The sequence below is a fragment of the Lynx canadensis genome, chromosome C1 (genome assembly GCF_007474595.2).
Source record: "Lynx canadensis isolate LIC74 chromosome C1, mLynCan4.pri.v2, whole genome shotgun sequence".
NCBI lineage: Eukaryota > Metazoa > Chordata > Mammalia > Carnivora > Felidae > Lynx > Lynx canadensis.
The window spans coordinates 167951450-168023538 of NC_044310.1; positions in this window are offsets into that span (position 1 = coordinate 167951450).

The following is a 72089-nucleotide window of genomic DNA, read 5'->3' on the forward strand; positions in this document are numbered from 1 at the left end:
TAAGAGCTCTAGTCTCACAAAACCTGGGTTACTAATTCATTTTCACTCACTATTCTCACATCTACATAGTAGCCCTTGTGTAAATAAACTGTTGTCATTATTTTTGTGAGTGTGCCAGCTGTTTCCTGTTGAGATACCCAATGATACACCAACCTTGCCTGGAATCAGCTCAACCCTAGACATCACACATACATGAGCACGAACATTTTATTTTTTGCTTAATCCATTTTGAGAAGTGTTTCTATCACTTGCAAGCAGAAAGAGTCTTAACTAATACAATCTCTCTTAGCCCCCTTCGGCCACCTTGTATATTCTCCTTGGAAAATAATTACTTTAGAAACATGGAAAGACACATTATGAGAGTTAAAACTCACTCAGGTTGGAATACAATTCTCAAACCAATCCATCATGTCACTCATGATCTACTAAATCTTGTCCTGTCGAATTAAAGTAACCATCCTGCCCATGTTAAAAAATATGACCTCTGCTGCCTGCAGAATTTCAACCAAATTCTTATTCACACATGTTTCTAACACATAAAATAGAAGTATGAATCAGACCAAAACATACTTCTTCCAATTAAAAGGTGTGAAAAGAGCAAAGAGAAATGGTCTTTTCTATTTACTCAGCTCAGCAGCTGAGCAGTTCATTAGCAAATCCTGATTGCACGTAGGTCATAAGCTCCAGGAAAGTGAAGACTGTTTTATAAAGCAATCTTAGAAAGGCAACCTTTAAGTCAAAAGTACTATTCCCTAGTGAGGGTTATTAATTGAATCATTTGTTTACAAAAGGTGAACGTGGCTCTAAGTGACAGTACTGTTTGCATAGTGGTATCAATATTAGGAAAGCTTATGTGTAATGCATTAGTAATGTAGAAAAAGATGCCGCCTGAGTCAGGAGTATTTGTTTAGCACTTTGAAATCTAGTAATTTTAGCAGCTCCCTGAGCATGAATTGAATTAACTTATTAAGGTTAAAAATAGTCTTTAAAAATACTGCTAATGAGTACCATGAAGTACCTACCACCTTCTCCATTCTTGGCAGAGACTTAAATCCTTGGTTGGATGTTAGAAAAGGGGGAAAGAAAGAGGTTGGTGTTTAGGTCCCAGTGTTTACTTCTTTACTATTCTTCTTTAGCCAATGTTAATTTTTACCAGAAGTGATTTCTGGAATGAAGACTGAAATCAATAATCTTTGTCAGTAATTTTTTTCTCTTATTTAAACCATAATTCCTTATGGAGAATATGCAGGAGGAATAAATATACTTAACTAAAGTTACACCTTTAAAAAAAACAATTCAGTTTTACCTTATAATATTTCACTGATGAGCCATAATTTTAATCTGGAGTAATGCAGTTCTAAAATTGAATGAGAAGTTTAAGTATTTTGATCTTTTGACTGTGATAATGTGAACTTCTTTTTTCTATGTGCAGACATGGCTAGTTGCCCATAAAAGATGTCCTCCCCCTCCCCCCCTTCTAGAGTACACAGGTGGAACTGGGGAGTTATGCCAAGCCAGGGAATGCATTTGACAGACCTTGCAGCTAAGTGTAAGCATGTCACTACCTCACAATGGACTGTGAATGGAAAAGATGTGTGCTCTTCTGCTCTGTCTTGTTAGAAGTACACATGCCTCCTTTATGCTCTATTTTCCTTTAGAGAGCTAGATACAGATGATCACAATGTCCAGAGCCTTAAAAGAGAAGAAATCTGGGTCACTCCCTGAATTGCCAAGTGGAAGAGAGGTTCCCAACAGTTACATCAACTTTGGATTGTTCACAAGTAAGAAATAGGATTTTTATTGCATCTGAACCATATGTGTTTGGCCTCTGTGTTTTAAAATCTACACTTAACCTATTTTAATATAATACACCTTTTCAACCCGGTAACCATGGGCCATCTAAATATAACCCTATTAGGTAGATAAAACTCCAACATATACAATAGAAAGTGTTTGGCTGACTGAACTAGAAGTTCAGTGGTGTGGAAAATACTCCTCTCCCTCATTCCTTTTGCATGTTCTGATATGTATGGGAGCATTTGTTTGTAAGGGAAAGGAGAAGAGTTCAACTGGAAACAGGTGCTAATAGAATGTAGAGGATATTAAGAGGTCTGTTCCCTGTCTATCTAGGCACAAGGTCTGAACTTGAACCCTCATAAATGGAGGAGAGAAGACCAGAAACTAACAAACAGAGACCACAGTCTAGGCTTGACAAAATGATGGATCTAAGTAGTCCTGTTTGGGACCAAGAAAAATAAGCCAAGAATTTAAAGAGAGAGTTAATCTTCCTACCTTTATCCTGAGCTCAGCACTAAAGAAGGACAGCTTTGGGACACCTGAGTACAGAATGCTTGACCCAGACACTGGCATTCTCAAGATGGGTATTCACAGTGGGGGCAGTAGTGAGGCTGAAAACAACTCCCCTCTCCAAGACATGATAATAATCACTAACATGTATTAATCATTCATCAGAAGTCAGACATTATTCTAAATGTTTTACAGATGTCTCATTTATTCCTCAAAACATGAGTCTGAGTGGTAATTACTAGGAGGTAGGAAGGTAGTATTATCTCTGTTTTACACCTCAGGAAACTGAGGTATATAGAGATGTAGTAATTTGCCGATGTCACGTGGCTAGTAAGTGGCAGTGTTAGAATTCCAATCCAGAGTCTGAACTCAGAGCCTGAGCTGGTGATTGCTATGCCATACTTTTTCCCAATCCACAGGGAATAGGTTACCCAAAAAAACAGTGAGCCTGTTACCTAATGACCATTCCAGTTAGTCATGTGAGAACAACTGGCCTTTCTAGAAATAGGCCTTTCTTTCAAGAACACTTGGAGAGAGGATACTATATAGAATTTCATATTGGTAGAAGCTTCACATCATTTTTTCTGTGCAAAAATGTAAATGTCACCTTTGGTAGCCATAGTCCAGTGAGTCCAAGGGACTTACGGATTTTATTAACTCATCAGTTCCTCTTTAGGTCATGGTCAATAGGATTGTGGCATAGATAGGCAGATGACATGGGTTTGAATTAGTAGATGTTTAACTCCAATGGAAGAAATTAGTACGGTTGCCACATAGTATCATAGTATATTTTTTTTATTGTAAAACCAACTCTAGGCCACTTACATTTAACAGATGGAATATTAGGGGAAAAGAAGACAATCATACATTAGGACAGTGAAAGAAAAAATAGATCTCAATGTTGTTACTCATTTAGCTGTTCCTTAAGGGTTAAGGGTGACTTCCTCCATCAGTGTTTTATTTATGTGAACATAAATGACTAAGAAGGGCCAATCTGGCCATACATTTCCCAGCCTGGGTAGATAATTGCATGTGCTATTTCTCCTGATCCTATTTTTCTCTCTTTCCACATGAAGGATCAAAAAATGCAGTATTTCTTGCTGGAGTGTTTTTCTTGTTCCTTTTCAGCATTAGGAGGAATAACCCAGGGTACACTGAACACTGGGCTTCTGTTTTGAACTTTCTGAATGACTGTGCTGGTGACTGAGAGGGCGCTGCCCCATGTTGTTCTGCTCCTATATTTACCTACGTGATTTGCCATTCTGGGCCTTCTATCTCAGCTCCCAAATATTACCAAGGAGCTCTTGATATTATCCCACCACTGTTATGAATAATTCTCCCTTATAAGGCTTTGTGCTCTCCTGGCTTCATACTTGCCCCTGTTGAGTCTGTTTTCCACACAACAGCCAGGATGATCTTTTTTTTTTTTTTTTTTTTTCATAAAATATGAGTCAGATCCAGTCACTCCCCTGCTGAAAGCTCTCCATAGCTTCCCAGAACACTGAGAATAGCTATCCAGCAGTTTTATAAAACCTACCCCTGGCTTTTTCTCTAACTTCATTTGCTTCCACTCACCCCTCACCCTTCCAGGGCCTCTGCTCCCACCACCCTGGCCTCCTTTCCTCCAATATGCCAAACTCATTCTCCATTTGGCATGCCCATAGTTATCATCTGGCATCAATATCCCAGATACCATCTTAGCTCAATCCCATACTTCATTCTGGGCTCTATTCAAATACCTCGTTCTCAAAAAGGGCTTCCCTCACCACCTCTTCTCAAATAGCACCCTTAACACTGTACAACCTCTTACTTTCTTCATTTCTGTTCATGGCTCTATTACTACCAGGTTGGTCAAGAGGGGCCTTGTTAGCCATGGAAGAGGCTTTGACATCTGTGGATGACATGAGAGACATCAGAGGGTTTTGAGCAGAGTTCTCCGCTAATTACCTGTTCACAACTTCATCTGAGCTATGGTTTTAAAGGACTATGTTGACTGTTTTGTTGAACTATTAGAAGGGATAGGGTGGGAGTTAGGAAGCTATTATATTATTCCAGTAAGAGATGATGGTGTCTTTGACTAGGGTGGTAGTGTACAGAAAGTGAAAAGGGGTCAGATTTTGGATAAAACTGGAAGCTACAACTGTCTTTCAGTGTGTACTTTGCTCATAGAAAATCATTAGGGAGAAGCATATTTGTGAACACCTGCAACTTGCCTGATCCATATGACCATGTGGGCCTGTGTGGGCCTCTTCAGTGCGAAGACTTATTCAATAGTGCCTCTGAGACTCTTTTATCCATCCATGATGATTCTGCTACCATTTTGAATGTTTTTCACTTGCAGAGTATTTCTGTGGAATTGAAACAAACTAAGAGCTTATTCTCTATTCACTGGGAGTTACAGGTTCCAATTAGAAAACTCACCAATAAATTCCTTTTTGATGCTTTTTAAAAGATTTGCAATTACTTTATATAAGTGAATTTCATTTGATCAGAAGGATACTTGTCCTGTAGTTTTACATCCTCAATTCTTACCCCCACCTCTGTTTCAGGAAAAAAGTGATAACCGATAGTCATATGGACTCTGTCAGAAGGTTTAGAAAGGAGAAGGAGGCTCAAATGATAGTTTCTATTAAAAAAGAAAAAAAACTTTCTTTGACTATTAAAATTATCATGCATTTACTATGCATTAGATTTAGGGATTTTTATTTTAATGACTTTATGGAGATACTTAATCTCACAGAGCCAGAATACTAATTACTGAACTGTGTTGCAATAGGAAAAACAGCAAATTACTCAAATTTTAATTATGATATTCAGTTTTAAACAAGTGTATAATAATTGACTTTGTGTGCAATAATTGATTTGTCATTTAAGCAGTCATTTTTTATGCAAATGGACTACTTTATATGTGTGAATCAGTTATTATAAAATTAATTACTGAATATAATATCTTGCAGAACTGACTATCAAGAGTTCTTCTAACTGGCTTATCCATTCATGCAAAATCTGGGTTTTTATGTACAGTGATGAGCTTCATAACCAAAGGAAACTAAACCACATTTTACATGCCTGCTAAATGTGCCTTTCATTGTAATTATCCTTTTCAAGTGCTTCACAAATACTCTTCCTCAAGGCTCTTTATTAATGAATTTTCACAGTAACCCTAAAAGCTAGTTAAGCATTTTAAATCTTCCACATTTTGGAGATGTGGAAATTAATTCTGTGGCTAAATATTAAATATTTGGGTGATATTCTGTCTGTGGTATCATGAACTATATTTGCTGGGCTGGATTCTCTAGTAAGAGAGAAAAATCTTTTTTGGATGCTTTGTCTCTGGCAGGCAGAGAAATCAGAGACAATTGAGAAATATGAATGAGGATTTTTTTTTTTGAGGTGTAGACTTGAAGAGGAATCCAGAAGACCCATGAAATTTGTGCACATCTATGTAGCATATAGCTTCTCATGGGCATCCTAGCACAGCCATGACAGCACTATAGGAACTTCTGGGAACTTCTAGATATTTTCCAGGAAACTCCTCAGATCTTTCAGTTAACTTAGACTGGATATTTGGTCTGAGCCATTTGTCGTCATTTTCTCCTAATTTCCATTTTTGGCCCTAAGCTTGCCAGTAGGAAAAAGTTGGCAATCACTTCTTTAAAACAGTTTTTTTGAAAACAAAGATGGCTCATAATTGAGGCTCTAGAGATGAAGTAACCATATAACACATTTTTTTTTTGCCTTCAGATCTATTTATCTTCTCTAACAGTACCAAAAATTTAATATTGTTTTTGTATGGTTTAGCTTTTCATAGTTTGCAGGGATGCTCCACAAGGCAGAGATCTTGGCTGTTTGCCAGTGCATCCCTGGTATTTAGAACAGTAATACAGTAGGCACTCAATAAATATTGGTGAACAAGTAAGTGGTTATAACATCATCTTAAAATTTTTATTAAGAACTAAAAACACTGTTAGTATTACAAGTAATGAGAAAGTTTGCACTGAGTAGATTTTCTTTTAATATTGATGCTAAAAATGGAGACTACACCCTGGGAAACATAGTTATAACTGACTTTATTCTTGAGAATACTTTTGAGATCATTCATAAAATCATCTTTTTTTTTAATGTTTTTTATTTATTTTTTGAGGCAGAGAGAGACAGAGCATGAGCAGGGGAGGGGCAGAGAGAGAGGGAGACACAGAATCCACAGCAGGCTCGAGGCTCTGAGCTGTCAGCACAGAGCCCGACGCGGGGCTCGAACTCACAGACTGTGAGATCATGACCTGAGCTGAAGTCGGACACTTAACCGACTGAGCCACCCAGGCACCCCTCATAAAATCATCTTTAAAAGTTATTCAGTTGTGGTTAGCATATTAATAAGGATTTCCTCTCAAAGTAAGTTACAGTGAAAATAGTATTAAAAGTTGTTGAGGGACACCTGGGGTGGCTCATTCGGTTAAGTGTCCAACTCTTGATTTTGGCTTAGGTCATGATCTCAGTTTGTGAATTCTAGCCCCACATCAGGCTGAGCTGATGTGTGCTGAGCATGGAGCCTGGTTGGGATTCTCTCTCCCTCTCTCTCTGCCCCTCCCTGGCTCATGCACACTTATGTGCTCGCTCGCTCTCTCTCTCTCTCTCCCTCAAATTAAATAAACATCTCTTTTTAAGTGGGATAAAAATGTTTTGGCTTCAAATCTTAGTTCTACCACTTAATGGCTTTCCCCAATTTCCTTGAGCCTCAGCTTTCCTTAGCTACCAACCCTCTTTTTTTTTTTTTTTTTTAATTTTTTTTAAATGTTTATTTATTTTTGAGAGAGAGAGAGTGAGACAGAGTGTGAGTGGGGGAGGGCCAGAGAGAGGGAGACACAGAATCGGAAGCAGGCTCCAGGCTCTGAGCTGTCAGCACAGAGCCCGACGTGGGGCTCGAACTCACGGACAGTGAGATCATGACCTGAGCTGAAGTCGGACACCCAACCGACTGAGCCACCCAGGTGCCCCAGCTACCAACCCTCTTACAGGTAAAGTTTCTCTACACCTGCCAACTGACCTTGGCTTAGACAATTGAAAGTTGAATCAAAAGAATTCATTTACATATGGGGAAACTGGGGAAGGACAGGGAAAGAAATACCTGTTTTGCAAGAGAGAAAGGGAGCGAGGAACAGAGAAGGAGGGAGAAGGCCCGAAAAAGAGAGACAGAAGAAAAGCAACTGAATTGTTTCTTTAAAAATACTTTGCTCTTCTTAAGTTTTAAGTGAAATTAAAAAAAAAATTTAAAGGGATAAGAATTCTTGAAGTTCTTTGTTTTGGCCAGAAAGGACCAACAGGAGATGCCTAAACAGTTACCATTTACCTATGGAAGGATTACTAGAATCTGTTCTAGAATCAGTTTGGAGAAAAAAAAATCTTCCTGAAAAGTTCATTTAGTTCCCTAAAGCCATAATATCCAGTTACAGAATTATAACAGTGAATTCATGAAACATCCCCCAAGTGGCAAACGACTGTTTTTATATCTTGTAGTAAACAGAAGAGAGCAATGAAATGTGATGTCCCCAGATACCCTGCTGGCTTTACACTTGTATAAAGTCCTCATTTGCCTTCTTTGGCAGTTGTATTTCTTGCCTGAAAGACATCACTCCTGTCAGCTTGGCTCAGTTTTTTCCATCCTTTCTTGAAGTGTTAGTGGTACAGACCAGCGAAAAACAGGGCAGACAAGAAAGTTCTCAAGTGTGAAATTGAACCCTTAGCCAAACACTGAAAATACTCTCTTTGTGGCTCAGCAAAAGTTCCATTAACTTTTATTTCTGGGTGCCACAGTAGTTCTTCTTGATTATATCTAGTCCCAGCTGTGGAAGTAATAGAAATGTCTTGTGAATCAATTAGTACATGGCAAACTGTTGTACTATAAAAAATTTACAAGCACCTGAGTTTGAGAATGTTTATCTCATCTGTACCTTAAATTATGGAAATTCAACCATTCTTATTGCAGATTAGCTTGATTTCTAAGAACTTTTAAAAGTTAGGCATCAGAATTAATGAACTAAGATTTTGTTACTATCTATTTTTCTGCCACAAAACAAAATTTCCCATGGAATGGCATAAGAATTCCTGTTGGAAGGAACTCTTTAATTTACAGAGATTTTTGGTGAATGTGTGTCATTTTAAAATCCATTTCTCCCAACATTATTTCTCTTTGCAATTACTCATTTTCACTATTCAAAAATATGATTATTATCTTGAATGTGCTGTTTCTAAGATGGAAAAAAAGTATCCTTGGTAGGCAAATCATCCAAGAAGGTGCAGAGATTTGGATGCAGTTTATTGGTTTATTTCTTTAAAATATTTAGAGATTTTTTTAAACAAAACTATTTTCTTTTTGATAAATGTTGTATCTAATACAGTTACTACCCCTCTTTAAAATATATCATTCAACACCAGCAACTCTCAAACCCAGTAGAAAGAATATTCCAGCTTTCCCCCTAAAGTCAGGAACACAACAGGGATGTCCACTCTCACCACTGTTGTTCAACATTATTCTGGAAGTCCTAGCCTCAGCAATCACAAAACAAAAGAAGGAAAAAGGCACCCAAATTAGCAAGGAATAAGTCAAACTTTTACTCTTTGCAGATGACATGATACTCTACATGGAAAACCCAAAAGAGTCCACAAAAAAACTGCTAGAATTGATACTGAATTCAGCAAAGTTGCAGGATATAAAATCATCATATAGAAATTGGTTGCATTTCTATACACAATAATGAAGCAGCAGAAAGAAATCAAGGAATCGATCCCATTTACAATTGCGCTGAAAACCATAAGAAACCTACCTAGAAATAAACCTAACCAAAGAGGTAAAAGATGTATACGCTGAAGACTATGCAAAGCTTATGAAAGAAATTGAATAAGACACAAAGAATTTGAAAAACATTCCATGCTCATGGATTGGGAGAACAGATATTGTTAAAATATCAAAGCAACCTACACATTCAGTGCAATTCCTATCAAAATAACACCAGCATTCTTCACAGAGCTAGAACAATCTTTTTTAAAAAATGTTTTATTATTTTTGAGACACACACACACACACACACACACACACACACACAGAATCCAAAGCAGGCTCCAGGCTCTGAGCTGTCAGCACAGAGCCCGACACAGGGCTTAAACCCACAAACAGTGAGATCAGACCTGAGCCACAGTCAGATGCTCAACTGACTGAGCCACCCAGGTGCCCCTAGAACAAATAATCTTAAAATTTGTATGGAACTAAAGAAGACCCTGAATAGCCAAAGTACTATTGAGAAAGAAAATCAAAGCTGGAGGCATCAAAATTCTGGACTTTAACCTGTATTACAAAGCTATAATCATCAAGACAGTATGGTACTGGCCCAAAAACAGACACATAGATCAATGGAACAGAATAGAGAACCCAGAAATGGGCCCACAAATGTATGGCCAACTAATATTTCACAAACCAGGAAAGAATATCCAATGGAAAAAAAAAAAAGACAGTTTCTTCAGCAAATGGTGCTGGGAAAACTGGACAGCAACGTGTAGAAGAATGAACCTGAACCAATTTCTTACACCATATACAAAAATAAATTCAAAATGGATGGAAGACCTAAATGTGAGACAGGAAAACATCAAAATCCTAGAGGAGAACACAGGAAACAATCTCTGCGACCTCAGCCACAGTAACTTCTTACTAGACATGTCTCCAGAGGCAAGGAAAAGAAAAGCAAAAATGAACTATTGGGACCTCATCAAGATAAAAAGCTTCTGCACAGTAAAGGAAATAATCAACAAAACTAAAAGGCAACCGATGGAATAGGAGAAGATATTTGCAAATGACATATTGGGTCAAAGGTTAGTATCCAAAATATATAAAGAACTTACCAAACCCAACACCCAAAAAACAAATCATCCAGTGAAGAAATGGGCAAAAGACCTGAATAGACACTTTTCCAAAGAAGACACCCAGATGGACAACAGACACATTAAAAGATGCTCAGCCTCACCCTTCATCATGGAAATACAAATCAAAACCACAATGAGATACCACCTTACACCTGTCAGAATGGCTAAAATGAACAATTCAAGAAATAACAGATGTTGGCAAGAATGCAGAGAAAAGGGAACGCTTTTGCATTGTTGGTGGGGATGCAAACTGGTGCAGCCACTCTGACAAACAGTCCATAGGTTCCTCAAAAAATTAAAAAATAGAACAACCCTATGCCCCAGAAATTTCACTTCCAGTTATTTATGCAAAGGATACAAAACTGCTGATTTGAAGGGACACATGCACTCCAATGTCTATAGCAGCACTATCAGCAATAGCCAAACTATGGAAAGAGCCCAAATGTCCATTGACTAATGAATGGATAAAGATGTGTTTTATATATACAATTGAGTACTATTTGGTGATCAAAATTAATGAAATCTTGCCATATGCAGCAACATGGACGGGACTAGAATGTATTGTACTGAGTGAAGTAAGTCCGGCAGAGAAAGACAAATGCCATATGATCTCACTCATATGTGGAATTTAAGAAATAAAACAGATGCACATAGGGGAAGGAAAGGAAAAATAAGATTAAAATCGAGAGGGAGGCAAACCACAAGAGACTCTTAATACAGAGAACAAACTGAGGGTTGCTAAGGGGTTTTGTGTGAGGGGATGGGCTAAATGGGTGATGGGTATTAAGGAGGGCACTTGTGGGGATGAGCACAGGGTGTTACATATAAGTGATGAATCACTGAATTTTACTCCTGAAACCAATACTACACTGTATGTTAACTAACTTGAATTTAAATAAATAATATTTTTTTTAAAAAAGAAAGAGTATTTCATATATATAAAAAAGAAATCTGTTTAAGGGCAGTTTACAACCGGACAAAGAGAGCTTAACTCTTTTTCAAGCAGTCATAATTTTCAATAAGTCTCGTATAGCCAGTGAACTATAATATAAAAGTTAATGTCATCAAGAAAGATGAAACCTCAGTTGGTGGAAATGAAGTATATAAACCAGTTATGGTTAATGTTGTTCTTTGGACCGCTCTAGGATATGGTCCATTCTCCCATATGCCACATGACCCTATAATTATAGGAATCCAGCTCTTATGTCTACACACAACTGTTTGTGCAGGGTACAAACCTGGCACACTGGTGGCCTTCATTAACTATTAAGTAATAATAATGCACATACTGCCTCACTCAAAGAGTAAAACCTTATTTTAAAAGGTGTTAATTTTTCATCTATGTAAGGTACTTTACCCTGAATTTATGGTGCTTTTTTAAAAAATGTTTACTTATTTTCTGAGGGAGAGAAAAAGCAAGCAAGGGAAAGGCAGAAGAGAAAGAGGGACAGAAGATCTGAAGCAGGCTCTGTGCTGACAGCAGAGAGCCTGATGTAGGGCTTGAACTCACGGACCGTGAGATCATGACCTGAGCCAAAGTGGTGGGCTTAACTGACGGAGCCACCCAGCCATCCCTCTAGTGCTGTTTTTCAATTATTTGCTTTATGGTCTGGTTTTATAAGTGAGCTAAATTGCCCAGGTTTTCAGGGTCACATCAGAGCCGTGGTGGAAAAGCAACCTTGCCTCTTCAGCAGGCAGCATAGCCAGGGGAATTACACACGCGCAAGCTGGACGGCAGCCTGCTATGCTGCTACAGGACATGATGACTTTGCTGCTGCCGCTATTTCTCCTGAGGCTGACGCCTGCTGTCGCAAGGGATGTAGACTGACCTGATCTTCTTCCTTTCCTCCCTCCATGGGATCTAGCGTGAAGAAATCATCACTAAAAAGATGATTACTATTGATAGAGATTATCATGCTGTATTCAAATGGCTCTACATCGGCCTGCAGTCTTCATAGGCCACTCAGGCACACATTTTATCACAGATGTTTCAAACTTTTTTTTCTCTTTTATGGTGTAGATACACTCATACAGGTGATACACCCCTGTATACAATTCTTGGTGTCTTAGCTTTAACCTCACTCTTCCTCTGCCTCTTGAGAAAGTAAAAATAAACTCAGTGCCACCACTACTCCCTTCTGATGCCGGGGACTTGTTTCCCAGAACCCCGTTTCCTGTCTGGTTTCAGGCTAGTCTGCCAAAGAGCAGCACCTGTGGAAGATCTGGAAGGCAGTGGAAAGAGAAAGTTGTTATTCCCGGGAGACCACCATTACGGCAATGTCAGACACTTCGCCACCAGCATCTGCTTTGCAGCCCCAGTGGCCAGACACGGAATTCTTAGATTGACCACCAGCCCAACTTTCCCAGCCACTCCAGGACTTGAAACTGAAATCACTAGTGATTGTTTCTTTGGCCCAGTGCTATAGCTGTCCAACACCTGCCACACTTGTGAAACCCCAATTTCTGTATTGAATTCTTTATTTCTAGAATAATTGCAGGGAATTTGTCTTCCTGACCAAACTGAGACTGACCAAACCCAGGGAGAGTGATATAGCTTGTAGCTGCTCTGATTTAGGAACAAAAATTATTCACAAGCTTCAGCACTTAATAGTTATAATACTTAATGTACATTTCATGAAAGACTATGGAGAACATACGAATTGTGACACCATGGTTAGGAAACTCTTACTCCATTATTGTTATTACCATCATTACTCCTCTGTCCTGTATTAGCTACTTAGGTTCCGTCTAGTAAAGCAATAGTATGAATGGATGGATGCCTCACTGTTTACGTAATAATTCCTCAAAAATATATGTATACAAACACACACACACACACACACACACACACACACACACGTACATGCTTTACCTTTATTACACAAACCCTTCCTTGGGGGACATACCACACACTCCTTAATTCTCTGCTTATTTTTGTAACCTGAAAGCTACCACAGTGACCCACTGTCTCTCTTGGCTAGCCAGTTACAAACAATCCTCTTCCCCTCCTGTCACCACTTTGTATTAATTCTTCTTGTTTTTTTGAAGGTCAGGATCCTTCTGAGTGAAAAGTGATTGTTGGCATTCTATCAAGCAGTGGAACAAATATGGACTTTGAGTAGAAAAATCTGTATTTGAATCCACTTTTTCCTGGACCCTAATGTGGTATGTGCTCTTTAAGCTCTTGGGCTCTCAAAAGTCTCATGTATAAAATAGGGGAGAATTCTACATGTGAAAGTATATGATAAAGATCAAGTCACATAAAAGTCCAGCAGTGTTCTACCGCATCAAAGGTGTTCAACAAATGTTAGTTTACTAAGCAAGACTCGATTCCTCTAAACTTTAGTTTCCTCAGCTATATAAGTAAGCATTAATTATATTAATCCATGAGGGTTTTGTGAAATGAAATGAAATTATGCTTAGCACAGGACATGGCAGAGTGAGAAGCCTGTCAGTGGCAGCTGCTTCTGTTGTTAATCCCTCACTAGAGATATGATTTATGAGATTCTCAAACACAACTGTCTTTCTTTTTCCAGTCAATCTCAGGGTAGATCTGTCTTTCTAAAAATTACATTGGATGTCCAGAAAAATCTCCTTTGGCCCCGGAGCCTCCCTTGCCACTGTGCAGAGGCTTTAACACACACTTTGCTGACTTGCTGTTCCAACTCTGCTCAGCCATCTCTTTTTATTCACTGAAATCTGTGGTAGTAAGTTTTATGTGTCAAGTTGGCTAGTTTTTTAATCAAACGCTAGTTGTGTGAAGGTATTTCTTCAGGGATGATTAACATCTACAACCAGGTGACCTTAAGTAAAGGAGATTATCCTCCATAATCTGGGTGAGCCTTATCCAATCTGTTGGAAAGCCTTGAGGGTAAAACTGATGTTTTCCTGAGGAAGAAGAAATTCCCTCTGTAAACTGCAAGGTCAGCTCCTGCTCAGAGGTTTCCAGGCCACTAGCCTTTGGATTTCCTACATAGCTAGCCAGCACCCCCTATCATGTAAGAGTTTTTTGCACTAAGTCTCTTAGTGAACCCTGCTTCTACCTTCTCTTGTGGACCTCTGTTTGATTCAATATCCTAATACCGTATTACTATATCTGCTTCTATCTCACTAATTGCAATTTAGAGGAATACATAGTTTGCCCATTATGACTTTTAAGATTAGCCTTAAATGATACCCATATTAAAACTCTAATGAAGGGGCGCCTGGGTGGCTCAGTCGGTTAAGCGTCCGATTTCGGCTCAGGTCATGATCTCACGGTTCGTGGGTTTGAGCCTCGCATTGGGCTCTGTGCTGACAGCTCAGAGCCTGGAGCCTGCTTCATATTCTGTGTCTCCTTCTCTCTCTGCCCCTCCCCTGCTCACACTCTGCCTCTCTCTCTCTCTCTCTCTCAAAAATAAACATTAAAAATTAAAAAACAAAACAAAACAAAACTCTAAAGAAATAATAAAGATTGAATAAATAACTGGGATCCATTTTTTGCCAATAAATACACTTTTTTTCACTGAACTTCGCATGGATTTGTCAAATGCGTTCTCTGCATTCATTGAGAAGATCATGTGGTTCTTTTCCTTACTTTTATTGATGTGATGAATTACATTGATTGTTTTGCAGGTATTGAACCAGCCCTGCATCCCAGGTATAAATCCCACTTCATTTTCCTACCCACTGTATTCCTACTACCTCTACTCTAGGCTAAGAAAAAAAAAAATTAGCTTAAATTGTGGAATTAGTAATTAGATGCTTAAGACAGTATGTATTTTATTTAGGATAAACAAACGTAAGCAATAAAATCAAGTATTATTAACAAAGATTATAGGTGGTCAAGTGAGAAAGAAAAAGATGAGGAAAGCTACTGACTTGTACATATTTGCATAGAACATTTCATGAAACTTATAGTCATTACTACAAAAAGAGTAGGTAACTTGTAAAACTATATATTCTTAAAAACTTACATAGGGATAGGAGCCAATAATATAATATTTTCCTTCTGCCTGCCTTTAAAATCCTTACTTCGTACCTATACTGCTATAGCACTAATAGGATTTGTTATTATTTAATGGATAAAATGTTTCTATAACTATATTACTGAGTGTGTACTAATAAGTAGTGGAAAGTACTAATACTCTAATCTTAGAATCTTAATTAAGTAACTCAGTGCTATGAATATAGAGATCAGGGATCCATGGCTTTTTGTAGTTTCTTCTGCTGGTCTTCACATGCCTTCCTCCCGCATCTTCCTTTCCTTCTTATGTCTCTGTTCTCTTTATATGCCATCCATGGTCACTTCTCCCTCTTTCCTGTCTTTCTCCTCTAATTCAAATTTCCTTCTTTCCTCCTCCCCCTCTTCTTTTGCATTAGTCTTTCCCTTCTCTTCAGGACAGTTTCACAAGCAACTCCTTCTTCTCTTCTCTAAAGCATGTTAGCAACCCAAGACGGATAAATCCAATCCTTTCACAAGCCAGTGTTTCCTCCAAGGCTCAGAGCCACACTGTGTCAGTTCGTGTGTCTGCATATGTTGGTTTGGCATGGTACTCTGTGTGCCAAACATTGTTTTCTTTTAGTTCTACCTAGCACTGGAACACATGTCCTGTTTCTGGAGAACTCCCTGCTCCTTTGTCATTGCAGTCGTGAACATATGAAGTCAGCCTACCAACAAGCCATAGCTTCAGGAGATTTAGACTTCTGGAGAGGTTCAGACACAAAGGGTCTAGTTCTTCCACCCTGGTGGGGAGCAGGCAGGGTGGGCAGGGACCATGGGCAGGGACCATATCTGCTATTTGAAAAGGTCTCCTTACTGCTGGATATCCTGATACAGAGACCTATACTACTTGACTGCTTAATAAATGGTAGCAACTTGATAATTGTTTGAGTTTTACGACCTTTGCCAGTAGTTTCTAGGAGAGGATGATGGGCAAACAATCCTAAGACCTTCTGCCATTGGTTCCCTGAAATATTATTTGCAAGTTACTCATTGTGTCTGTAAAGTGAGAATACGTTAGGCTTCAGCCTTGCTAAGAAACATGTCAAATTACAAATGAGTGAGTATAAATGAACTTGCAACTCCTTGAAAGAAATTATGTAGGAATGACAGGTTTTGTTATTAGTCATTCATCAAAAAATTGTAAGAATTTTTCTCCCCATTTATAAAATTAGTAAATACCTGGGTCAAAAAACTTAGAACATATAGAAAAGCATAAAGGAAGAATAATAATTTGTAATCTTGGACTCAGTACATAGTTAATATTTTGTATAGTCACTAAAGATTTTCTGAAGGCAGAAATATTTCTTTCTTTTTTTATGGTTTTAAGAATAGAATTTAGTGATTCATCACTTACATATAACACCCAGTGTTATCCCAACAAGTGTCCTCCTTAACGCCCATCATCCATTTAGCCCATCTCCCTACCCAATACCCCTTCAGCAACCCTCAGCTTGTTCTCTGTATTTAAGAGTCTCTTACGGTTTGTCTCTCTGTTCTTAACTTATTTTTCCTTCCCTTCCTCTATGTTCATCTGTTATGTTTCTTAAACTCCACATGAGTGAAATCATATGATATTTGTCTTTCTCTGACTGACTTATTTCACTTAGCATAATACCGTCTAGTTCCATCCACGTTGTTGCAAATAGCAAGATTTCATTCTTTTTGACTGCCGAGTAATATTCCAATGTATGTAAGTAGATAGATGATAGATAGATAGATAGATAGATAGATAGATAGATATAGGTATATATATATACCTCATCTTTTTTATCCATCCATATGGGCTTTTCCCATAGTTTGGCTATTGTTGATAGTGCAGCTATAAACATTGGGGTGCATGTGCCCCTTTGAATCAGAAGTTTTGTATCCTTTGGATAAATAACTAATAGTGCAATTTCTGGGTTGTAGGGTAGTTCAGTTTTTAATTTTTGACAAATGTCCATTCTATTCCCCAGAGTGGCTGCACCAGTTTGCATTCCCACCACTGTGCAGAAGTGTCCCCCTTTCTCTGCATTCTTGCCAACATCTGTTGTTTCCTGAGTTGTTCATTTTAGCCATTCTGACAGGTTTAAGGTGGTATCTCATTGTGGTTTTGATTTGTATTTTCCTGATGATGAGTAATGTTGAGCATCTTTTCATGTATCTGTTAACCATCTGGATATCTTCTTTGGAAAAGTGTCTATTCAAGTCTTTTGCCCATTTCTTCACTGGATGATTTGTTTTATGTGTGTTGGGTTTGGTAAGTTCTTTATACATTTTGGATACTAACCCTTGATCCAATATGTCATTTGCAAATATCTTCTCTATTCCATCGGTTGCCTTTTAGTTTTGTTGATTGTTTCCTTTACTGTTTTCCTTATCTTGATGAGGTCCCAATAGTTCATTTTTGCTTTTGTTTCTCTTGCCTCTGGAGACATGTCTAGTAAGAAGTTGTTGTGGCTGAGGTCACAGAGATTGTTGCCTGTGTTCTCCTCTAGGATTTTGATGATTTCCTGTTTACATTTAGGTCTTTCATCCATTTTGAATTTATTTTTGTGTATGTTGTAAGAAAGTGGTCCATTTTCATTCTTCTGCATTTCTCTGTCCAGTTATCCCCAAAACATTTGAAGACAGTCATACTTCTTTGCTGTTCTGATTATAGAATTTTATGAAAGATAGAGAATTGCTTAAGTTCATATATTTTATTTATGCAGAATATTTATTTCTTAATGTCATAGTATTTTTAATCTAGAGATCAAGTTACATACAACTGTAGGGGATGATTAGACATTAGTCAGCCTTCTTTGGTGATTGTTTGGTGCTTCAGGCAAAGACAAGGAGAGGAAGCCAAAGTCTGTGGATGTGAGAGAGTGAGTTTTGTCCAGGGATGTGGACAGAGTTCAGCATGGCTGGAGGTCAGTGTAGGGAGGAGCCATAAGCATCACCTCACAAATTGCTCAGACATTTGAATTTTATCCTGAAATTAGTGAAGATCCTTAGAAGGAATCTCAGCAGCATAGTGAGTTCATCAGATCTGCTTTTTTAGAAATCTGACTCATCAGCAATTCGGGAGAGGATGGGGGGTAGAGCAACCCAACAAGGAAATTACTTCATCATGATAGTCTAGCAACAATGCTAAAACTGATGAAAGCAGTGGCAATGCCATGGAGATGGAGCGAAGACTATGAGTCACTGGTTAAGGGCCAGTGGAGAAATCGCTGACTGGATGTAAGGGTGCGGAGTGAAGAAGGCCACCTTCCTAACACTGTGTGGTTGATTACCCCATGCTTAATTGCAGAAGCAAAAAGAAGCTGCTTAATATCCACTCTAAAATTCACTCTCTTACTCAAATTCCTGCATAATGAGACTGTGTAAACGACGGTGGTTTAACTCACATTCTCAACTAAACTGTTCTTGCTTGGTTCCATCCAGGAACTCTCAACTTTCCCCAGAGGAAAGTAATAAACAAGTTCATACTAATATGTTGCAGAGTGGTTTCAGACAATGTGGACCAAGGATTCCTGTATCAAAATCTCAAAGGGATGGGGCCTGGATATCTGCATTTTAACAAGCATCCAAGATTATTTTTATGCCCAGTAAATTTTGATAATCACTATGACAGAGACTTAACATCTCAACTCTCCCAGGACTATTTTAAGAGAGGAACACACAAAACAAAATAATCCAATTCAATATGTGTTTATTCAGTATGTTTAATGCCTTCCTAAATGCTGTTTGCTCTTACAGATTACACCCATACACAGGAGAAGAGAAAGGAGGGAAGGGAGAGAAAGAGGGAAAGGAGAGAAAGAGGGAAGGGGGAAAGGGGGGAGGGAAAGATCTGCCCACTAAACAAATAAGTAAATAAGCACTGCTACAATTTAGATATTCATCAACAGATCAGTACAAGAGATATTTTTGTAGTGTGAGTGAGATAATCCCTCTCAAAAAGCCTTACATCCCCATCCTTGGGCGAATGCCTATTCCGTTTCTATATACAAACCCTATATTTTCAAGAGAAGTCAAAACATAAATTTTCCTAACTTTTTAATCTTAGAGATTTTCTCAACTGTTATTAGTGCCACAAATAGGACCCAGCCCAGACCTGCCATATGTTTTTATTGCCTTTGTATTTGCAATTGTAATTGGTTTTGTAATGTTCTAGATATTTTAAACATAATTGATTTTAACAAGGAATTAGCAATAAAGCTTATTCCAGAGTCTTTTAGCTTTAAGTGGAAGTTCATAAAAAGAGGACTAAGAAATGCTGAAAAATTGATTGACTCTTATAAACTAATGTATGATCTAAAATAAACATTCCACATCACAAAACAATTATCTTCAGTGATTTAATGGGAAAAGTTAAAAATCTGATTATTTCATTCTTAGCTAAGCAGGAAGAAGTTGAACACACCACACTGAGAGTGTTTAAAACAGAAAATGTATTCAACATCTGTTTAACTACAGTTGGAAAGAGATCTCCTTGAAAGTATTTTTTATGCATTTTAGATTGCTTCACATTATTGAGGGGCTCTATTTCCACAATATATAACTAAGTATCTAAAGGGCTGAACAGCTTTATAGGAGGATTGGGCTATAGTTGAAAATATAAGAAATTCAATAGATATAAAAACCTGGCTTAGTTTTCATTGCTATTGTAATAGAGTAATGTTAGATCATTTTAGGTTAATAGAGCAAAGTATTTTTAGAAATTACTGGACCTTAAATAGATTCTAAGGCAGTAGAAATAAGATTTGAGAACTTTAAAAAAATGGAAAAAGATTCACATTTACAGCTTTGTTGTAATGTGAAAGCATTATAAGACATTTTGCCTTATTATGATTTTTAAACAGTGAGCCCTTTATTGAGTATAAGATGAGCTTGACAAAGAAAACTTATTTCAAGAGTAATAGTTGATTTTCTGTAACATTAATATGAGCATTCATGTCTAACTCCTGCCCTCCTAGTTGACTAGTGAAATGGAAAATAGAATATAAAAGTGGGAAAGCTACATCAAGTGAAAATTAGGAGAATGAGATATTCATGTCCAAAAACTTTGAGAAATTTCTGCAATGTAAGTACAGCTAAGAATATAGCTAAGGAAGGGAAGGACAGTTTATGGATCTCCACCTGTGAAGTCATTCCTTGCAGGGGAAACAAATACAAGGCTTCAACATCCTCCCACCCCTACCCTAACCCACCCCACTGCCATACAATTACCCCCAACTCATAGGGGCAGAGGCTGGAGGCACACACCCATGTGACTGCCCACATTAGTTGGAGAACCCTTGATAATACTCACTGCTCCCTTCTCATACAAGCACTTTTGATGTGAGCTACCAAGTCAGGCAAAGAGTTGGCGAATGGCTATGGTTGCCTTTCATCAAGAGGAAGTAAGGACAAGCACATAAGAGAAATGAAGGTTGAAACAGAATACCTCAGCAAATTTCTGACTGCCGTATCAAGGGGAAAGACACCCTCAACTGGAAATAAAGCTTTTTGTTGCAGCTGGCTTGGCCTCAGGTGCCGTCCAGACTGGTTCCCAGAGAAGTGAAATTTGTAAGTAACAAAGTAACACTACAGTAAGTCTAAATTTTATTTTTCTCTTTTAATCTAGTCTATCAGATCAAAATAAAATTCCAAGCACTCCTATAAAACCAACCTCTGCTCCTGTCTAGACAATAATAGACCTTCTTCTATAATGGTGATAATGATGATGGTTATGATGGGGATGAGAGGGATGATTATAATGGCAACATTCACTCATTAAGCAGTTATCATGTATAATGCACTATGCTAAGTTTTTTCTTGTATTATTTTAGTTAATCCCTAGAAGATCTCTAATAAGGTAGGTGCCATTATAGGAATTTTTTTAATAAGCAATCTGAGTTTTGAGAGAACTACTAACTTACCCAAGCTTATATATCTAGAAAGAAGCAGAGTTGGGATTTGAATTTAGGATGAGAAAACAGAAACATCACTGTGTTCAAGAGGTAGTACCTATTCTGAGGAATCAGAGAAAATGAGAGAATGAAGAAGGCTAAAGTTTGGAAAATCTCTGACCCATCTTCTTTAAAGGATACTATGCTTTAAAGAATACTATGCATAAAATTAGAGTAATCCAGGATCCGAAAGGCCTGGCTGCAGTTTTAAAGAAATAAAATTTTTCTAAATTAAAACGTCTGGTTGTCGTAGAGCATAATAGACTATTAAACATTAAATCAGTACTAATTAAAGTCAAAATCTTGGAAAAGAAGAAAAATAATGAGAGAAAAAAGAAGAGATGTGAAAAGCAGATCTGGGGGCTATAACAAACAAATAATAGGAATCCAAGGAGTAGATAAAGAAAACAAATAATGAGAAGGAAAATGTCTTAAAAAAGATTTGTGTGTTTCAGGCAAAAGATCTAGAGAGGAGAAATACAAAAAGATCTGCACAGATACAAGAGAAAAATTATAGATAGGAAACAAAGATTTCCTACCAAAAAAAAAAAAAAGTATAGTCTAGCAGAGAGAGAGAGAGAGCGAGAGAGAGAGAGAGAGAGAGAGAGAGAGCGAGCTAGAGGAAAAAATATTAATACAAATCTAGAGAGTAAAGGGAATAAAAGATTGTCACTCAAGAATTCTATTTTGTCAATGAGGCAGACCAAAAAAAAATTTTTTTTGGAGTGCATGGGTGGCTCAGTTGGTTAAGCGGCTGACTCTTGATTTTGGCTCAGATCATGATCTCATGTTTTGTAGGTTCAAGCCCCACACTGGGCTGTGCATTGACAGTGTGGAGCTTGCTGGGATTCTCTCTCTCCCTCCCTCTCTGCCCCTCTTACACATACACTTTCTCTCTTTCTCAAAATAAATAAATAAAAACTTAAAAAAATTGTATTCTGTCAAATTGTTGTTTATGAGCAAGGATAATTGAAAGCTATGCTCATGGGTGGAAGGATATATAAAATCCCACATTTATGCCCTTACTGATAAAAACATTATTTTTCTCATATAATTAGTTGTTTAGAGTAAGATTTAATCCAAGTAGAAAACAGGAATAGTGAAGCAATGGTATTAAGAAAATTATTAGTGAACAACAAATCAGCAGAATATAAATAGCTATGATAACTATGATGCATGAATTTCTATTATAGTAACAAGTCACCACAAACTTTGCAGCTTAAACAATACAAATTTATTATCTTAGAATTCTATATATCAGACGTCTGGCATGCATCACACTGGGCTAATATCAAGGACTCAATAGGTCTGAATTCTTTCTGGAAGCTCTAGGGGAGAATCTTTTTTTTCTTTTGCCTCTTTGAGCTTCTAGAGGGTGTCAACATTTTTTTTTTTATTCATGGTCCTTCTTCACTCATCTTCTTTTTTTTTTTTTTTATATATGAAATTTATTGACAAATTGGTTTCCATACAACACCCAGTGCTCATCCCAAAAGGTGCCCTCCTCAATACCCATCACCCACCCTCCCCTCCCTCCCACCCCCCATCAACCCTCAGTTTGTTCTCAGTTTTTAACAGTCTCTTATGCTTTGGCTCTCTCCCACTCTAACCTCTTTTTTTTTTTTTTTTTTCCTTCCCCTCCCCCATGGGTTCCTGTTAAGTTTCTCAGGATCCACATAAGAGTGAAACCATATGGTATCTGTCTTTCTCTGTATGGCTTATTTCACTTAGCATTACACTCTCCAGTTCCATCCACGTTGCTACAAAAGGCCATATTTCATTTTTTCTCATTGCCACATAGTATTCCATTGTGTATATATACCACAATTTCTTTATCCATTCATCAGTTGATGGACATTTAGGCTCTTTCCATCATTTGGCTATTGTTGAGAGTGCTGCTATGAACATTGGGGTACAAGTGCCCCTATGCATCAGTACTCCTGTATCCCTTGGATAAATTCCTAGCAGTGCTATTGCTGGGTCATAGGGTAGGTCTATTTTTAATTTTCTGAGGAACCTCCACACTGCTTTCCAGAGCGGCTGCACCAATTTGCATTCCCACCAACAGTGCAAGAGGGTTCCCGTTTCTCCACAGCCTCTCCAGCATCTATAGTCTCCTGATTTGTTCATTTTGGCCACTCTGACTGGCGTGAGGTGATACCTGAGTGTGGTTTTGATTTGTATTTCCCTGATAAGGAGCGACGCTGAACATCTTTTCATGTGCCTGTTGGCCATCTGGATGTCTTCTTTAGAGAAGTGTCTATTCATGTTTTCTGCCCATTTCTTCACTGGGTTATTTGTTTTTCGGGTGTGGAGTTTGGTGAGCTCTTTATAGATTTTAGATACTAGCCCTTTGTCCGATATGTCATTTGCAAATATCTTTTCCCATTCCGTTGGTTGCCTTTTAGTTTTGTTGGTTGTTCCCTTTGCTGTGCAGAAGCTTTTTATCTTCATAAGGTCCCAGTAATTCACTTTTGCTTTTAATTCCCTTGCCTTTGGGGATGTGTCGAGTAAGAGATTGCTACGGCTGAGGTCAGAGAGGTCTTTTCCTGCTTTCTCCTCTAAGGTTCTGATGGTTTCCTGTCTCACATTTAGGTCCTTTATCCATTTTGTTTTTTTTTTTTTTAATTTTTTTTTTTCCAACGTTTATTTATTTTTGGGACAGAGAGAGACAGAGCATGAATGGGGGAGGGGCAGAGAGAGAGGGAGACACAGAACCGGAAACAGGCTCCAGGCTCTGAGCCATCAGCCCAGAGCCCGACGCGGGGCTCGAACTCACGGACCGCGAGATCGTGACCTGGCTGAAGTCGGACGCTTAACCGACTGCGCCACCCAGGCGCCCCGGTCCTTTATCCATTTTGAGTTTATTTTTGTAAATGGTGTGAGAAAGTGGTCTAGTTTCAACCTTCTGCATGTTGCTGTCCAGTTCTCCCAGCACCATTTGTTAAAGAGGCTGTCTTTTTTCCATTGGATGTTCTTTCCTGCTTTGTCAAAGATGAGTTGGCCATACGTTTGTGGGTCTAGTTCTGGGGTTTCTATTCTATTCCATTGGTCTGTGTGTCTGTTTTTGTGCCAATACCATGCTGTCTTGATGATGACAGCTTTGTAGTAGAGGCTAAAGTCTGGGATTGTGATGTCTCCTGCTTTGGTCTTCTTCTTCAAAATTCCTTTGGCTATTCGGGGCCTTTTGTGGTTCCATATGAATTTAAGGATTGCTTGTTCTAATTTCGAGAAGAATGCTGGTGCAATTTTGATTGGGATTGCATTGAATGTGTAGATAGCTTTGGGTAGTATTGACATTTTGACAATATTTATTTTTCCAATCCATGAGCAGGGAATGTCTTTCCATTTCTTTAAATCTTCTTCAATTACCTTCATAAGCTTTCTATAGTTTTCAGCATACAGATCCTTTACATCTTTGGTTAGATTTATTCCTAGGTATTTTATGCTTCTTGGTGCAATTGTGAATGGGATCAGTTTCTTTATTTGTCTTTCTGTTGCTTCATTGTTAGTGTATAAGAATGCAACTGATTTCTGTACATTGATTTTGTATCCTGCAACTTTGCTGAATTCATGTATCAGTTCTAGCAGACTTGTGGTGGAGTCTATCGGATTTTCCATGTATAATATCATGTCATCTGCAAAAAGCGAAAGCTCGACTTCATCTTTGCCAATTTTGATGCCTTTGATTTCCTTTTGTTGTCTGATTGCTGATGCTAGAACTTCCAGCACTATGTTAAACAACAGCGGTGAGAGTGGGCATCCCTGTCGTGTTCCTGATCTCAGGGAAAAAGCTCTCAGTTTTTCCCCGTTGAGGATGATGTTAGCTGTGGGCTTTTCATAAATGGCTTTTATGATCTTTAAGTACGTTCCTCCTATCCCGACTTTCTCAAGGGTTTTTATTAAGAAAGGGTGCTGGATTTTGTCAAAGGCCTTTTCTGCATCGATTGACAGGATCATATGGTTCTTCTCTCTTTTTTTGTTAATGTGATGTATCACGTTGATTGATTTGCGAATGTTGAACCAGCCCTGCATCCCAGGAATGAATCCCACTTGATCATGGTGAATAATTCTTTTTATATGCTGTTGAATTCGATTTGCTAGTATCTTATTGAGAATTTTTGCATCCATGTTCATCAGGGATATTGGCCTGTAGTTCTCTTTTTTTACTGGGTCTCTGTCTGGTTTAGGAATCAAAGTAATACTGGCTTCATAGAATGAGTCTGGGAGTTTTCCTTCCCTTTCTATTTCTTGGAATAGCTTGAGAAGGATAGGTATTATCTCTGCTTTAAATGTCTGGTAGAACTCCCCTGGGAAGCCATCTGGTCCTGGACTCTTATTTGTTGAGAGATTTTTGATAACCGATTCAATTTCTTCGCTGGTTATGGGTCTGTTCAAGCTTTCTCTTTCCTCCTGATTGAGTTTTGGAAGAGTGTGGGTGTTCAGGAATTTGTCCATTTCTTCCAGGTTGTCCAATTTGTTGGCATATAATTTTTCATAGTATTCCCTGATAATTGTTTGTATCTCTGAGGGATTGGTTGTAATAATTCCATTTTCATTCATGATTGTATCTATTTGGGTCATCTCCCTTTTCTTTTTGAGAAGCCTGGCTAGAGGTTTGTCAATTTTGTTTATTTTTTCAAAAAACCAACTCTTGGTTTCGTTGATCTGCTCTACAGTTTTTTTAGATTCTATATTGTTTATTTCTGCTCTGATCTTTATTATTTCTCTTCTTCTGCTGGGTTTAGGCTGCCTTTGCTGTTCTGCTTCTATTTCCTTTAGGTGTGCTGTTAGATTTTGTATTTGGGATTTTTCTTGTTTCTTGAGATAGGCCTGGATTGCAATGTATTTTCCTCTCAGGACTGCCTTCGCTGCGTCCCAAAGCGTTTGGATTGTTGTATTTTCATTTTCGTTTGTTTCCATATATTTTTTGATTTCTTCTCTAATTGCCTGGTTGACCCACTCATTCGTTAGTAGGGTGTTCTTTAACCTCCATGCTTTTGGAGGTTTTCCAGACTTTTTTCTGTGGTTGATTTCAAGCTTCATAGCATTGTGGTCTGAAAGTATGCATGGTATAATTTCAATTCTTGTAAACTTATGAAGGGCTGTTTTGTGACCCAGTATATGATCTATCTTGGAGAATGTTCCATGTGCACTCGAGAAGAAAGTATATTCTGTTGCTTTGGGATGCAGAGTTCTAAATAGATCTGTCAAGTCCATCTGATCCAATGTCTCATTCAGGGCCCTTGTTTCTTTATTGACCGTGTGTCTAGATGATCTATCCATTTCTGTAAGTGGGGTGTTAAAGTCCCCAGCAATTACCACATTCTTATCAATAAGGTTGCTTATGTTTATGAGTAATTGTTTTATATATTTGGGGGCTCTGGTATTCGGCGCATAGACATTTATAATTGTTAGCTCTTCCTGATGGATAGACCCTGTAACTATTATATAATGTCCTTCTTCATCTCTTGTTACAGCCTTAAATTTAAAGTCTAGTTTGTCTGATATAAGTATGGCTACTCCAGCTTTCTTTTGGCTTCCAGTAGCATGATAAATAGTTCTCCATCCCCTCACTCTCAATCTAAAGGTGTCCTCAGGTCTAAAATGAGTCTCTTGTAGACAGCAAATAGATGGGTCTTGTTTTTTTATCCATTCTGATACCCTATGTCTCTTGGTTGGCGCATTTAATCCATTTACATTCAGTGTTATTATAGAAAGATACGGGTTTAGAGTCATCGTGATGTCTGTATGTTTTATGCTTGTAGTGATGTCTCTGGTACTTTGTCTCACAGGGTCCCCCTTAGGATCTCTTGTAGGGCTGGTTTAGTGGTGACAAATTCCTTCAGTTTTTGTTTGTTTGGGAAGACCTTTATCTCTCCTTCTATTCTAAATGACAGACTTGCTGGATAAAGGATTCTCGGTTGCATGTTTTTTCTGTCTAGCACACTGAAAATCTCGTGCCAATTCTTTCTGGCCTGCCAAGTTTCAAAAGAGAGATCAGTCACGAGTCTTATAGGTCTCCCTTTATATGTGAGGGCACGTTTACCCCTTGCTGCTTTCAGAATTTTCTCTTTATCCTTGTATTTTGCCAGTTTCACTATATGTCGTGCAGAAGATCGATTCAAGTTACGTCTGAAGGGAGTTCTCTGTGCCTCTTGGATTTCAATGCCTTTTTCCTTCCCCAGTTCAGGGAAGTTCTCAGCTATAATTTCTTCAAGTACCCCTTCAGCACCTTTCCCTCTCTCTTCCTCCTCTGGGATGCCAATTATGCGTATATTATTTCTTTTTAGTGTATCACTTAGTTCTCTAATTTTCCCCTCATACTCCTGGATTTTTTTATCTCTCTTTTTCTCAGCTTCCTCTTTTTCCATAACTTTATCTTCTAGTTCACCTATTCTCTCCTCTGCCTCTTCCATCCGAGCCGTGGTGGTTTGCATTTTGTTTTGCATTTCCTTTAAAGCGTTTTTCAGCTCCTCGTGACTGTTCCTTAGTCCCTTGATCTCTGTAGCAAGAGATTCTCTGCTGTCCTGTATACTGTTTTCCAGCCCAGCGATTAATTTTATGACTATTATTCTAAATTCACTTTCTGTTATATTATTTAAATCCTTTTTGATCAGCTCATTAGCTGTTGTTATTTCCTGGAGATTCTTCTGAGGGGAATTCTTCCGCTTGGTCATTTTGGATAGTCCCTGGTGTGGTGAGGACCTGCAGGGCACTTCCCCTGTGCTGTGGTGTATAACTGGAGTTGGTGGGCGGGGCCGCAGTCAGTCCTGATGTCTGCCCCCAGCCCACCGCTGGGGCCACAGTCAGACTGGTGTGTGCCTTCTCTTCCCCTCTCCTAGGGGCGGGATTCACTGTGGGGTGGTGTGGCCCGTCTGGGCTACTTGCACACTGCCAGGCTTGTGATGCTGGGGATCTGGCGTATTAGCTGGGGTGGGAAGGCAAGGTGCACGGCGGCAGGGGGGGCAGGCTTAGCTCGCTTCTCCTTAGGTGATCCACTTCAGGAGGGGCCCTGTGGCAGCCGGAGGGAGTCAGATCCGCTGCCGGAGGTTTGGCTCCGCAGAAGCACAGAGTTGGGTGTTTGTGCGGAGCGAGCAATTTCCCTGGCCGGAACCGGTTCCCTTTGGGATTTTGGCTGGGGGATGGGCGGGGGAGATGGCGCTGGCGAGCGCCTTTGTTCCCCGCCAAACTGAGCTCTGTCGTCCGGGGGCTCCGCAGCTCACCCTCCCTTTGTCCTCCAGCCTTCCCGCTTTCCGAGCAGAGCTGTTAACTTATGACCTCCCAGACGCTAAGTCGCGCTTGCTGTCGGAACACAGTCCGTCAGGCCCCTCCGCTTTTGCAAGCCGGACTCGGGGGCTCTGCTTGGCTGGCGAGCCGCCCCTCCGCCCCGGCTCCCTCCCGCCAGTCCGTGGAGCGCGCACCACCTCGCCGCCCTTCCTACCCTCTTCCGTGGGCCTCTCGTCTGCACTTGGGTCCGGTGACTCCGTTCTGCTAATCCTCTGGCGGTTTTCTGGGTTATTTAGGCAGGTGTAGGTGGAATCTAAGTGATCAGCAGGACGCGCGTTGAGCCCAGCTTCCTCCTACGCCGCCATCTTCCTCTTCACTCATCTTCAAACTCATCTTCAAACTCATCTTGCATTTCTTTTACTGATCTTCTATAGTACCATCTCCCTCTGACTCTTCTGCTTCCTCTTTTTAAAGCACCCTTGTAGTTAGATTGGACCCACCAGAATGGTCCTGGAAAATCTTGTCATCTTAAATTTCATAACTTAATTACATATAAAAATCCTTCTTGCCATGTGAGGAAACATATTCACAGGTTCCAGGAATTAGAACATAGGCATCTTTGGAGGGGAGGGGAGTTTTCTATGTATCACATATAGCAATAAAATGATGTAAGCATTCAAACTATTCTAAAATTTAATAATTATAAAAATTAGTATTTTAACTCTTATTCTAAGATTTCTTGGTTGTTTTCCTTGTATATTTCTTTTGAGTCTGTCCTTCAATGTTCCTGTTCTTGACTTAGGAAACTGACTCTTCTAAGTTCCTACCTTTGGCTTTGAAACCTGGCATTGATTTCAATATCTTCTTCTGAGTTGGGGTGAGAATAAGACAGTTCTATAGGAGGACACTATACAATATCACAGTCCTATGTAAAACCTAGAGATAGAGATGAAATGAAACTGCCTATCATTACATATATTCTTCTACCTTAGATTGGTTTTGTGAAAGAAGGGAGATAGAAGTTAGCATACTTACAGAAAAGTAAAGGAAATTCAAGGAAGCCAAATTTTGGAAGATGACAAGAGTAAATATAAACTCATATATAATATTAACCAGATATAAATGACAAGATTATTCTTAAATTTTTCAATTGGCATGGTTTGGTCTGCATTTAAAGCATTAAATCATGATTTCTAGTACCATCTGTAACTTAAATTGATAGAAAAAGTAGGTATGTATGTAAAACAGACATATACATACATATTTACACACGTATGTATATAAATTTATATGAAGTTATCAAGGAAGAAGTAAGACTTCATCTCAGAGAAGCTGTTACTTGAAGCACTTTTTCACATGCTGTTGCTCAAAGGGTGGAACTAAGAGCAACACGAATGTAAGTTATGCTTGAAAACCTGCTTTGGCTAAAACCCTGAATTCTTTTTAACTGATGAAAGAAAAATGGAATTACAGTAGGTATTTCCAATCCAGTTAAAAAAAATAGTGTTAACTTTTGCCTGGTAAAGGAGGTCATTATTTGAAACTTAAATCTGTTGATATTTTTGTTGGACATTGATTCATTAAAAAAAAATTCACAGGCAAGCCATTTCTGCCAGTTGTCGGAAACACAAACTGAAATAAATTGGCATGAGAGGTTTTGGACAGGAATGAGAACTCAGGTTCTTGCTACCTTCCAATGTGTATAGGAAAAAACTTGTGGCATTATTTCCAAACGGGAAATTTTGGCCAGACTATACCCACGCTTCTGCATTTTAAAGAAGTAGATACATAAAGTTTGGCAGGGTTTCTAAACCATTATATATATATATATATATATATATATATATATGTATATATATATATATATAATCAATGAAATATATTACTGGAACTATGAATTTAAAGCCACATTTTATAATGAACTCCAGGTAATTGTGCCTGAGGTGGTAGGAACCATGCCATAAGACAAATGAGTGAATGAATGGGAAAACTTCCATTTGAAGAAAATAAATTTAAGAAGGACACAGAGCAGATTTATTCTGCATTGTACCCTGAGCTAGATGTCTCCTAACTGACACTTCAGAACCACTCTACCTTTCTAGATCCATGGACCTACAATTCCTACAATTTCTACACTCTACAATTTCTAGACCAGAATAAGAAAACTTGCTCTATAAAAGGCCAGATAGTACTTACTGAGACTTTGTGGATTATATGACCTCTGCTGCAAATACTCACCTCTGCCATTGTAGCACATATATAATATATGTGTTATATATATTATGTATATAAACATTATATATATGTGTATGTATATGTATGTGTGTGTATATGTATGTATGTATATATATGTTTATATTATATATAAAAAGCTGTGGGCCTGTTCTAGACTTCAGCCTGCAATACCCTATTGGGGTATGTAGTGTATGGATGATCAGCCGTATGATATGGAGAGAACTCAGAAAATAGGATTCGTAGAATACCAGGAAAAAGTAACATCATAGTAGTAGAAAGATAGAGCTCCCTTTTAAATTATAAGACAGTCATCAGATCTATGAGAAGACTTAGTTTTCTAGAAAAACAAGGAATCATTCTGAGGAATCATTTTTTAAGCCTCTATGATATAAATATATTTATGAAATAAGAAAAAAAAAAAACATGGGGAGGGGCAGGATCATTGACAAAGCTCCAGCTCCAAGGTCAAGGAGCACAAGACCTGCCTGAGAATGAGGCCTGAGCAGGACAACAGAGAAACTCATCACTAATATAATAACTTTAGGAACTACCAAGTAATAGGGGCACCTGGGTGGCTCAGTCAGTTAAGCCTCAACTCTTGATTTCGGCTCAGGTAATGACCTCAGTGTTCATGAGTTGGAGTCTCACATCAGGCTCTGCATTGACCGTGCAGAGCCTGCTTGGGATTCTGTCTCCCTCTCTCTTTGCCTCTCACCCACTTGCTATCTCTCTCTCTCACAATGCATAAATATAAACTTAAAAAAAAATACCATATAACAGACAACAAATGTCTGTTCCTGAGAAAGAGGTAAGAGAATTGAGACTCCCACCATGAGATGAAAGCACAAAGGGAAGGCTGAAGGCTGAGGGTGGAGCAAGAACATTTAGGAAAAACCTTCTGGAAGCATAGCTCCCAAGATTAACACAAGATAACCTGAAGGAAACAACAGCAACAACAAAACTCAAATCAAAGCTCAGAGACTCAGTAGATTGACTCCACCTCCCACACTACTGATTAATGGAAGAGACATAACCATTGCCCAGCATAAATATTATTTGCCTCACTCCCTACTTGTGCCATAGACAATGACTGGCATTCAATTAAGAAATACATATACATAACACACAAATAAGAAAAAAGAACCCACTATCAAGAGACAAATCAAATTACAGAACCAGACTCAGAAGTGGCACAAACATTAGAAATGTCCCTTAGGAAATTTTAAGTAGCTATCATTAGTAAATAATAAATTATAATTTCTAGTAGAAAATGTAAACAGGTCTAGACAGATACAGAATTTAGCAAAAAGATGAAAGCTATGAGAAAGTGTTAAATAGAAATGCTAGAAAGACCATTTAAAAATGGAGGTGAAATAAAGTTTTTGAGACTAAAGGATAAGTTAATTAATTAATTAACTAATTAATATTAGCAGGCCTGCACCACAGGAAATGCAAAACAAAAAAAAAAGTCTTTAGGCAAAAGGAATATGACAGTAGGCAGAAACTGGAATCTATACAAATACTTGCAAATGAAGAACTCTAGGAATAGTTAAAATGAAGATAAATGTAAAATACAGTTGATCCTTAAACAATGCAGAGAGTAGGGGTGCTGACCCACTGCACAGTCAAAAATCCACATGTAACTTTTGACTCCCCCAAAATGTAACTACCAAGAGCCTACTGTTGATCAGAAACCTTACCAATAGCATATATAGTCAATTAATACGTATTTTATATGTTATGTGTATTACATACTGTATTCTTCCAATAAAATAAGCTAGAAAAAAGAAAATGTTAAGAAAACCACAAGCAAAACATACTTTATAGTATTGTATTTACAAAAAAAATACGTATAAGTGAACCCATGCAATTCAAAATCATTGTTCAAAGGTCAACCATACATTTTCTTTACTTTTATACATTGCAGAAAATAATTAAGTGTTGAAGGAAAAGCTAGTAGCAATGCATGAGGGGTTTATAGCATATGTAAATGTAAAATGGATGACATCAATAGCACAAAAGATGAGATGGAAGAGTTGACAGTGTGCTGTTTTAAGAATTGCACTCTAAATGAAGCAGCCTAATATTTGAAAGTACATTGTTATTAATGGCATACATGGAAAATTCTGGGGCAACCACTAAATTTTTTTAAAGCAGTATATATAATAAGCTAATCATGGAGATAAAATAGAATTATGTAAATTATTAAATCAAAATTAGCTGAGAAAAGGAGACAAGAATGAACAAAGAACAGATGGAATAATATAACAAAATACTATAGGCTGAGTGGCTTATAAACAACAAAAATTTATTTTTCACAGTTCTGGAGACTGGGAGTTCAAGACCAAGGCACTGTCAGATTTGGTTTCTGATGAAGGAGAGAGCCCACTTCATAGACAGCCCTCTTCTCTTGTGTCCTCATATGGCAGAAGGGGTGAATGAGCTCTCTGCAGTCTCTTTTACAAGAGCACTAATCCCATTCATGAGAGCCTACCAAAGGATTCCCTTGTAATGCCATCACACTGAAGTCTAGGATTTCAACATATGAATTTGTGGGGGACACAAACATTCAGTTTTTACCAGATAAAAAAATAAGATCCGACTTTACTTTGTCTAGATGAAACCATTTAAGTATAAAGAAAAATGTAGATTAAAAGCAAAACAATGCAAAAAGATATATTATGCCAACACTAATTAAAAGAAAGCTGGAGTGACTCTATTAATATCAAACATACAGACTTCAAATCAAGGAAGACTACTAGGAAAAAAAGAGGACATTATGTAATGATAAAGAGTGCAATTAAACAGTAAGACATAAGATTCCTAAATGTGTATGCAACAAAACTTCAAGTTCCATGAAGAAAAAACTGAGATAATTAAGGGAGAATTTGATATATCCACAATTAATTTTGGAGATTTAAGTGCTCCTCTCACAAAAATCAATGGAAGAAGTAGACAGAAACCCAGAAGGATACAAAAGTCTTGAAAGACACTATCAACTAACTTCATCTAATTAATATTTATAGAATTCTGCATCCAATAATAACAGAATAAACATTTTTCCAGTACTCATGGGACATTCACTAGTATGGATCATACCCCAATATATAAAGCAAATGTTAACAATTTTAGAAGAATTTAAATCATATAATAAATTCTCCATAACATAATTAAACTAGAAATAAATAATTCAAAGACATTTGCAAAATATTCTAATATCTGGAAATTAGATAACACATTTTTAAACAATCCTTGAGGTAAAGAAGAAATCACAAGGGAAATTACAAAATATTTTGAATTTAATGAAAATCAAAACATATCACATATCAAACTTTGTGGGATGTTGTTTAAGTGGAGCTTACAGAGAAATTTATATGTCAAATGCTAATATTAAAAAAGAAAAAAAAAGGTTTTAAACCTATCATATAGGTTTATACCTTAAGAAATTACAAATAGAAAAGCAAATTAAGCCCAAATTATGTTTAGTCCGAAACATAAAAATAATAAAATGAAGCCAAAAAACTATTTTTGATCAATAAAATAACATTCTAGTGAGGCTGATCAGGAAAAAAAAAAGAGAGAGAAGAAGACACAAATGACCAACAGCTGGAGTGATAAAGTGCTATCACTGTAGAAATAGCAGATATTAAAAGGACAATAACAAGCTATTAGTTCTGTGTCCTTAAATTTGACAACTTGGAAGAAATGAACAAATTCCTTAAGTAATGCTACTATAATGCACATTGAAGAAGAAAGAGATAATCTGAATACTGTGACATCTATTAAATAAATTATGTTTATGGTTAAGAAGCTTCCAAGAAAGAAGACTCCAGACCTAGAGGCCCTCACTTGCAAATTTTATCATGTTTTTAAGGAAGAAATTGTGACAATTCTACAAAAACTTTTCAAGGAAATGAAGTTAAAAAATACATTGCTATCTTGTTTTATGAGGCCAGTATTACCCTGGTATCAAAACCAGGTAGAGACAGTACAGGACAAGTCCAAAATAGTTTTCATGAACATGTATAGAAACAGGTGACAAGACCAAATGAGATTCATCCCAGGAATGCAGTGCTAGTTCAACATCTCAAAATGAATCAAAGGGCCACGTTATATTGATAGAAAATTGACTAGTTGTTGCCAGGGACTGGGGTTCTTCTTGGGTTGGGGGAGGATTGACTACAAAGGAGCCTAGAATTCTGGGTAGGAATGAAACTTGCATATTTTGATGGCTATGGCAGTTATATAACTATATATACATTTGTCAAATCTCATGCATCTATATGCTAAAAAAGGTGACTGCATGTCAACTGTACCTTGGTGAATCTGTCTTCGAAAAAAGTTGTCATCCTACATTCAAGTGAAGTAAGTAAGCAATACATTTATTTCCACAAATATTTATTGAATGTTTGCTATACAAGTGACAGTATTTGAGGACTATTATCTAGATATACCTCTTTTCATTTTCTTTTCAATTAACACGAATTGGTGTGTGGCAGGGTGATATCTTACAGTAAATCTTTTCACTGACATCAAATATTACCTTAAAGTATCAATTAAAGAGTATTATTTAAGAAAGTTTTTTATACTATTTCTTTTATTCTGAATTCCCCTTCTTTTCATGCCAAGTCTGTAAACAAGTAGGTAAAATCATAAACAACACCATTTTGTTTGTTTTAAAAACTCAGAAATTCATTGTGAAGTAAATAATGTTTTTGTTCTTATTCCATTACTTGGGAAGGAAAATTCTTATTTTAATGATTATTTTAAAATTAAAATTGGTAGAGCTTTTTCTATACAATCCTTTGACAATTAGCATGCCATCATATGGAAAGAGAAGTAGGAGTAAAATATCAGAAGTGATGTAGAGACTTAGAAGTACTTTTTTTTTTCATGCAGTGCATTGATAAACCACTCATCTCACCCAGTAATCCATGCTCACTACACTATAAAACTCATTACCATGAATTAGAAAGAAGTGAGAAATGTTGGCTTATCCTTTAAGTGCTAATGCTGTAATACTTGGCATCATTTTAATGAATTGCCTGTGACTTACTCATCATCTAGCTTTAATTGGAAAAAAAAGGTATCTCAGGTATTACTAGACATTGACATAGATAAAGAATTTTTTGGAAATAAGGCAAAACTCCATATAAAATTTCTTTCTAGACACATATTTGGAGTCACAAATTATTTTATGAACTTAGAGTTAAAATGTATTTCTGAGAGAATATATGTGTTCTCACACCTGAAGCTCTCTATGCCATATGTTTTAGTTGATGCAGGCTAAAATTTGTTCAAAGGAAGGTAAATATATGTAATATTGACTAGTGTGAATTAAGCCATCTCTCTGTTTCACAGTGCACAACTGATCATCATATGTGTTTATATTCCTGCTTTACATGAAAAGGAAGAGAAACACCCCAAATTTTCATTTTTATTTCTTATTATACAAATATTTTAGAAATTGTAGTTAAACACCAAATAAAAAGACAACATTTGTTCATTATCCTGTCACCTTAACAAATCATACTTTTTAGTTTTTCATTATCCTTTTGAAGCTTTGACAATATACATATAAAAAATTTAACATAGCATTTACATAGCAACAAAACCATTTATTTATCCATTCATTTGCCAAATATGTATTAAGGCCAACATCATTTTAGGAAGTTTGTGATGTATAAGACCAAAAAAAAAAAAAAAAAACAATAAACAAAAAACAAAAAGCAAAAAAAAAAAAAAACCCTCTGCTTTCATGAAGATTAAATTCTAGGGGATTGAAGACAATAAAAAAGTAAATTTATATTACTTTTAGAAGACGATAAATACTTTGTTTAGAAAACAGAGAGAATATGATGGTGTCTGGAGTACAAGGGAGGAGGAGGGACATTATAGTTACATAACATAAGCATAAACAGAGTAGGTCTCCTTGAGAAGGCAACATTAGAACAAAGACTTAAAGGAAGTGAAGCGTTAGCCATGTGGCTTTCAAGGTTTAGAGAGTTCCAGACATAGAACAGAGCCAGGCTAAGGCCTCTAGCAGGAGCAGGACAGGAGGCCAGTGTGGGTGGAGTGCAGGGAGTATTGCGAAGAGGCAAGAGATGAAGTCAAGAGAGTCAATGCAGGGAGGAGTCAGAGTAGGGCTTCGTGAGCCAATGTAAGGCCTTGAGCGCTTTTATTCTTGTTGCTTATTTTTTCTCACTTACCACCATATCAAAAGTATTTTCCTTATCATATCATCCTCTCCTATGATGACCATATGGCATGATAGAAAGTAATTCCCCAAATGTTGTTAGTCTGACCAGCAGAGCATAAGCAACCCTCTATACAAGATGGATGGATGGATGGATGGATGGATGGATGGATGGATGGATGATATAGATACAGATATAGATATATGGATGTATATAGGTCTATACAAACCAGATATATTCCCTCTTCTTTCTCATGGTTTATTTCAGTTTATCCTTTCCCATCTCCATTACCTCATATAGGTGCCCAGAGGGGAAAAATAACTGTTCTTAAAGTGTTAGGGACTTGATGTTTAATTACTGTTGATATATTAATTTTGGACGTGAAAGAGGCAATGTTTAACACAAAGGGAAAGTACAAAGAAAGCATTTCAGACATTGGAACCTTCAGCTGGCATGTGTAAGGAAGACCCTGTCTGAGGGGATGCTAGAATATGAACACAATAATAGTTGATCTAACGGATGAGTCCTTAGTAGGCCAGTGTGTTTCCCTCCTATGAATGTGCGTGGCTAAAACTGGAATTTACTGCAAAAGTGACTAATTATAACCATATCATTCTGAGGCATTTCTTATAGCTTTAAGAAATTCTGTCTTTTTCAGGCGCCTAGGTGGCTCAGTCAGTTTAGCGTATGACTTTGGCTCGATCATGATCTCAGGGTTCATGAGTTTGAGCCAACCATGTCGGGCTCTGTGCTGACAGTTCAGAGTCTAGAGCCCGCTTCAGATTCTGTGTCTCCTTCTCTCTGTCTCTCCCCCGCTTGTGCTTTTTCTCTCTTCTCTCAAAAATAAATAAACATTTAAAAAAAGTTAAAAAAAAAAAAGAAATTCTGTCTTCTTCCGGGGAGATAGTATTATAATTGATCTGTCTCACACCAGTGTTTCATATCTCTGTGCTAGCTATTCTGAGAGCTTTACTCATTTTTCCAAAACTATTGTCAGTATCCTTTGTATATGCAATAAATAGAAACCAGACCCTACTCATTACTATGAAATGCTTTCATGATCTCACATTATTATTTCTTTTTAGATGCAGCCAACTAAAATGTGTTTTTGAAATGTGGCAATTAAACAACAGATCCCAAATTTCCTTTTTCACTTTCAAGTGACTAGTTAATTAGATGATTTACTATGTAAGTTCCACCCAACCTATGTGACTGTTCATTATATTTATTTCCAGCATAAATATAAACTTAAAAACAAACAAACAAAAAGCTTAGGATAAATAGTAGTTACATAAAATTGAATGCACTCATTTCATTTTATGTGATTTTGCCAGTTTCACATTAGATGTGTTTCTATGCAGAAGCACATTGGTCAATCAAATTAATTTTCTCACATCTTAATCATTTATTCTTTATAGGAGTCATCATTCCTAGGAAGTACAAAGGAAATATTTCAGATTTTGTTATACTTAGAGCCGTGGTATATTTAAACAATCATTTCCCTTGTAGTCTAACTTGAGATGCTATCAGTTTGTAAAAACATAGTTTCAATACCTATAGGTCTATACTTTATTTCATTGATACAAGTATGTGGATTTCAGTACATTTACACCATTTATAGGACACAGAATTATTTTGTTAAATAGAGTAGGTATCCTCCTTTTTCCTCATTTTTGCTTCTAAAACATTTCTGGTGCAGCAGTGCCACCCTCTTTGAAGTACATTCTATCAGCCTTTCTTCTTCCTTTTTGCTGTCACCTCCCAACTCCTGCAACTGCACTCCCCACCTGGATCCCATAGTTACTAGTTACTCTACTACATGACTCACTGTAATCATCTTCATTCTCGCCATTTATTATCCATAGCGATGACCCATCCCACAGCTGGCGTCCAGTTCCTTGGCATGCCCCCCTCAAAGGATATGGTCCTCCTTAACTGCACTACTTTAAAAATTCTCCATTTCAAGCTGTTGAAGCTGTTGCTCTGGCCTTTAGTCTTTTCCATCTGTTGCTGTGTGTTTGCATTCCAACCACTCTTTGACACATCAGGTCCTCCAATCCATTCACTCTCCTATTTTTCACTCTCGGTCGCCTCCATGTCCTTCTGTCCTTCCTTACCCAGCTTGGGTTCTGGGTCTATCAAAATAAGCACACCTTTTCCCTCAATACCTTTGCCCCTCCGCAAATCCAAACATTCTCTTACTCTTTATCCACATCCATGAATCTTCATGACCATTCACATGCTGCCAGGTAATCATACTTCTCTAATGAAAATGAATATTTCAGACCTGTTTGTTGTGCTGGTGGTGGTGGTGGTGGTGGTGGTGGTGGTGGTGGTGCTTTTTGAGTTTCTGACACTTCCTGTTGTTTTCATCTTGGCTAGTTAATTGCTGTCTCATATTGAGAGAAAATTGATGCTATCAGATGAGAACTGCTTCCTGTTCCCATAAGAAAATTCACCCTACATCTATACACAAATCTCCATTGAAAGAGAAGAAATGTCTTTCTCCCTTTCCATTGTTAACCCTCTAGTTGTGTGTCCTTCAGTTTTCTGAGGTAGTACCATGCAGTCCTTAACACTGAAGATAAAATATTTCACCTGTGCGCTTTAGTTTTCTCATTCATTACCTAGGGACGATAGAAGTACCTCATTCAAAGTGAGTGGGGAGTAATTAGTATGTGCCAAGTGACTACGTTAGGACGGGGCATAACAAGTACTTTGCAAATGTTAACCATTTTTATTTTTTCTCAAAATTTTTGTTCCTGCAAATTTTCCCATTATCTCCTGCATCATTTTCTTGCTCTGACCTAGATTGTCCCCATCAGTAAACATAGGTAACTTCAAAACTTCCACTAGATACCAAGAAGTTCTGCTTCCATCTAGGCCCTGTACTCACTATATGTATTCACTGCCTATGCTCCCTGTCTCCACCTCCTCAAGTTTCACTTCTCTCTTCAATTCTCTTTAATCAAACTTTTGAACCCAGCACTGAATTAAGTCTAAGAAAGGTCTCATAACAGCGATTGATGTGGTTGACTTCTTTTATCTTCTAACTCTCCATTTTATAGGCTTTTCTTTCACTGTATTCAATAATACTTTTACTGATTTACCCACTTCTTCTAATTTATTTCTATCATTTATTTCATTTTGGGGAATATTCAGCTCATGTTGCAAACAAAGGCACTGGGTGTCTTCATTTCACACTATTTTTTTTCTATGCATTTTTGTATAGCAAATAGGTGGTGTTTCTCCCCAGTACAAAGGATAGCTTTGTTTACTGCCCAGTATAGTAACAAAATGTGTTTCTCTGGGGCAGAAGTGAAAAAGGCTTACTCTCTATTAGAAAGATTTGAGTTTCTAAGTTCACAGTTCTTCAGTTATGGCACAAATCCACTACATGTACAGCACCCACCTGGACCCCTTGGCATCGTCTACCACGAAACTTGGGAGCAAGGGGAGTTGATGAAAACATGCTCATGCTCACGCTACCTGCTCTGTTAGGAGTAATAAAGCCCTTTGCTTTTGACCCAGGAGCCTCGTGTCTTTTGCAAGGATCCCTGAAACTTTACCAAGCTAACTTGATAGCTTTCAAGAAAGACAAAATCTTGGACTTCTCACAATTTGCCACTTCTTAGTAACCAAGTCCTCTTCTATATGTTAGAACGTTAGCCCTTGTCATGTTTTCTTCTCTATTAACATGTTCTCCCTTGTCAATCTGAGGCAGTATTCTGGCTTTAAATAGTTTCTACCCTGCTAACTCCCAGATGTCTGATTCCAGCCCTACCACCCAGCTCCAGATATTTAGATACAACTTACTCTAAACTTGGACCTAGCCATCTAATAGCTATCTTAAATTTAATATGGTAAAAATAAAGCAATTAATATTCAGCACTTTGTGCTATTCTCCCAAATCTATTCCTCCCCAAATATTTCTCCTCTCAGTAAATTCACTATTATATACTCAGTTGTTTGGTGTAAAACCCTTAGCCCTTTCATATTTAGCTCTAATTTATATAATAAATGCCATCAGTTTTGGGGCACCTGGGTGGCTCAGTCGGTTAAGTGTCTGACTCTTGATTTCGGCTCAGGTCATGATCCAAGGGTCGTGGGATCGAGCTCCACATCAGTCTTAGCACTGAGTATGAAGCCTGCTTATAATTCTCTCTCTTCTGCCCCTCCTCTGCTTGCACACACGTGTTTCTCTCTCTCTCTCTCTCTCTCAAAATAAATGAATAAACACACATATATACATACATATATACCATCAGGTTTCATCACCCCAGCACCATCACTCTGGTTTGAGTCCCTTAAAGCTTACATCTATATTACAGCAGTAGATTCCGAATGACTTTCTTAGCCCTTTACAATTATATATGTGTTTTTTCTTAAGTTGTAAGCCAAATGATGCCACTCTCCACTTAAAAATCTTAATTTTTTTTTATTCTCAATAGAATAAAGTCCAAATTTCTTACTTTGAATTATATACATTATTTCAAAATCCAGAGGCAAACATATTTAATAATCATTTCCTCCTAATCTTTTTTGCTACTTTTGTGCATAAAATATATCATTTATAAGTTCACTTTTACCTCTCACTTTTTAATTTAACAGAATTAATATAAGAATTCCCTTATGTCATTAAAGCTCTTTATGATTCATAGTTTTAATGGCAGTACCATATTCCATCATATGAATGGAACATAATTTATGTAACTAATATCCTAGTGTTGGACATTTGATTTTCCTGGAGTCAGAGAGTAGGATCTCAGTTTGACTTACCAATAGAATCTTATGGCACTTGCAAGAAAATGCATTTTCTAGCAAAATTAGGAAAGGAAGGTATAGGTTTAAGAATGGGCCATACCTAGATTATTAGTTCCCAACTGAGGACTTTCTCAATAAAATAAAGTTTGTTTATACACAGTAAGTATATGTTAAGTAGTTTTCATGACATTTAAAATAACTGATCTGAAAATAACTTTGGAAGAGTTTAAAAAAGAGGTAAAGTGATAAAGGGGAGCTGAGTATATACATTTTTGAGGTGTAACAAATGTAAGACCTAAAGACCTTTAACCAGGACTGGTTTCTAAGACAACAGGGCCTGCTGTTACACTCAAAATGAATCATGTCAAAATTAGAGTGGTTTGGAGGAAAAGGATCTATCAAAGATCTATCCTTCCCAAAGACTTCAAAATAAATGTGTATGGTTCCATAATACTGACAAAGGATAAATTTTTACATTAGTATCATATTTACCCAGAATTTACCAATGATAATTTTAACAAGCAGTGATGCTGTATTTTATCATGAACAAAGATTATTGCCATAAGGCAACATGGATTTCTTTCTTGGTTTCTTATTTTAAAAGAATTTCTGTCCAGGAAATGCATATACGTATAGAGACATAAAATTTTGTGTGCCCATTCAGGAGACTCAGAGATGCTCTAAAATAAGGTTTCATTCTAACTTAAAAATCACAATCAAGATGGGGTGCCTGGGTAACTCAGTCAGTTAAGCATCCAGCTTCAGCTCAGGTCATGATCTCACAGTTCATGAGTTTGAGCCCCGCATTGAGCTCTGTGCTGACAGCATGGAGCCTGGAGCCAACCTCTCTCTCTCTCTCTCTCTCTCCCTCCCTCCCTCCCTTCCTCCCTCTCTCTCTCTCTCTCTGCCTCTCCCCCACTCACACTCTGTCTCTTTCTCTCAAAAATAAATAAACATTAAAACTTTTTAAAAAATCACAATCAAGAAAATGAGAATTAATAGAAAGTATTCAGAAACATTCTCATTGGCAGTAACAAGCGATGTAGCCTTTTGGTAAATGAAAAGTAAAAAAAGAAGGAAAAAATCTATAAAATAATTACAAGATCTCAAAAGGCATGGGAATTTATTATAATGGCAAATGGCTTTATATATCTCAGGTGATAACTCCATGATTGTTTGGTTGGATTTAAACAGTATTATGATAGATGTTCACAGCACATTCCCAGAAGTTATCAAGAATGGCTGAATCATCTTTGGAGTTTCTATCTTTTTTTTTTTTTTTTAATTTTTTTTTCAACGTTTATTTATTTTTGGGACAGAGAGAGACAGAGCATGAATGGGGGAGGGGCAGAGAGAGAGGGAGACACAGAATCGGAAACGGGCTCCAGGCTCTGAGCCATCAGCCCAGAGCCTGACGCAGGGCTCGAACTCCCGGACCGCGAGATCGTGACCTGGCTGAAGTCGGACGCTTAACCGACTGCGCCACCCAGGCGCCCCTGGAGTTTCTATCTTAAAAGGCACTTCAGAAAGGGTTCTACTAAAAATGGCCTAGTATTAGAAATTTTAAGCCACGTGCTTAACAATTCCCCAGAAGAGACCATTTCATTCCCCAATGATGCCAGATATAAATAAGTTGCTACCATGACAATATCAGTCTTCAGCATTTCAACTCTCTCCTCGCATAAAAAGTTTTCCTATGTTACTATATAATTTCAACTGAGAGGTGCGTTCAGGGCATCACTTTCTTCTAGTAAGAAACCTTTGCAGTTTTGACAAATTTGATTTTTGTAATAAGTTGGCATAACTTAAATGAACAAGAGAACTCATAATCTAAAGAAATCCTGTGGTTGGCAGCTTCTTCAAAAAGTTAAACACATGACACAAGAATTTCATCCCTGGAGCATGTGCCCAAGAGAATGGAAAACGTATATCCACATAAGAACATGTATGTGAATGTTCATTGCAGTCAGAACATGTTAGTAATGGCCAACAAGTGGAAACAACCCACATGGTAAACAAAACTTGCTATGTCTGTGCAATGGAATATTATTCAACCATAAAAAGATTGAAATATTGATTCATGCTTCAACATGGATAAATTTGAAAATGTTATACTAAGCAAAAGAAGCCATACACAAAAGGACAAATATTATGTAAAATATCCAGAGTAGGCAAATCAACAGAGACAGAAAGTAAGTTAGTTCAAAGACTGATAGGAAGAGGGAATGGGGAGTGATTGCTAATGAGTATGGAGTTTTTTTCTAGAGTGGTGAAAATGTTTTGGAATTAGAGGTAATAGATGCACAACTTTGCCAACAGATTAAAAATCACTAAACCTTACAGGTTATTCATTTTTTATTTTTTTTTAATGTTTATTTATTTTGAGAGAGTCAGACAGAGCCTGAGCCAGGGTGGGGCAGAGAAAGAGCAGGAGAGAGAGAGAATCCCAAGCAGGCTCCATGCTATCAGTGCAGAGCCCCCTACGGGGCTCCATTCCACAAACTTACCAACCGTGAGATCATGACCTGAGCCAAAACCAGGAGCAGGACACATAACTGACTGAGCCACCCAGCTGTCCCTAAACCTTACATTTTAAAAGGATGAATGTTATACATGTGAATTATATCTCAATTAAAAAGTCACTTTTAATAAGTTTGGATCTTTCATGTGTCAGCTTTTGAAGTGAGACACACCACGATTTATTTTTCCTGGTGTATTACATTTTTGTAGCTGAATCCAGAGGCTTTCGAATAAAGGGGTAGCTCTGATAGAGCAAAATTATATTTGTTTTTTTTTTAATTTTTTAAAATCTTTATTTATTTTTGAGAGAGAGAGAGACAGAGCGTGAGAAGGAGAGGAACAGAGAGAGAAGGAGACACAGAATCCGAAGCAGGCTCCAGGCTCCAAGCTATCAGCACAGAGCCCAACGCGGGGCTCGAACCCACGAACTGCGAGATCATGACCCGAGCTGAAGTTGGATACTCAACCGACTGAGCCACCCAGGCGCCTCTGATAGAGCAAAATTATGAAAAAGGAAAAGGGATAGCGATTTTAAGTCCTGGTCATATCAACAAAATGACAATTAGTAAATTGTTAGGTAAAATATCTGAGAAGAGTAGGGCCCAATTATATGTGTCTCCTTCTCTTGCTCCCTTCTCATCCCCCCTTTCCTTCTTCCTCCTTCCATCTCTAATTACAGACTCCTGAGGGATATTTCTGTGGCAAAGTAAACACCTCTGCCAAGAAGTTGCAAGAGGGAGCTGAGCACTTTCTTTGGTACTCTATTTCTTCCTGATTTATGCAGTTCAAATTAAGTATTTGATCTTTTAGCTACAAAGCCAATGCACCCCAGCCTGGGGATGCTGAAAATTGTTAATTAGGAAAATGACAGAGGGAAGGAGAAGAAATTTCGCAAATACACTTAAGCTTTATATGCAGAAAAGTAATAAACTTCAAAATAAACATCTGTGGTTTATGAAAGCACTCTATACTTTATTATTAAGCAAAAATCATGAGGCAGCAGAGAATACACTAATGATGGCATATATTTGCCAGAACTAGATAAATTGCCTGAGAATAGAAAGGTTACATTTGTTAATAAAAACATCATAAGATTATTTTATTATTTTCCCTCAGGAAAGGATTTTTCAATATTCTACAGAGTGTAAAGGATTCCCTCTCTTCAGTCACCGTTTCAGAGACCTTGTGTGTTTTTATCTAATGGAAAAATAACACTCATTCAACAGTACAAACTATTGTATAAACTCTGAGGCTTTTTCCTCCTGGGCCCTAGCATCTGAACCGTGTATAATTTGTAGCCCTGTCATCAAACGACTGAAAGTTCCTCCCTTAATTCTCAGTTGACATGAGTAGACCTAGAGGATTCTGGGTAATTGTTGCATTGGAATTTTGCTTCTTTCCTGGAGTATTTTGTTATAATGATGATATGCTTGGTTACAATGCCCAACCTGTTCATTTCAAGTTCATCTGGGAGACATTTCCTTTTAGAAGAAAAATAATCGTTGTGAATCATTGCATCCATAAAATTTTGATGATTGCTTATAAGATGGTCAAAATGATTCAGCAAGTTATGTAACAGTGTATAGTGTTCAGTGGTCTGTAAGGAATTACAACAAAGGTTGACATACTTGAGGCATGGAAATCACAATTCAGAACTAGTTTATTTTGTTTTTTTAAATTTTTAAAAATTTTTTAACGTTTATTTATTTTTGAGACAGAGAGAGACAGAGCATGAACAGGGGAGGGTCAGAGAGAGGGAGACACAGAATCTGAAACAGGCTCCAGGCTCTGAGCTGTCAGCAGAGAGCCCGATGCGTGGCTCGAACTCACGGACCACGAGATCATAACCTGAGCCAAAGTTGGCCGCTTAACTGACTGAGCCACCCAGGCGCCCCCTTTTTTTTTTTTAATTTTTAAATTTACATCCAAGTTAACATTCTAGTGCAACAATGATTGCAGGAGTAGATTCCTTAATGCCCCTTACCCATTTAGCCCATCCCCCCTCCCACAATCCCTCCAGCAACCCTCTGTTTGAATTCAGAGCTAGTTTTAAATAGGAAGATAAGAATGTATCCAGAGCATTGCTAAAAAGTTCCATATTCAGAAATTAAGACATGTGGTCAGTTTTCTTTAAGGAAAGAAGAAAGAGTATGTTAATTTAAAAAAAGTGTCACTGCATAGCTGTTTTTGTCAACTCTATTTCTGGCTGTAGAGGAAGGAAGATAAAGAAATGTGTAAATTCATAGATGAAAAGTGTCTCTAAATATAGAATGGAGGATTAATGGGATAAAGAGGGCCGGGAGGAAGTCAGTAAAATATCAATATTTCATAATGTTAATTCACACTAGTCATGGTTGAAGAGAAGGTAAAACTGAGTTCATGAAATGATTAGGCTTGGCTGTAGCAAAGGACAAAGATTTGGTGTCTTGGAAATAGGTACTCTGGTAGTGACAGATATGGGAACATTTAATGTTAGTGACCAGTTTACAGGAACCATATGGAGGCAAAAAAATATCTTTCACTGAAACATGAATAGAGAGATTCCAATAGTACTTTCTCCAATTTCTGAAACTATTTCCACCCTGATTTTTTTTACTCATTTCTTTTCAATCTCCATCTCTTTCTGCGTGAGTCATCTCCATGATCAGCATGACTGCCATAGGCTAGTTCGAACAGCCTAGTCTTACTCTTCGTTATAAGAATGTGGCCACAAATCCTTCTGATATTGACAGAGAAGATCAGATACCACCAGGTCTGATTGCACTGAATTGATGTAATAACCTATGAAAAATGATGACCGTGTAATATTAGTGTCAAATCTTTTGTGAGCTATAGGCACAGTTGTTTGCGCACCTGGAAATATTAATTCCAGACAACAGTGACACTATTATTTATATAATCATTACTAAATATTAGGTGACTTCTCGACATTTTCTGCAGTTTTATCTTTTTAGATATGACTGGTTCTATTATCTTTTGAATGACAATTTTAATGTCACATCAGATATGTGATCCTTTGAAAATAGGAAAGAGTAAGCAAGATATATTTAAGGAAACTATTCCTAAAAGAAAATATTATATTGTGAGAAGTTTAAAAAATTATTTCTTAGCAGTTTCTTCCAAAGATATTTTATTTGTTTGTTTATTTATTTATTTTGCTCAGACATTTTCACTGAGCTCATGCATCCATTTCACATATGGGTGAGCAAGTGGAATAAATCTTCCATCAAACATAGCAGAAAATGGCCCATGACCGAGATCATGACAAAGGCCATCTTCTGAACACAAAGCACATCTCATTCACTTTATGCAGCTCTGGTTGTTTTTCACGCAGTGCATGAACCAGACATCCTGCTAGATACCCTACACCTAGACTGTGTTCAAATCAATTGTGAGAAGCACCTGTAAAAATATAGTAACTGCCTCCCAACTGTGCGATATTTCAAAGCCACTGAAATTCAGGTGTGTCCATGATTTGGATGAGGAGAGGGTGGAGTTCAATGCGGCCCTGGATAGGATCAGTAATTATCTTCGTTGCATCAACATGAATTTTACTCAATTGTTGGGTATAATTACTCACCTTCTTTCTGTCGCCCAAGGTACTTATTCCAAGACCTTCAAGATCACACTCATTAAGGTGGAGCAGTATTGAACCTGTGATTTTATTTGCTTGGAAGCGTTCTAGCAGTCCGGGATTACTGAGGCCCCTGCGCTTCAGGAAGCAGCACCCCTGCTTGAGGCCCAGGTCTGGTGGACAGGGTGGAGTTTGGGGCTCAGGGACCTCTCCGCCAGCCTCAGACAGGGTGTTTGGGGGGCGTTCCTGGGCTGCCAGTGCATTCGGGAGGCTTGAAGGGCTGGTCTGAGTCTGCTCCCTGCATGGCTACAACAGGCGCCTGGCACAGCACAGTCAAGAACCCCGGCACTTGGACTGAGCCCAAAGATATTTAAATCTACCCAAATTTAAAGTTTCACTCTGGTTTGTTTAACATTTTCTATCTAGGCCTCCTTATTTTCTAATTTGTTTTAAGCCTTAACGATGTATGGATTTGTTTGTATTTTTGAGTTGTGTTAAGTATAAAGGTGTGTTAGTTATACCCCTCAGCTAATTGCACATTGTCATCATTGGTCACTTCAAGTCTTCAAACTACTATTTTTCTTCTTCTTTCTAACACTGCTTCCATTCTCCACATACACATAGGTACCACCCTATTTGTGACACAGGTCTGTGCACACATCCCCATAGTGCTGTTTTGTAGGAGGGTATTTTTTTAACTTATATACAGGATATTTTACTGTTAATCTTGCCTGTTTCTTACTTTTCATATCGAACACATTTGAAATCTGTCCACTTTGTGGGATGTACATTCACTTACTCTCCTTCTTATTTTTATTTATAGATGGTTTTCCCATTATCTTCATGGTTCATGTTTTACAACAACCCAGGTAGTTTCCACCTCCCTGGCATCATATGTATGAACATTGTTTTACATGTTCCCTTAGGAAGCTGTGTGAGAATTTCTCTGGGTGTGATTCAGGTTTGGAATCCTTGGGTTATGAGGAAAATGAATAGTTTAATCCAGTAAATAAAATACCAGTTTTCTTTCAGAAACATCAGCACCAATTTATATTCCTAGTGGCAGTTTCTGAGAGTTTCTCTTTCTTCTCATCTTTACCAACATTCGTTATTAAATGTTTTTTCGTATTTTTGCCATTCTGACTGATGAAAAGTGATATCTCATTATTGTCTAATTTCGCCTTTATTTGATTAACAGTAGCATTGAGCATCCTTTCATATGTTATTGCTTGTTCATCTTTTTTGCCCATTTTTCTATTGAGATTCTTTTTTCTTACTGATATATAAGTATCTTTCTCTGTAGTCCATATATCTGCTAACTTTTCTATATAGTCCTTCATTAGAAAGAAATCTTTACTTTGATGTAATAAAATTCCATTTTAATTTTTGCCTGATACTTTGTATGTTTTTGGTTTTACGAAATTTTCTCTATTCCTAGGTCACAAAAATTTTTTCTACATTTTTAAATCTACCTATTTATTTTTAATTTAAAAAAATTTTAACATGTTTTTAAACTGCCATATATGCTATAAAATGTATAATGGTTAACTTTATTTTTCTTCATATAGTGAGCCTGTTTTCTAAATACCACTTATAAACAGTCCTTTTTCCCATTGCTTTGTGGTGCTATATTTTACTTCCAAATTCTATTCCTATTCATTGGTTTGCTTTTCTGTTCCAGAGTTAACACTATGCTGATTTTTATCACTACAGCTTTGGTTCTGTCTTAATATCTAGAAGGGGAAGTCCGTCCCCTGCTACCCCACCATGCACCTTTGATCTTCTTGTTTAAAGCTGACTTAGCTATTTATGGGCTTTTCTTCTGCTGTATAAATTTTAGTGTGAGTTTTCAAATTCTTCCCAAAAAACCTTTTAAATATGTCCCTTAATGACCATACATAGCAACATAGCATTACATTTTATATAGAAAGCTATTTTCGGGGTACCTGGGTGGCTCAGTCAGTTGAGGGCCCGACTTCAGCTCAGGTCATAGTCTCACAGTTTATGAGTTGGAGCCCCGCACTGGGTTCTGTGCTAACAAATAGCTCAGAGCCTGGAGGCTGCTTCAGATTCTGTGTCTCCCTCTCCCCCCCACCCCCCGCTCCCCTGTTCATGGTCTCTCTCTCTCAAAAATAAATTAATGTAAAAAAAAATTTTTAAAAAGAAAGCTATTTTCTTAAGCCTTTTGAAAATGTTATTCCACTCCACACTCAAGTGTGCTTTTTTGATGTGTGACTTGTTTTCCTTTATGAGTTGTCTATTTTATCAAGAAACTCTTGATTTTTTCTTTGTCTTTAATATCCATACATTTTACCATAATGTTTATAGATTTGGATATCTTATTCTCTATGCTTTTTGGTTCTGAAGCCCTTTGAATCTGAAGTTTTCCAACCCCTTTCAGTTCTTGGGTGCCATGTCTTGAAATAGTTTCTTTTCTTTGCCTACATACATTTTTTCTCTCTCCTAATGGGACTTCTTAAATATATATTTTGTTATTTCTATTGCTGACTATATCTTTTGACTTTTTTGCCTTTTCTCTTTCTTCTTTACAAATGCTTTTTTGGGGAAAATATTCTAGCCTACTTTTCAGTACCCTATTTTATTCTTTGGCTGTATCCTTTTAGTTATTTATCCAGTGCATTAATAATTTATTGAAACTCACATATCTTTCACACCAAGTATGCCTACCTGGTTCTTATTTTAAAAGGCTTGTTTCTGCTTCATATTCCAACTATTCTCTCCTAATCCTCTGAAAATTTTCATTAGTTTTATTTTGGGTAATAAATAAGATAATAAATAAATAAGCAAATAAGTAAAAACTAAGAGTTGGCTCACTTAATATTTGTACTTGGGTTTGTTGCCTTTGTTTTGTAGCAGTTATGCTCCTCAGATATCTAGTTATTTTTACCTTTAAACTTGTTTCCCTGTGGCTGGTTTTGTAAATAAGGAGTCCCAGGTTCTAGCTTTTGTGGTTTCTGAGAGCTGAAGGTGACTGGCGGGGGGGGGGGGTGCTGATGATCCTGGGCAAAGAGCCTAATATGCTGTAGTCTGCACTTGACCACCCCTCTTTGCTATCTCCTCATCAATCTTACTTACCCCTTGGTTGTAGCTGGTTATTGCCAGAGATGGGTTTGATGATGCTATGGGGTTTGCCATAATCACTGGGCTCTTTTGTTATCTCTCCGAGCCCATTGCCAATCTCCTGTGCAGCATGAGTATAATCTGCTCACCCGGTGCCACTGGATAGGCACAGCTGTCCCTGGAACTATCATGTGGCCAGGATAAGAAAAAAAAAAAAAAAACAGTTTAAAACCCTCCCCATCTTTTCCCTCCACCATGGCCTTATTCCTCAACCACATCTCCATTTTCAAGCATTTCTGTCAACTTTTGTCTATCTCTTTTCTTCAAATTCACTTTGTTTTACCTCCAGGACAACTTCTGGGATGAGATAACAGGAGAATGCCAACATGTAGGCTAATTCTCAATTTTGTTGAATCCCATCCATATTTGTTTTTAAATGATGAATATCAAAATAGTATCAACTTCAGTTGAATTCTATGTGCTAGGGTGATGCTAAGTGTTTTTATATGCATGATATCGTCTTATCCTCCCAGACCCTCTAGGAAATAGTGCTTTTATTATATTCATCTTACAGATGACAGAATTAAAGTCTAGTTAAAATACATCACAGTAACAGCCAACAACAGGGTCAAGGTAGAAATTTAGGGTATCAGTTCCCAAAGGCTATTTTTTAGACTTTTTGTATTTAGTATTTTGGTTTAAAATAAGATTGTTTGGAATAGATGCCCTCATGATGTCCAAGACCCCCCCTAAAAGTATGCCCAAAATTTTGTTTGTCCATACGAGATAATTTTTATCAGGGATTGAGTTCAATGTTTTGTTTTGTTGTTTGTTTGTTTGTTTGTTTGTTTTGGTTATTATCCTACTCTAAGCATTTTACTTTTTTTTTTAATTTAAGTTTTACTTAGCATGTAATGCAGTATTTGTTTCAGGAGTAGAATTCAGTGATTTATCACTTACATACAACCACAGTCTCATCACAATTTCCCTCCTTAATGCCCATCACCCATTTAGCCCATCCCCCCAGCCATCTTTCCTCCATCATCCCTCAGTTTGTTCTCTATAGTTAAAAGTCTCTTGTGATTTGTTTCCCTCTCTTCTCCCCCCCGCCCCCTTCTCATATGTTCATGTTTTGTTTCTTAAATTCCACGTATGAGTGAAATCATATAGTATTTGTCTTTCTTTCAGTGAGTTTTTTCGCTTAGCATGATACATCTAGCTCCACCCACATCATTGCAAATGGCAAGATTTCAGTCTTTTAGATGGCTGAGTAATATTCTATTGTAAATATATACCACAACTTCTTTAACCATTCCTCAGTCAATGGACATTTGGGCTCTCTCCGTGGTTTGGCTTTTGTTGTTAGTAGTGCTAGAAACATTGGGGTGCATGTGCATGTACCCCTTCAAATATGTATTTTTGTACCCTTTGTAGTACAGTTGCTGGATGGTAGGGTAGTTCTGTTTTTAGTTTTTTGAGGAACCTCCATACTGTTCTCCAGAGTGGCCGCACCATAGTGCTGAAAATCTTCATTATTTGCAGTTGACATGATACTCTTATGTAGAAATCCCAAAAGACTACCAAAAATTCCCAGAAATAATACATGAATTCAGCAAAGTCACAGTATATAAAATCAATGTGCAGAAATCTGTTGCATTTCTGTTCACCAATAATGAAGCCTCAGAAAAAGAAATCAGGGAATCAATTCCATTTGCAATTGCACCAAAAACAATAAGATACCTAGGAATAAACCTAACTAAAGGGGGAAAAGATCTGTACTCTAGAAACTATAGAACACTTATGAAAGAAATTGAAGAGGATACAAAGAAGTGGAAAAGCATTCCATTCTCATGGATTAGAAGAACAAACATTGTTAAATGTCTATACTACCCAAAACAATTTACACATTTAATGCAATCCCTACCAAAGTACCACCAGCATGTTTTCACAGAGCTAGAACAAACAATCCTAAAATTTGTATGGAACCACAAAAGACCCCAAATAGCCAAAGCAATCCTGAAAAAGAAAAACAAAACTGAAGTCATCACAATTTCAGATTCAAGCTTTATTACAAAGCTGTAGTCATCAAGATAGTATGGTACTGGCACAAAAACAGACACATAGATCAATGGAACGGAATAAAAAAACCAAAAATGGACCCACAAGTACATGGTCATCTCATCTTTGACAAAGCAGGAAAGAATATCCAATGGGAAAAAGTCTTTTCAACATATAGTGTTGGGAAAACTGGACCACTTTGTTACACCATACACAAAAATAAATTCCAAACGGATGAAAGAGCTAAATGTGAGACAGGAAACCATCAAAATCCTAGAGAAGAACATAGGCAGCAACCTTTTGGACCTCAGCTGAAGCACTTACTAGACATGTTGCCAAAGGCAAGAGTCCATTGTTTTTATTAGATTCTCAAAAGTGTCCATGAATTTCCACAAGGTGAAAAGCCACTTTAAGTGAAAACTTGCATGGGGGCTTGTGCACTAAAGTTAGCCAGTGATATAAAATATGGAGCATAGTGATTTATCTCTAAAACTTTCTTAAATGAACCTCGTATTATCTAGACTGAGCCACTGGAAGCTCAAAAGCAAGAATCAATAGATTATATTTCTCTTTGCCTTTGGTGTTGGTATTTCTTTTTCTGCAGCAGTGGAGAACAAGTTACTTTGTAATTATGATGAGGGCAGAAAAAAGGAAGGATGTAAATAAAGGCTTCTCTCTCAATAAGCTTGTACAATTGTGTTCATTTATTTCAGTGTTCATGCAATGAAGTTAACTCCAAATTGAGAGAAAAAAATTGACTCAACCTCAACCTGGTATGAAGAACAGATTAATAGTAATATGTTCAGTGTCTGGTTCTCTATGCCCAAAATCTTGTGAAGACATTTACCAGCCCCAGGAGTTGTCACTATGACCTTCTTGAGTATCCACCTGACCCTGTTCATTCTAGTCAGAATCTGGTGGATTTTCTATTCATAGACTTTCAGGAGGACAAGGCCTGTTGAACAAAACTACTGACAAATTCTTTCTGGCTAATGAAATACTCTATGATGAGGCTTAGATAACAATCTCTCCAAGATGTCGGAGGCTCAACCTGGCTCAGCTTCAGAGCTGACCAGAGCTCACAGGGCTCCTTTGTAGCAGGGGTACCCCCAGTTCGATTTTCCCAAATCCGTTTCTGAGCAGCTAGATGATCCATGCTCAAGGGAAGCTTGAACTGAACTGCCCTATGGCAACAGATAAATATACTGGGCAATTAGATCAACCTTTGCTCTTCTGAAGTAAGCTGGAAAGCACAAACATGTTTCATAGAAAAATACTTACATGGTAGACATCTAGGTCTCTTAAAAATGTATTTCCTATCAAAAGAGGGCAGCATGCATGATTTCTTTAATGGAAAGAGAGTACAGTATGCTAAAGTAAAATGAGAGATGAGCTAGTTTACATATCTATTTCGGAAATTGAGAAGGTAGAAAATGTGAAAAACATACTCTAAGCTACTTTCAGAATTTAATCATGCATTTAGAATAATACTGAAATAAAAATAATACTGAAAGAAAAGGGAAAAAATTGTCTTCCAGTTTCAGTCTTGAGGTATTTTGTGTTCTCTAGAAAGTGTCAATTTATTGGTTTTAGTTTTCTGGTCCCACATGGACCTTAAATAAAACTCCTCTGTGAGGTGTTAGCCAGTAGCTTGTAGAAAATGTTTTCTTGCCAAAGGCATAGAACGTGGATCTTGAGTTGTCCCATAAGGAGTAACTGACTCTGAAGGTGTCAGGAGTAAAATGACTCCATTTTATAATCTCTCCCAGAGGCAAGGAGCTTCTCACTTCCAGAATAAATTGATGGTGAGATCCATTTTCTAGCTGGCAGGATGATGATCAGCAAAGCTTTCACTCCGGCTTGCTGACAAGGGAAAAGTGCCTGTCCCAATTGGCAGGTGTATGTGATTTGTGAAATGGAAGGCTTTATAACCTGGCATGCATGCACAATGGTTCTACTCAAAGTCTTTATGTGTTATAAGTACAACTATTTGCAAATTGCACTCGCATGGGGATACCACTTCTCCCTCCTGCATGAGTGGGTTTGATTCTTCCTTCTTGTGGTTATCCAATGTGACACTGTCCATTTGATAGCCCCTAAGCATCTCATTCCATTCAAAATCCCAAATCTGGTATTCTCATGTGCAAACCTTCATGCAGCTTGGCTTTCACATTTGTTTCCTATACCCATTTAATTCTGAGCAGATAACACTGTCTTATTTTACAGCTGAAAACACAGAGACCCCAGATAGGAACTACTACCACACAACATGGGTCCCTTATTCCTCTACTTTTTTCACTATTTTCCTTTGTCTGGAGTTCTGAAACTTAAATGTGTATGAGACTCATTTAAGTTGTTCGCTAAAAGTAACAAGAATGATGGTTACTATAGTGCTTAATATATGTATCAGGTACTCTTTGAAGCACCTCACACTTTATCAACTGTTTTTTTTTCTTTCTCTCACACCCTGAGTTAAGTTTCCTTTCATAGGAAAGAAAGTGGAACTGCAAAGAAGTTTTGTCAGTTGTTCAAAGTTTAACTCTTAATAAAGTCTGGAACTAGAATTCAAACTGAGGCAGCCTCGTTCCAAAGCCTGTGTTTTCACCCGTTCTGCTGGTCCTAAGAGAACTCCTTCTTCCCTTTCCAGAGATTTTGGAATTAGAATATCTGGGATGGGGTCCAGGAATCCAAACTTTCAAGATATACTTCCCCCATCCCCTAGATGGCTCCATTGCTAGGGGTTCTCAGACCATGCTTTGAAAAACATTGACTTTGATATCCAAAGACATGGTTTGGTCTTCAATAGTCACATATTGCAATGAAAATTCACCTAGTGGAAATTATGAACTAGTAGTTCATAAACAGTAGAGCAAAATATGGAGTGTGGGGTTGGGGTTGGATTGATGCTTGATGGTTAGAAAAAGACAACAGGCATCAAGGAGAATATGGATGGTAGGAAAAACCACAAGAGAAAAACAGACATCACCTACCTTGCCATTTTCCTTGGAGCTACATTTACACAAGACTCCTCAAATCCAGTTTGGAAATTAATGTAAAATTAATATAATTTTTTTTTCAAGTGCTTTTGAGAAAAGCCAGTAGAGATAATGGCAGAGGGCTTAGATTCAAGTTATTTACTAACTGGTAATAACTCAGGTTTCCTGCTTTGTAGGCTCTATGGCTGCACTGTCCATAATGATAAACACTAGCCACATTATATAAATTAGTTCAAATAAATACGATTTAAAATTCAGTGTCCCAGTCACCCTTGCTATATCTCAAATGTTCAATAACCACATATGGCTAGTGACTACCATATTGGATAGCACACAGATGTAGTATCTTGCCATCTTTGCAGAAAATTCTGTTGGACGGTGCTGATCTAGAGACCATTTACCAACTATTATCACTTTTTTCCTTACCATTGGCAAAATCTCCTCCGTTAAAGTAATTAAATGATGGACTTTAGCGTTAGCAGTTATGCCTGTTTCAAGAACACCCAAAGGTCTAATTTGTAGTTTTGCAGTGGTGGTCACTTAGCATCACATCTCAACAGGGATTTACTTTCCCACTTTGTTTTATATGGGATTATGTGGGTTAGAGGAGGGTGATCATGTGAGAATTATAAACCATGTCAGGCTTCCCTCAGATTTAAATAGGCTATCGTCCATGCAAAATGACAGACTGAAAGAGTTCTGAATGAACATGTATCCTGGAATGGATGTATCAGCAGGTCCAGGAACCACATCAACACCACAAGCGTGACCTCTTACATTTCATATTTAGCTTGGATAAGACTTTTTCACTCTCAATTGTTATTGAAAGTCATGGATGACAGATTTTTAAGACTTTGTGCCCTGGTATAAGTCAGGAGTGTTTTATTAGATTCACATACACAACACACTGTCACACTAACTAAAGCCATCTGCTGAATACGCTATGTGAGGGCTCTGGGTCTTCAAAGACTCCTAGCAGCAGGGTATTTCAGTTACAGCCCCCTTCCTCCTGCAGGATAATGAGCTATTGGCCATGATTCAGCCTCTCGTGGCTGGACTGCTCTGGCCTTGCACTGGACCCTAGAGCCATGAAATTGTTACAGCGCTGGCCTGCTATTTCAGGGTCAGATTCCTGCTGTTATTTTAGACACTTTCCTGGAAGTGTGGTTTAGCACATAGATATCCGTTCTCTGGAGTGACTTTTACAAGAGATCCAGTTAGCCCTAATACAGTAGATTCTGTGTCCAATGGTATAAACACCAAATAATTGGAATAGACCTTGGTAAGGAATAGCTCTTAGCTGTTAACTAAATAGGTCTAAAATGTTTTTTCTTTCAGCTTCAAATATGAATTATTATATTATACATGCAATTATTAGCAATTATGAGTCATAGCAAATTTCCCTCTCTAAATAGAACCCTAAACAAAAACTCAAAATCATTGAAACTTAGAACTGGAAGGGAATGTTGAGAATACCTACCCTAATTTCTTTTGTAAATAAGAAATGGTATCTCAAAGGCTAAGAAATTACCCGAGATCCCCAAGCTAATTAAGAGAATTAGAGCTGCCAGCACATATCTCTTAATTCCTTGTTCAGTACTGTTTCTACTGTGCCATCCTTTTCTGTGGGTATAAAGAGTTACACTATCACATAGATAGAAGGGAAATATTTTACTCCTACTGAGGGAAGATGCTTAGACTCAGTTCCAGTAAAGACACAATTTAACAGTAGCATATATGGTACTTTAGTCCTCATGACAACCCTGAGATACTGAGATCCTATTATTATTCCCATTTTACAGATGAGTGAGCTGAATCACAGTGAGATTAAGTAACTCACCTGAGAGCATACAGGTAATACTTCATAGAATTTCAATTCATGCTCAGGAAATACAGTTTAGATGCCATGTTCTAACCACCCTGTTTTGCTGCCTATCAAGGTCATATCTGAGATCACTAACCAAAATGAGTAAATACATGCAGATGAGGTTGAAAAATAAACAAAAACACAAAAAACAAACTTCTGTGTGCATAGAGTACTCTATTATAAAGCAAATCTTGCTTTAGAACATTTTCTAGTTAACATGAAAAGAAAAGCTGTTATTTCCATTAAAGCATTCATTATTGAAGACACTTTTTTTTTGTCTTGTTATTAACTAAAACCTTTCAGTGATCTTAATGAGTCCTGTGACCAAGTACACAGAGAGGCAAAACCTGCCACTTAGGTGGCGATATTGAGCAGTCATTTCCCACTGGGAACAGCCCTGCAGACTAACATTGTTCTCGGCTCTCCGGGGTGCAGTGCGCCACACGCGGGGGGGGGGGGGGGGGGGGGGGGGGGGGGGGGGGGAAGGGGGGATTTCCAATTGAAATGGTGAAATGGTTCAGAGTTGTTAGTCTGGGAAATTCTATTCCTGTTTTCTGTTGAATAAGTGTTGATAACACAATGAAAATGTGAAAAAGTATTCTGATGAAAATGGACTCATATTTAAGATAAACTTGCTGATTTATATATAAGGTAAATCCCTGGGACTGTCACAAAATAAGTTTTTGAGCTAGAAGTTAAGGAAAAGTGATTCCCAGAATGAGCCCTTTACCCAGTGTGAGGTATATCATGTTTATAAGACAATGACATGAGTACTTGACATATTGAATTAAATAAACATAAAATATGGAAAGGATGGTCTATCCAGATTATAAGCTCCTTGTTGATGGGGACATGTGTCATGTTTCCTTGCTTTCTGCCTAGCATCACACACAGTACCCAGCATTGGTAGGTGAGAAGGACACATGGTTGAGTGAATAGTATTAGAGCCAGAGCCAGAGACCCTGTGAGGAGGGGAAGTCATAAGAATGGTTCTTCCTTGTTTAAACTTGGCTAGTGGTACAAAGGGAAGCTTTGACCCAAGGTCACATCACTGATTTGCTCTCCAATATTTAGCCAGATGTTAATGTCTCTAAACTGTAATGCTCCTAATTAAAATGCTTATCCCATTGGGTAGTGGTAAAGATAAAATTTGTAAAATTCTTTATAAAATCTAAAGCTACATATAGGTGTGATTACTAAATCCTTTCATAATCAGACAATTAATGATGAACAAAAGAGTTATGATCAGGAAACCCATATTTACCTCTTAATGCCCCCATTTTGACTTTCCTAACTCTGAGCACCTTCTATCGCCATCACTGCTGAGGGTTAATTATAGACAAAGTTTCTTCTTGTACATACTCCATCTTGCACATAGGTCATGTATAACTTAAAGTATATATATTTTCTTCTCAAAATATCACAGAGAATAAGTCTTATACAAAACCCTGAAGTGACCAAATGTCCATTATCAGACTTCAATCACTTCCAATTATAGCAGCATTTATTTGCCAATCAGAACATTTAAGACAGAAAGTAAAGAGCCTTGATAACATAGAGGGAAAAAAAAAGTTCTCTGGGTAATGAATTTTTAACCACACAAGTACTTGTGAAACTGTAATATCCATACAAATCACCCAAGATCTTACTAAAAGGTAGATGTTGAATGAATTGGTTCTCGAGTGGAGCCTGAGTTTCTATACTTCCCAAGTGATGTCAACAATGCTGGTCAGTGATCTACACTGAGTGACCAGAGCCCACGTGGTGATTTCTAGACTGTTTCCAAGTATGAGGATACCCTTGAAAGTCTAAGTATTGGCATTACCCTGTATAAATTTTAAAATACATAGAAGCAAAAAATCATAATATCACCAGCTAAAGACATTAACCACAACCAAGTTGGTTTATATATGGTATATATAGATACCAAATCAAACTTGATGTCCTAATATCCACATTATTTCAAAGCTAGTTTTTTTTTTTTTTTAATTTTTTTTTCAACTTTTTTTTTTTTTTTTATTTTATTTTTGGGACAGAGAGAGACAGAGCATGAACAGGGGAGGGGCAGAGAGAGAGGGAGACACAGAATCGGAAACAGGCTCCAGGCTCTGAGCCATCAGCCCAGAGCCCGACGCGGGGCTCGAACTCACGGACCGCGAGATCATGACCTGGCTGATGTCGGACGCTTAACCGACTGCGCCACCCAGGCGCCCCTCAAAGCTAGTTTTGAATAACTTTAAAATTACTCAAGTAATGCATATTAATTTTAGAAAATTCATAAAATAAAAATAAGCAAAAAGAAATAATCTGTAATCTCATCACTTGGACACAAGACACAAACGGTATCAACATGCTAATCTATTCTGTCCCCTATGTCCACACCCAACCCCAACTCTATGGCTACTGCACCATGTACCAATGTCATGGTAAGATTGGCAGAAAGACACAGACATGGCTAGGTAAAATTGCTTGAATTAAAGATTAGAAAAAAACTTAGGAGATTTTTAAACAGCATAGAGTGGGGCATAAAAGACCTCCATGCTTCTCAAAGTCCCCCATGGCACTTACAGAGGGTGGAGTTATCCATTTCTCCCCTGGCACTTTGTTAAAATTGAGTGCTATCATTTGCTATATCTTATAATGTTGAAGTTTCTCCTAGGGGAGGGGAATGCCCTAGCTTTTAGGTTGCTTTTTCAATTCAGGGCAAGTTGATGGGTACATGCTACTTTGAATACTTCCAAGCAGTTTTCAGACTTCAGGTCTTATACATTTTCCTCAACATGATAGTTATAGATCAATGCTAAGGTAATAAATCACATAATAATTTTTTTGAAAAATAAATGAGAAAAACCTACTGGAAGTGGTATCCTATGAGCTCAGTGGTTGATTGCTACCAGAATCTGGCCTGCCAGAGGTCAACATGGGTTTCCCTTTATTCCTTCCCAGAAGTTCATGGCAAATTGTGAAAACTAGTGAATAGGTATGACAATAACACACTCTCTCACTAATTCTAATTACTTTAAATGGAGGTGAAACAGTCACATCTGTGCAGTTTTCCAATTGAATCAATATCAGTCAGGAAGTGGAAAGCCAGCAAGGCAAATTTTTCTGAGTACTAATAGCTGAATAACCCTCTATTTCCTCATATGAAATGATTACCTTTGATGCTCATTACTACCAAGTTGCTCTGAAATGGAGATAGGGATTGGTACTGATGAACAGAGGTACTAATGTATAAATTAAATTCTTACAAAGCACAAACGCATGCATATATCCACAGCCACACTTATATGCTTACTCTTGTACGAAGGATACTTAGAGCCTTTTCTCAGCACCAGAATTTTTGGAGAGCAGAAAGGCCCTTGAACCAGGATTCTGATGAGTCAAGTTCTAGTTTCTTTCTTTCTTTCCTTTTTTTTTTTTTCCGTTTTAGTATGTCACCATAATTGCTCAAAATTTCTAACTAATATGCTTCTGGGTCTCAAAGTCTGCAATCAAAGTGTTATCTGGGACTGTGGTCTCATGTGAGGGTTGACTGGGGATGCCTCTACTTATATCATACCATGTTTGTTGGCTGCGCTCAGGTCCTCGTCAATTGCCAGTCTGAGGACCTCAGTTTCTTCTTTTTGGCTGTCAGTCAGAGGTTGCCCTCAGTACCTTGCCAGATGGACTCTTCCATCATGACCCTTTGCTTATTCAAAGCCAGCAAAAAGGAGACACTGTTAGCCAGGCAGATGCTGAAATTTTATATAATGTGATTATATGCATGTAATGACATATGTCCCATCACCTCTAGTAGTCACAAACAAGTGTCAGATCCTGCCCACACTCAAAGAAACAGGATCACATAAGGACAATAATACCACATATGTATATATATGATTATTAATATAAAGAGATGTATCTTATGGAATTGGAACATTAATTGTTGGGACTGGCAAGTCAAAAACCTGTAGGGCAGGGTAGACTAGCAGGCTGGCAACTCAGGCAAGAGTTGATGCCGCACTTTTGAGGCAGAATTTCTTCTCTGGGAAACTTCATTTTTTGCTCTTAGGGCCTTCAACTGATTAAATGAGGTTCACCCATATTATTGAAAGAAATCTCCTGTACTTAAAGTTAAGCACATCTACAAAATACCTTCACAGCAACACTAGATTAGTGTTTGAACTAATAACTGGTACTATAGTCCAGCCAAACTGTCTGTGTTAGTTTGCTAGGACTTCCCTAACCAAGTGCCACTGACTGGATGGCTTAAAACAATCGAAATTTATTCTCTTGCAGTTCTGGAAGTCATAAAGCTGAAATCAAGACGGTAGCAGGACCATATTCCCTCCAAACCCTGTAGGGGAGGGTTCTTCCTTGCTTCTTCCAGCATCTGGTAGCGTCAGGCATTCTCTGGTTTATGGTAACATAACTCTAGTCTCTGCCTCTGTTTTCACATGGGCGACTTCCCTCTGTGTCTGTCTAAATTTTCCTCTTCTTGTAATGGTACCAGTCATGTTGGATGAGAGCCCACCCTAATCCAGTATGACTTCATTTTTCACCAGGTTAGATCTGCAAAGACCCTATTTCCAAATAAGGTCATATTCACAGGTGCCCAGGATTAGGACTTCAACATATCTTTTGAGGGGACACAATCCAAAAGTCAGAGAGGACCCTGATCATGATAAACCATCTCCTGTTTTGCACTGGCTGAGGACCACTCCCAAGGCTGTGAACTCTGGCAATTCATCCTGCCTTTTGAGTGTTGCAAGCACACTGAGGCCAGAGAAAACAGTCAGGCAGAGCCTGCTCACAGCCATTAGCATGTATGAGAACAGTGAGTACTGAGGGGTTATGGGGATGTGAGTGGAGTATGGACACTATTCACTGCACATGGAAAATACCAGCCAGGGTGCCTACAGAGGTGACATTTACCAAGAAGTTCACACTGCGTCCACAGTGAGTTCATCAATGTCACAGCAGCTAAAAAAAGACACAGGGTGCCTTATACCCTAAAGCCCAAATGACCAGAGAGAAGACAAGCTACTATTTTACAGTTCTTTCCTGAAATGATATGCAGAATTCAACCTTGGGAAGAAAACTTTTTTATTTGGGGCGAATGCTTTAGGGGTCTCTTTGGTTATAAAAGATAAAGCTAAACATTATCTTGTAATGATGAGGTTTGAGACAACTTCTCTCACTATAATCAGAATTACATCTACAGAACTCCTTTTGATCCTGGCTATGAAATAGACCTGATACTAGCTGTAAAGAAAGAATTTTTTTTTCTTCTATAATGTCACAGGGGACACAAGGAAGTTGGTTGCAGGGCTTAGGCAGTAGGTAAGGAGAGCCCAGCATCCCTGCCCCTGAGAGTTACAGATTTATATATAGGTGCCCTGCAGTGTGGCAGCCAGCTGGGGCCCACATGCAGCAGGACCTATGTTGAGGCCTAGTCTGAAGTTTGAAGGAGCCAAAATAGCAGGACGAGTTTGCTACGGCTGCTGTAAAAGTACTGCAAACAAGTGCTTTAAACCAGAGAAATTTATTGTCTAACTGTTCTGTAGGCTACAAATTGAAGATCAAAGTGTCAGCAGAGCCATGCTCGCTCTTCAGGTGCCAGGGGAAGATCTGTTCCAGGCCTTTCTCCTGGCTTCTGGTAGTTCCTTGGCTGTGGGCATCTAACCCCAGCCTTCCCATCGCATTCTCCTGGTTTATTTTTCTCTTTCTTCAAAAATCTGCTTTTTATGAAGACACCAGTAGTATTAGATTAGGGACCCACTCTCCTCATATCCAGCTTCATTTTAACTTGACTAATTACATCAACAACAACCTTATTTCCAAACACAGTCACACTCTGAGGTACTAAGGGCTAGGTCTTCAACAAATCATAACAATATTTTCATCTCACAACGATACTGTTGTGCAATTTTGAGAAGTTTTTCCTTTTTCTTCTGATTCTTTTTCATAAGCCCAGATCTTTTTTTTTAATTTTTTAACATTTTCTTTCATTATTATTTAGTTTTGAAAGACAGAGAGACAGCACAAATGGGGGAAAGGCAGAGAGAGAGGAAGACTCCAAAGTAGGTTCTAGGCTCTGAGCTGTCAGCATAGAACCTGACACATGGCTCAAACCCACAAACCGTGAGATCATGACCTGAGCCCAAGTTGGATGGTTAACCAACTGAGCCACCCAGGTGCCCCTCATAAGCCCCCATCTTTAATATGAAGTAAACTGGGTTTGTTTTCAAGCCTGTGCCAGGTGATGATACAGGTGATGCTGTATAGGGGTGCCTTCCTCAGCAGCATGGTAGTGCTAGTTAGGATATGCAAAAAGCAACTGGCCAAGAAACCTGCTGGGAGGGAGGAAAACCACTGACAGAGATGTCAAGTGACCACCAGGACGGGTTTCAGGACTTGTCGATATTCCTGAGAAATTAAGAAATACTCAGAGGGGAAAAAGACAGGATTCACCACTAATCAGGCAGCATAGAGACCAAGACTATTGTTGTTTGCATTTTAAAAGGAAGACTGAATCCAAAGTCTGGAATACTTGAGGATATGTACTTTTAAACATTATCTTGCCAGAATCTTTAGAAAAGATCCATCTCTCAGGGACAGACCCCCGTTAATAAAGCTCACTGAGAAGGATATATTTCAAGTACAATGCCAATGAATTAATTTAGAATGAGAAATACAATTTTAGGTAGACTTAAATACTTGAGCTGGTCACTTGGTACATATACTCCCTGAGACCCATTTCTCATAGGAAGCCCACCAGAATGCATGTTTACTTATTTCCAAAAAACATATAACCATAGGAAAACTGGATATGGATGTCAGTCTTCCCACTGCCTTCTGTCCCTGTGGGCCAACAGATGCCTGCTATGAGCAGAATCAGAACAAGGCAAGTGAATATTATCTGATTGGAACACACATGCATCAACCTCTAGGGGCTGATCTGCCCATCCATCTTCACAGAGGGAAATGCCTCTCGCTCACACTCCCAGACTCAGAACTGGATAGATAAGTAAATAATACAAATCTACATGGCCTTCCCTGATCCATTTTCCAGGGTGACTATGCATCCTCTGTTCATATCATCCTCCTTCAAAAAAAAAAAAAAAAACAATACGTGTTTAGATTTTAACACACCCAGATGTCTTCACTTCTATTTCTGTGCTTCTGAGTTGCAAGTGTTCCCAAACCCTTTGACCACAGAATCACATGCATTTTCCCAGTTAAGTCTCCTTGATGACCGTTCACAACTTTAAGTGTGAATGTTGCTACTTTATCTACCAGAGAGCATCATGTCCTTCCACATCAGTTTCTATGGGGAAGAGCATCTCCCTGTGACCAGCATATTCTAACAAGATTCTAGACATTGGAATTCTCAGACATATAGACATTGGAATTCTCAGACATATGTACAGAGTAAGGAAGATCCTTTAGAGACTGAAAGGGATCTTATGATCTAACTGAACCCTCTCATTTTATAATTACTTGGAAAAGGTGTGCAAGATGCTTGAATACACAGAGGTAGTGAGTTAGTGACAAGGTGGAGGCAGAACCTGGCCTCTCTGACTCTTGTTCCCTACCTCTTTCTTCCAGGCTGCCTCTGGCTGCTGGGTTTCCAGATTTCACTTGCTTCTGCCATATACCTAAGAGTGCTCACTAATAACAATCTGTCCTTTTCCTTATCCATTGTTTCATTTTCCCCCCTCACATAGGATAGAATGTCGCAGAACCAAATCACTGAAATGTAAAAACATTTAGAGGGTTTAGCTATTTTTTCCCCCATTTCTTGTCTGGGGAAGAACACACCTCTTTGTCATCAAGACAAAGTGGATTCTTTAAGAGGATTGTTTTTCAACAAGGCTTCTCTGTAGTGGATATTGGCCATGACCTGCTAGAAAATGAATTGAGCCATTCGAACATGTTAGTGGTCTACTATTGAAAATTTATTTTCTCATTCTAATGACAGATGATGGCTTCTTCAATCATAAACTTAGTCTGGCTTTATTTAAATATTCTAAGTGTCATCAGCACAGGATCTATTGTGCTGGGCTTCTGAAGAGAGAAGCAAATAGTCACTTACTGAGCTTGATTGGGCCTGATGTGATATGACATGCAGAATAATTTATTCTTTGCTCTAAGTCTAATTCAGAGGAAATAGTCCCCAGTACAGCAGAGATTTTGATGGCCTAGGTTTGTATGGATTACAAAGATGTCTTTTGGAAGGAAAATTTACTTTTAGATGGTCCATTCCACAGCTTGAGTCAGAAAAACAATTTCTCTTAGAAAATGTACTGTTACTGATAAATACCAGAAGTCAGTTCCTATCTTTGAGTTAATCGCAGCAACTATAAGGCTGAATGCTCAGCCATCTTTTACTGCTCTACAAGCATAAAATGTGAGAGGAAAATGTGATGTAGCAGAAATGGGGGAAAGCACAGGTTCTGGGGCCACACCAGCTGAGTTAGAATTCTATCTCCTTCACTGCTTAGCTGTGTGACTTTGGCAAGGTAGTTAACCTCTCTGTACCTCAGTTTCCTCATCTGGAAAGTAGGGAGGATGATGAACAGTGTCCGCTTTCAAAGCTGGTACACTAATTGAATATTTTAGCACTATACTAGGTAAGAAAAATTCCTGCTGCTAATAAGACTACACAAATATTAGCCAATATAATAATTGTTAGCACATGTCACATTGTTAATAGATAATACTCAGAGGCCAAAGTCCAATATCATTTAGATGAGCAGATATGAATCATATAACCTCCTTTAGCATTATTGAAGCAACTTAAAATTGACTTCAGGTTTTTTTATTTATATCACCTATTGATTTACATTCATATAATGGGCAGAAAATGTATCTTGGAGTCATGTAGTTCAAGAGTTAAATCATGGCTCCCGTTCACCATCTCAGTAACCAAAGATTAGCATTATTGTGCTTTATGTTTCTGTCTATAGAATGGAATAATAATACTTATCCATAGCTAGTATTTATTGAGCACTTACTACATATCATACCCTGATTTAAACATTTTAGATGTAAGAATTCATCTTAACAACCACTCCTTGAGAGAATAAGCCCTTGTCCCTGCTCATACAGTTAATAAATAGCAGAACTGAGATGGAAATTCAGGCAGGTTGATTCCAGAATCTGAGCTCTTAATTAGTGCATCTATAATGCATTCAATCATTCATTCATTCCACACGTATTTATTTCATGCCTCATATGAAATAAAGGGTGGTTTGGATACGGCAGCATATAAAATAGAGAACATTTAAAAAATGCCTTCTGACAAATTCAGCTCTCTGTGGTGACATCTGAATTAATGTAGAGAGCACTATAGTTCATTTGAAATATAATGCAATCCACAAATACAAACCACATGTGAAATTTAAATTTTTCTAGTAGCCACATTATGAAACAGGTCAAATTTATTTTCTTTTAACCCAAATATCAAAAATATTACCACTTTGACGTGTAACCAATACGAACAATTTTTTTATATACTAAACTTTCATAATCCAATGTATATTCAACACAGCACAGCTTAATTTGTACTAGCCACATGTTAGGTGTTCCCTAGCACATGTGACTAGTGATGACTGTACTGCACAGAGCCAATCCACGGATAAGCAGGAGCCCATGAGAAAAGCCTGGTGCAGAGACACTCCATAGGGCTGGCAGCAGCTGAGGAAGTGGGAGAGTGAAGGTTTGAAGGGGAGGCAGGGGCTGGATCATCCGGGATACTTGGAGGTCACAATCCAGATAAGTCATCTGGGCAGGGGATTTCTTTGCCCTGTTACTTTAATGTTTATTTATTTTTGAGAGAGACAGAGACAGAATGCGAGTGGGTTAGGGGCAGAGAGAGAGGGAGACACAGAATCCGAAGCAGGCTCCAGGCTCCGAGCGGTCAGCACAGAGCCTGACACGGGGCTCGAAGTCACAAGCTGTGAGATCATGACCTGAGGGGAAGTCGGACGCTCAACCGACTGAGCCACCCAGGTGCCCCTTTGCCCTGTTACTTTAAAGCACGGCTTTCTATCTTTTCAGAGTCTGAGTCCTGAATCCAGTGAGTGTATAATGCATAACTAAGTCACCCCCAAATCTTGTTAGCAAAAAATTGTTTGTGGCAGTGATCTTTTCACTGTGGCTTGTTCATTTTATCAGGCAAACTAATGCCTCATTTCATCTGAGTTATAAGTGGCTGTAATACTAGCTTCCAACAGAGCTGTCAGTGTTGGAGCCAATCGAATTTCACCTTTGAGAACAGCATACATACATAATCAGCTTTGAGATTTGATGTGAAATGAGCATTTTCATCCAGGGTTGGTTTAGTTCATTAAAGCTGGCTTTGATTTAAATTCCAAGTGATACTTTTAGCTTGTGAAACAGTTAAAATGGAATGAAATTATCTGATTCCAAAGCTTCATCTCTACCCTTCAGTAACCTTAGAATCCAGTAGGTGTGTGACATCAGGTCATATAAAGCGTGAGTGTTTGTCAGTACAAGAATAGCAGGATTCCTGTGTTATTTGTCTTTCGAATGTATATAGCATATTCAGGTTCAAGGATGACTTTGAAATTTTATAAGCTGAAGAACCTGGAAGCACTAGAGTCCACAGAATCTTTAAACTCTAACAATAAACCTTAACTAATTGCTGGACACAATTACAGGTATCTCTCCATAGATAGGCAAGAAGCATTCTTTATAAGCTTTATAAATTTAGAACAATATCTACATCTGTCTTTTTGTATCCTTCACAGCCTACTGCCAACTTATCTTACATTATACATTTAAAAATACTTCAATATGGAAATATTTTTGTCTAGGTAGACAAACAATGATGATGAATTATATGTCAACAATATCTAAAGACCTATTCTCTTATCAGAAAATGCTGATTCCTGGATTTCCCTGTTTTAACAAAAGCCCGCCTTCTCATTCCACTCCTACTACATAGAGCAGTAGTGTGTATGTAATTATCAGAAGACTGAGTTCAGATCTGCACTAAGTAAGTGAAACAATTTTGGAATCTGGTTTTTGCAAATTGACCAGTGTCTTTCTTATCTTCACTTTTGCACTCTCCATGATTCATTGATGCATTTGTTCATTCATTTGGTAGACATCTACAGAGCTTTTATTTAAGGCAGTAAGCTAGGTGCTGTGGAGGGTATTTGTTTTTTTAATGTAAGTGACTCCTCATTGAAAATGTTACATATGTGATTATAACATGATTTAGAATATGCTGAATGTCCCATAAGGTAAATACAAAGTGATAGGAAATTTAGGGAAAGGGGGGATTCCTGGTGAGATTCAGAGATGTAGTTACTGAGATTGGTTTTCAAAAATACATGGACTTTCAATGGGAAGATCTTTGAGGGGGTAGGCATTCGAGAGAGGGAACCTGTTCGAAAGAATGATCACTGTATTCTGTGTTTAAGTTGAAGTCTCCAACAAAGGGCAATAAGAGGGCAAGAATGGAAGAGAAAGCAAGCTGGGTGTGGTTTAAGAATGCCTTGATTGGCAGCCAAGTATCAACCTAATTCTGTGGAAAATAGGAAGACTCTGAAATTTTTTTCAGCTGAGAAACTAGTATTCTTTAGACTTTTTTTTTTTTCCTGGCAAAACATTTAGGATGAATTGTATGGGAAATGGACAGGAAATAGGCCAATTGCAAAGTAATTGTAACAATCCAGTGGGAAGATAATAGGGATTGAAGCTACCAATCTTAGTGACATTTTGGAATTTTAATCTCAAGGCCCAGATCTTTGAGACAAGCAAGTGGAAAAAGTTGATGATGATACATAAATTTCTAATCTGGCCAGTGTGAGGAATAGGAGGGTGAGCAAGCAGCTGGTTTATGGAGAGCATGAGGTGTTTCAGACAAACTAAGTCTGACAGTCTATCCATTATCCTTTCTAGATTACTTACCTAAACGCCAAACTGAAGTGAAAAGAGGGGTCAAGGAGGAGGTGTAGAGACATGACATTCTAGAGATAAGATGTAAAGATCCATGACAAACTCTTCCCCTTTAGATAAGACTTTGCTGTTCTAACACAATCACATACAGACCAATTTCAGATTGTAGCTATTGGTTTTCTTCCTTTTTGTGATACTGTGATTTATAACGAGAAATATATATTTGGTCTTTGTCCCTATTTCTGGCACAGAGCTCCCCAAACCCTTGGAATTTAGGAAGTGTTGAAAGTAATAAAGGTGTCTTCTGTTAAGTTAATGGGTGGCTTTTGAACCCCATCTAAGAATGGGGGCAGGTTGCCAATTAAGTCAACCGTGTGATTAGAAGGTTGGAACTTTCAGTCTCACCCCCAAACCTCCATGGAGGGAAGAAGGGCTGGAGATGGAGTTCAGTCACCAATGCTCAATGACTTAACCAATCATGCCTATGTGATGAAACTTCCATCAAAAAAAGAAAAAAAAAGGACGGGGTTCAGGGTCAGAAATCTTCTGGGTTGGTGAACACATGGATACTGGAAAGAGAAGCATACCCAGAGGACATGGAAGGTCCACACCCAATCCCCATACCTTGCCCTATACATCTCTCCCATCTGGCTGTTCCAAAGTTATATTCTTTTATTGAAAAAAAAAAAGTAAGTAGTAGTAAGTGAAATGTTCCTCTGAGTTCTGTGAGCCACTCTAGCAAATTAATCAAATGCAGGAGGGGGTCATGGGAACCTCTGACTTATAGCCAGTCAGTCACAAGTACAGTAAAAACGTGGACTTGCAAATGGCATCTGAAGTCCAAGAAGGGGGTCTTTGAAATCCCCAAGGTTGTCAGAGGCACAGATGACAACCTGGGCTCTTGACTGGTATCAGAAGTTAGAGGGGCTGTCTTGCAGGACCGAGCCTTCAACCTGTGGATTCTGCTTCTATCCCCTGGGTAGATAATGGCAGAACTATGCTGAGTTCTTGGATGCCCTGGTGTCTGAGAATTGCTTTGTGGTGTCTAGGGAAGCCCCCCACCACACACATTAGAAATGGTCTAGGATGACCAAAAGACTTCCCTAATTAAAAAATGAAATCATCGTTTTATTGCTTCATAAAAAATTAAAAACACTAACTGTTTGTGGAAGATTAGGACACTGAAATGACTGACCTCAATTTTCTTCTTTAATATACTTTTCTTTTGTGCCTAGAAGCACATTCTGTGCATTTGTCCAGAAAATAGGTAGTGCACCTACTGTAAAAGAATGATAGACCCTAGATTTTTTTGGAAGAGATTTTAAGATTATCCGGCTATCTCATCTACCCAGGTCAACAAGTTATTTCCCACCACCTTTCCTCTACCTCTCCAAAATGCAGCCATTCTTCCAGGTTATGTGTTAACACACCTCATCCATGAAGCAGTCTCTCATCTATACTCATATATATGTTTTCTGTTCTTTAAACTCTTTTAGCAATAGATGTATAGCCATTATTGACATTTATTTAATGATGTGCAAGTTTCCCTGTTAGATTCTATCTTTGAGAATGTAGAGTGTCCTTCATTTTCCAAACTGCAAGTACCTTGCACACAGGGAAAGTTTAATAAATAATTGGTGAATTAATGCATGTGCAATCACCTAGTTTACTGAGGACATTCTATATGCCAAGCAGTGTTTTAAGCACTTTGCACATGCTACCTCATCTAAACTTTACCACACCCCTATGAGATAGGCTTTGCTATTTTGCCTAAAGAAAGGTGAGGGTAAATACTCACTTACTGGCCATTTAAGTAGCAGAACTAGGATATGAATCCAGGCAAATTGGCTTCAGAGCCTATGATCGTAGTTACTGTGTATTGTTACTTATAGGTACTACAGTACCCAATTTGCTTCCTGTATACCCTCAGGAAGGCAAAGGGGCACGATAATGTTTAGAGCACTGCCTTTGTAATTATGGATTTTTTTTTGTATAAGTCATAAATGAATTTCTCAGGTTCTTGATATACAATGGATTTTGAGTAGTATTTATTTTACGAAATTTTTGTGAGGATTAAATGAGGCAATGCATATAAAATGCACATAACAAAAATGAGCCTTTGTGATGATGGGGAGGGTATTCCTAAGGTGTGTGACTCTCATCATCTCCTTACAGAACTGGGAGCTATACTGTGGCATCTGCCTGTCTGTGTTTGGTGCTACATTATTTTTCCTAAGAGCAATGATTTCTAGCCATTTGAACTATTCAATAATAGTTGTGAAAATACAGAAAATAGCACTCATTCACTGTAGTGGGAGTATGCAATGGGCCAAAAAGAAAATTAAAAACCTCATAATTTGGGGGCGCCTGGGTGGCTCAGTCAGTCGAGCGTCCGACTTCGGCTCAGGTCGTGATCTCACAGTCCATGAGTTCGAGCCCGCGTCAGGCTGTGTGCTGAGAGCTCAGAGCCTGGAACCTGTTTCAGATTCTGTGTCTCCCTCTCTCTGACCCTCCCCCGTTCATGTTCT